This window comes from Amblyomma maculatum, chromosome 9, assembly GCF_055883805.1.
Source record: "Amblyomma maculatum isolate TAMU_Amacu chromosome 9, ASM5588380v1, whole genome shotgun sequence".
Taxonomy (NCBI): Eukaryota; Metazoa; Arthropoda; class Arachnida; order Ixodida; family Ixodidae; genus Amblyomma; species Amblyomma maculatum.
Window position 1 is genome coordinate 33773406 of NC_139352.1, and position 72089 is coordinate 33845494.

The following is a 72089-nucleotide window of genomic DNA, read 5'->3' on the forward strand; positions in this document are numbered from 1 at the left end:
TATTGTTAAAATGAGAGATACAAGTCAATCCATCACGAAGCGAAACCTGACGACCAGCCCTGTCACTCCGCTGCTGAAGACCACTTTGGAACTACACGTATTCTATTAGCAAGGCATCACTGTTCATTGGTAACGTTTTTATTTGCATGGAGGGTAAAGTGGTCTGGGATTCTGCTATTCTATGTTGCTTGCACCCATAGCATGCAGTACCTGAATAGTAAACACTGCACAACTTCATTTACAGACAAAGCACATATACCGTGACCAAGTAGTGGCAAAGTCGGAGGCTTTAAAGCTCTTTCTCGAAGACACGTGTGGCCACATTGTGTAACGCTATCGAGCGCAAAACTCCTAAAATCAAATGAGCTCGGAATATACGTAGACAGGCCCCAGAAGTTCAACAAGAGTATGGTAGGGGAACGTGTCTGAGGTTCAGCGTTTTCATTGCAGGAAGAAAATAAAAGGGGTGATGCTGGACTGCACTGGTAGATTTTATGCCGAGCTCTGCGTTAAATCAAAAGTGATTTTAGAAGCCGCAGAATATGCCTGGTCCTCTTGAAGTGAGGAGCTTTCTTTATTCTACTGATGAACTGCTCAAGCCTCAAAGTATGTATTCCGAAGCTTACATCTTTCTACGACAAGCTGTCTGATAGAGCACATTTCATCGAAATTCCTTGGCTGAGGAGACACCTCAAATTAAAGCAGCTGGCATTGGACTCGAAGAGGCCAACATTTGGGCAGCATTGGACTTCCCCGGATTGAGATTTTTTAGAGTCTCTCCCCAGCCTGCAGCTATTTCTAATATATGAGTGTCTGTTGTATGCTGTGAGAGGAGGAGGTTGTATCCTGTGAGGAGGAGGGGATGTGATGAGTCAGTGCATGCTTTCAGATCTTGCATTATCGTCTCTCGAAGGTGAGCTGGCAAAAAACATTGCTTTTGACAAACCAAGTACAGCTTTGAAGCCTTAAAGACCAGAAAATGAAAATTTTGGCATTTGCGGTTGTTTCTTCTTGTTTGCTTTATGCTCTTTGAACCAATACCCGCTTTCAAAACAAAGTTTATAATATCTGGAATTATTTTGCTCAAAAGAAAGACGGCTTCAGTGTTTCCCACGTTTTGTACATCAGCCATTTCTTCATTTTTTAATTAATAGATCGAGGGGTATGCTTATTTCATATGAGCGGCGGACTTATTTATGCGCTTGTTTGTTTTTGTAACTTCAGTTTTTTATTGTGTGTTTGGGTTCTCCTTTTGATATTAGCAGGCTTACTTCTCAAATGGCATTTTTATGCCAAACTTTGCACGTGAGCACTCAGAGCGACATTCGAGCTGCTTCGCTATTAGTTTATTCTTTGTCACTGTGGCCGATGTAAGTACAGTTGTCTTGTGTGTGTTCAAAACTTTCTACAGTTCTTATGAAGAGTTGGTGGAAGTATAAAAAATATGGCCTCCAAAACAGCTCATCTGCCAGTTCTTCAGGTTTTTGCTGGCACTGCTGTAAACGAAATAGTAAACGGATAAACATGTACACAAAATAGTGCACAATGGCACCATGTTATAATCCTGGTGGCATCTGCAACTTCGCCACTTTTTAGTTACTGTTCATGCATTTCTACACGCTCAAAGTTTGCAATTCTCGTGGTTTTTATGCGCCCTTCTATTTTTGTGGTCCCAATCTAGAACTTCATGTCAACAACCTCTGTTTAGTTCTTCACGAATGCGCCTTTCTTAAGAAAAGAAAAATATGACATGCCCCTCGTATTTAGCTTGTTTAAATGTGTAAATATTAATCGGTTGTGGGGTATGCTTATTACATTGAAGTCCTAAAAAGAAATGAAGGAAAAAATGCCTTGGCTTGCATCATGTTGTGCGATTATGAAAAAACGATCTCCACCATCGAAGAAAACCTTGAGAACAATGTAGATAGTAGTATTGTGCTCACGTGTGTGTGTATGAGGGGGGGGGGGGGGGGGTGCCTCGCGTCATTGCACCTGGTGTCGCAGACCCTAGTGACGCCATTGGGGGTTAGAAATGGAATGTGTTCATGGGATACAGAGTAACGAATACAGCCGGTCATGGGGACTGCAAACATGTGCATTATCTGCGCTAGTCCCCTCGTTTTTGTGTTCTTTTGTAGTTGTCAACCATCAACAGGTAAAAAGGCTTGCATGCAATGGGTACCTTATACGCATGAATGTTGTTTGAAAGTAATGTATAAATGATGTCAGTGTTCCAATACTGCCTATAAAGCAACTGAACTTTACAAAAAACTGTGGTTGTGAGCAACCACATGCATTTATTTTTTAGTTTTGAAAATATTTCAAGATACAACAATTGCCATGTCGTTTCGCATAAAAGAATCTATAGCTTTTCTGCGGGAATGTTTTTAGTGTGTGCTAAAGAAATAAAATGTAAAGAAAGATGGAATAGTGACATGTAGCCTCTTTTATGCATGATGTTTTTGTGCCGCACACGCAGTTAAAAGATATCTCTGTTGGTTACTGGTTCTGCAATCAGTGTATTAGTTATGCAGTGCTGCATGGCAGACCACTGAAGGACCTATACATCCTACAAAATACTTAAGTATGAGAAAACATGGTCATGAAGCTGTAGGCCAGTTATCTGCCAGGAAATAATGGGGTAGATCTGAGAAGAACTTTATATTGGAAGTAATAAGGATGGAAGTTCTCTGCCTTATGACTCTTCACTTGGCAGGGACAGCACTGGTGTAATTAAAACTGTAAGCTTCTTATTTTCTGGAGGAAAAAAGACTTGAAGTATTCCTTTTTTGTTTTTTCACAGCAGGTGATTTTTCATTCGGACACGTTATGATATTGTAGAACAGAAATTGCCTCTTTTCGGTAATTCGTAATCACAGGTTAACTGAATTAAATCCGAAATAAAAGAAAATGGATGTTTTGCTCGAGTTAATGTTTTCTTTAATTCTTTTTAGAATGCACGCCGAGACTACCATACAATATATTTCACTGCGCACAATGGGTGAGTGCAGGTAAGATCGAGTTTTATTTTTAGAAACCTCTACAGGTATAATTAAATTACTTATCTATCTGCAGTCTTGAGAGCCACGCCGCAAAAGGTGGTAGACATGCAAACTAGAAACGTCTGCGGCGCTCGTGTCCGCCATCACAATGTTGCAAAGAAGCGCGTTCAACTTAAATGACACAGAAAGATATAAAATCTTGGCTCATGAGGTCGCGCCGTCCATGGACCGTCGTGTTAAAAATAAGAATATTTTGACCTACTGTAAGATGCACCTCTAGCAGCAGTTTACTTGTAATAACGTTCATCGGTACAATGCTGGAAGAATGACCAATCGCCAGTTAATTCATCAAGTTAATTCTTTAAGTTTAAGGATTGAAGATGCTTCTTCCTCGGAGTAGATGTCATTGAAGCTATGCTTGGCAGCATCCAGGGCTTCCTGCACAAAGAATTCAATATATAATTTCAGAATATACATTCGCAAAGAGTCCAAGCTTAGAGCGGCTTGTAGCACGCTTCACCTGTTAGTCGTTCCAATTTTGTTAGTCCTCGACAAAGGCGAGATTACTAGACTCGACCTCTTTTTTATAGCGAATTAAAAAACTAATTGCGTTTTCCCTGTTTAAAATTCTAATGAGAAACCTATGAGGGCATGAAGGAGACATAGGGAATATTTTCGCGTTGTTTAAGCTTCAGCATTCCTACGCATTCAGCAGCATCCCACACTGAAGCAGAGGCAAACGTACAGAATGCTGTTGCGTCTGATGCAGCAACTCTACGCACGGCGTTAAACTATACTGCAGCTATGGTGAACAAGCGGGCTAACGCCACTAAGATCTGTGTGTGCCCGTATTAAACATAAAACACTTTTATCTCAGCAGCGGTAGCATAGAGGTAGAACATCCGCCCCGCATGCAAGAGGACCGTGGTTCGAATCCCATTGCCACGCAATCGTCCACCAGACTAAAAACAAACATCAGCGTGTCGATGGAATTGCATAAACAGGTTTGGGACGCGACCTGATGCCGGTGAACTACTCCGTCAACGCACTCCGTCAACAGACTGGAGTTAGCCACCATGGTGCAGTAATTGGCCGCAACCTCCCATGATTAGTCCTATAAAATCCCGGCCCTCAGTAACCAGCGGCAACGGAGCAACGGACCACGGCGGCGGTCAGACCTGTGACGCAGCGGGGGGTGCTAAGAATTTCTGGCTCCGCTGGACAGGCTGCCATTGGAAACTGACCCTGGCAACGTTCAATAATTTAACCCTAGCTAGTGAGGCTGGTTTAGCAGAGCTGTTAGAGGAACTAGAGGGTATGAATTAAGATGTCATAAGGCTTAGTCAGGTTAGGAGGCTGAATGAGGGTTATACTGTACTGAAGTACGTGCATGTACTGTGTTATCGAGGTTTACCGGAGAGGCGAGAACTATGCGAGCAGGTTTCCTTGTCACTAGGGGGATAACTGGTAACATAACTGAATTTTATAGCATTAATATGATTGTGACAGGCATGGTAATTAAGCTTAACAAGCGATATAAACAGAAGATTGTACCGGCCTAAACACCTACATGTAATCATGATGACCAGGCAGTTAAAAGCTTCTACGATAACGTAGAACCGGCAGTGCAGAAAGGGAAGACGCAGTATACTGTAATAATGGGCGAGCTCAATGCCGAGGTAGGAAAAAGCAGACAGGAGACCAGGCAGTCGGTGAGTATGGCATTAGTTCTAGGAATAGCAGAGGGGAGTTACTAGTTGAGTTTGCAAAGCGCAATAACATAGGAAGCATGAACACCTTCTTCAGGAAAAGAAAGTGGAAGTGGACGTGGAAAACATCCAACGGGGAGACTAAAAATGAAATTGACCTTATACTGCAGTCTAACCCCGCCATTGCGCAGGATGTGGAGGTAATCGGAAAAGTGGGATGCAGTGTGGACAGAATGGTGAGATCTCGAATTAGTCGAAATCCGAATTATGAACGGAAAATGTTGGCATGAAAGAAGGCCATCAACAAAATAGCGGTGAGGGGGAGTGCAGATGAGTTCAGGATCTCACACAAGAATGGATATTGTAACGCTCGACAAAGACGACGCTACTGCTGTGACTCGCACGCGTGCTGGTTTCGCTGCTGTTGTGCTGCACTGTGTCATTGCCTTGTTGACCCGAGGTCTCTGCTGCCGTCGTGTCCCTGCGCGTCAAGAGGTGAGAATATTCAGTTGTAAACGAGAGTGGCGACATTAGACTAGAAGCAATGAACAATAATCTCAGAGATATCACCCCTGAATGCACTGTAGAAGTACGCGGTAGGATAGCTTGAGAGGATACCCGTAAGCTGTCTAAGGAAACGAGAGATTTGATTAAGAAACGCCAAAGTATGAAAGCTTCTGAAAAGAATGGTTGATGATCTAGGCAAGAAAAGCAGAAAGGTAGGCTTGAAAATCAATATACAGAAGACTAAGGTAACGTTCAGCAGCCTTGGGAAGGAAAAGCAGTTTACGTTAGGTAGCGAAGCACTGGAAATATTGGGCGAATATGTCTACTTACGACAGCTAGTAACCGCAGATCCGGACCATGAAAAGTAAATAACAAGGAGAATAAGATTTGGATGGAGCGCATTTGGCAAGTACTCGCATATTATGACTGGCAGCTTACCAGTATCGCTTAAGAGGAAAGTATACAACAGTTCCCTCTTACCTGTCCTTAACTATGGGGCTGAAACATGGAGGCGAACGAAAAGGGTTCTACTTATGTTGAGGACAATGCAGAGGAATATGGAACGAAAAATGCTCAAGGGTAACGTTAAGAGATAGAAAGCGTACATAGTGGGCCAGAGAAATAACTCAAGTTACTGGCATTCTAGTGGAAATTAAGAAGAAGAAATGGACATGGGCAGGACATGTAGTGCGAAGAGAGGATAACCGATGGTCGCTGAGGGTAACAAATTGGATTCCAAGGGAAGGAAAGCGTAGCAGGGGGCGGCAGAAAGTTAGGTGGGCGGATGAGATTAAGAAGTTCGCAGGGGGGAAGTGGATGCAGCTAGCACAGAACCGGGTTAAGTGGAGAAATATGGGAGAGGCCTTCGCCCTGCAGTGGGTATAATCAGGCTGATGATGATGATGATGATGATGGCGCGCTATTTGAAAGTACCGAAGACTATAATGAGTAAACAAGAAGGAAATTAAGCAATTAAAAGCAACTAGAAGCAACCAACAGCTGCTTCCGTGCTTTTGCATTGCTTCAATAAGGATTCTGCGGTGCTCTTTTATATATTTTTTCATAAATTTTTTCTGGCTCCCTTTCAGTGTTGAAAAAATGTGCATACAAGAAAAATTTTGATCGAAAAATTTAATCTATTTTTTCTTATTCCCCACCTCCTTTGGAAAGCACTTATTACCATAAGAAGGGAAAATGTTTGGGCGTGTTGGTTCATCGTCAATACAAAGCTATTGTCCTGTTCCCTCCTCGTAAGCGCTATTGTCCTGTTTCCACCTCGTCCTTTGTGATTTTGAGCGCTTCGCTGTATTGATTATTACCATAAAGTGGTTACTATAAGTTTTGCTGATCTTGGTCAAACTATAGTTAGGCGCAATATAAAAATACTCCGAAGAGCGCGAAGCAGCGGGAAACTGTACTATGATGCATTCAAAATTATGTTATCGCCGCCACCGAGTTGTACAGTTCTTTCTGGGCGCACGCCAACCAATTGAAGAGTTCATTTCATTTCTCGCCGGTATGCATGTTGACTGTCTTCGGCATTGTCACCAACAAATAAAAATATATGTGATATAGATAACTTCGGTGCACCGGTGGTTTTATTCCTTGTTTCGATGAAGTGGTAAACACCCTGTGTATGCCGTTACTTCCTCCATTCCACCATAACACATTAATTGAATTAGCAGCGTTGTAAATTAAAATTTGCCGGCACTTACTGCATTCCACAAATCAATTCATTATACTTTTTAGCGGCCTATACTCTACCAAATCATTGAAAATTGAGGACGTGGGATGAATATTTTTGTTTCGTTTACTTCATAACAATAAAAAAAGAACCCCTATGTTCCTGTATTTATGATGCTCAAATCTACGTACCAATCAATCTATCATGGCTATCGGCAGTGTTGAACTTTCCTATTGTTGCGTGGAAGTAGAACGTAAACTTACCTTGTTTGGAATGAGGCCAAGCCATATCCACAGGCGCACAAAAACGGGACTGAAAAGGTCTAGATGTCCAATTTCTTGCTTGGTTCCTGGAAGATGGTAGGACAAAAAGATTAGCGAGATCATTTCTATAGCTAAATGACTGGTTATGGGGAAACTATTCTCACCGCCTTTATCACCACAATAATCATCATCAGCCCTACTGCACCACTGAAGGTCAAAGTCTTCTTCCATATCCTTCCAGTTAACCTAGCAATGTGCCAGCTGCGGTCACCTTACTAGACAGGCTGTGCAATGACCTCCCGCCACCTAACTTTCTGCCACACCCTGCTATGTTTACGTTTTATTGAAAATCAGTCAGTTACTTCCAGCGAACATCGATTACCTTGGCTTCGCATTACATGTCCTGCCCATGCCCATATCTTCTTGATTTCGACTATACAGCTAACTCTCTTTTGTTCTCCCGTCGACTCTGGACGCTTTCAGTTCCTTAACCTTGCAGCTGTAATTTTCGTTCCCGTCCCTCTGCGTTCTCCTCAATTCAAGTTGAGCCCTTTTCGTTAGCCTGCACGTCTCTCCCCCGTAAGTGAGCATCGGTGGGACACAGTTGTTATATTCCTTATTTTGAAATCGTATACAAAATAGCTGTGAGTGGTTTTATGCCGAGTGCATAGCTTATCCTCATATGAACCAAAGGACCCTTCTTAGGGTGTCTAACTTTAATTTAAAAAATCACAGCAAACAAAGCACGTTATGCATGATGATACCAAATATCCTTCTGAAACAAAAATTATATATAGATGCGATATTTTTGTGCATATAGTTGTACGGTCCGGCGCCAAAGGATAATCAAAGAAAGTAATTATTTTTGATGACAAATACTACTTCATGCATGCAAACGCTTCTGTAGAAACGCGAAGATTTTTTTTCTTGTATATTAATGGTTATTAATGGATGATGTTGCGCACTTGTAGTAAAGGATTTCTTTGCGTGTCGCCTTTCTTACTCTACTGTACCTATGCTTTATGCGTGTCGGCAGGAAGAACATAAAAGAAAATATATGCGTATACAGGCGGAAAAGGGCAAAGAACAAGATGTGACATCTGGCTTACCGCAAAAAAGACTAAACACGACGCTGAGTGACACGGTGGCTGTCATGGTGATGAGTGAACACCAGTACGAGGACAGCCGGTACAGCGGGAACACGTCACTTTCGTCCCTGCACAGGGGAGAACGCAACTGTATGAAAGGACAGGTTGTTCACTGACTACGGGTAGGAACCTTTTCTCCTCTGGTTGCATCTATTGCATCTATTTTTCCTGTCAGCAAACGTGATCTTCAGCCTGCACTGTTTCAGCGTTTGTTGTCGGTGCTTTAAATAGGCAATGCTTTGGCAAAGATGACGCGCGACTCTCCGAATAACGTATGCTTATTTAATTGAGAATTTGGCATTAAGAAGCTTCTCTGGAGCAGCGAGTAGGGCAGACGCGAAATATTTTATGTTAGTTTGGGTGAGAAACACCGAAAGCTTGGACACGGATTCTATCGAAGCCTCGGTGTGTGAGGCAATGGACGAAGAGAGCCTCGATAGGGACATTTAGAATGTCGAAGAGGTACTGTTCATCTAATGAGATAACACCTTCTCCATAACTCTTTGAATCAAATCGACTGCTGTACAGACTAGCGTAAGTAGTGCTGAAGAAACCTGGATAATCTAAAGTCGGGTTTATTCGCCGCAGTAAATTTTTGTATTATGACAGTTCTAGTTTATGTTTATTTTCAAAGCACACAGTGTTGTCTTTAAAGTCTCAACTGTAATAACCAGTTCAAGCTTTCGTTCTTTAGCACAGAAGAGGAGCAATTCTAGTTCTGTGGAGACGAAAGACTGCAGAAGTGATTCACTCTACCCTCGTAACTTCTGAACCAGTTAAGATATCCCTTGCCAGTCATAATGAATGTATCATCATTTGTGTAATCTACCCGCATCTAACTACCAATATAGAGCAGTTGGAGTCAGCTTTAAACGTGTACTTTCTATGCTCTGTCCATTCCTTGTCGGATGCTATATAATTAATGTACCAACTTCTGGTAATCCTCTCATTCACAAATCGTTAAACAGCAGGTAAGCTGTGCAGTAGAATTCAAGATTACCTAAGATAAAAGTAGCCCGGGGATAAATTTTGAGAGCTGCATAAACCACATCATTATAGAAGCACTAAAACTGTTTCTGGCGTAATCGGACAATAAGTAGCAGATCATTATTTTGTCTGCGCAGCTTTCTTGAAGGAGAAAATTGCTCCAAGCGTAAATACGCTCTCGCTCGGTTTGTCTGCATTACTGCGCTTGAGCGGCAGTCCCAGCAGCGGCGGTGGACAGCGCACGTGCGCCTGCGGCGGAAACTCCATGGCGAGTGACGTGGCCACTGGCTAGTCGCATGATTGAGCTACCACAGCTCCGGAGCGGCTGAAAGTCGCTGAAGGTCAAATCGACTGAATTGATGAAACTCGCGGAACATGAGTATTAGAGTTTTCGCTTCAAAAAGCTAGCTATTCGCTGCTTCTTGGGACTCCAAAGCATAACAGCTGATAATGGCCAGGGGCTGACTCGCACTAATCAGAACAGCCTAGAAATCGCACTGATTCCGGTTCTTGCCTGTGCAAACTTTCTCCTGTACTTCGACTTCGGCGCAGGAGAGCTCGGTAGTCGCCACGTGGGCGATATTTTAAACAAGTTTGCTGACTGTGTCTGCGTGGCCTGGGAGTAGCGTGACCGAATAGATATCGAAGAGCCCACGACGATTACATTTCAAATAAGCTGCCTGAATTGGCCCTCCCGCCAGTGTACCTTGCTGTGTGATCCCGGGATGTCATTTAATATGCTAAACAATCAGTGCATGGCTGTGACACCTGCCAACATCTTACAGAGGCAAGCTTCTGATTTTAAGCTCACAACATCCACTTCAGCTTTTCTGGAGAACAGCGCTAGTAAATCGGTCACTTAAAACGAGATCAAAGTGTCCAAACAGCATGTAGGATCAAAGTTATTAAGGCTGTATACTGTGCTTTAGCACTGCTTCTCGGACCGTGCCAAGGGTTCAGTACATAGGGTCAGTGGCCCTGTAACACTACGTACTATTTCTCCCCCTCTCCTGTCTCCGACTGGCGTCGACGGTGTTTCCTTAGCCTTACGTCACCTGCCACCATTTTTCTCTGCTACTTAGTTCGCATTTTGTTTCCACGCATCTGAACATATATTCTAGGTTCCTTCTCTCATTTTTTATAGTTCTCAACCAAAGCTTCACAGGTCGCCGCTAAAGCGGGACACTTTAAATAGTAGGCGTTCTAGTGGTAACACGTTTCAAACCTTTGTACAGCCTTTCGTGTGTCTACAACCACCATGGTTAAAGTTCAAAGCGGCTGCTATAAAAGTGCTGTGGAATGCGCACTTCCACTTACAATATCAGCGCTTGTGTTTCACAGTGTGTTTCGCTCCAAATATCACTGATGTACTCACGCCCATTCATACACGCCAGGCATAATACATGTCTCATTGCTCGCACAGCCCGAGTCAGAAGTTCGAGCATCGTTAGGAATTTGGAAGTCTTCTGTTGCATTGTGAGGGCACCGAAGGAGCGTGGTGTTCATCCTGAGTGGCTCCACTCCCGACAGAGTTCGGCCCACGGTTTGCCAGAGGACAAACACGAACACGAGTGAGGTAGCCACTGCGGTGCCCTGCGATGGAGTCAAAAAAGGTAATTTATTTACTGCTAGGCGATTATCAGAGATCGAAATAACAATGTAAAGAAATGAAGTGGTTACTACAACATGTAATGAAGACGCTGAACGATTTTGCGCACTTTGCATCCATGGAAGCTTGCGTGAGTGTATGAATGCCTACTAACAGTTGCGTGCTACGGTAAGGCATCAAGATCCGCGCTGCTTCGGTTCAATGGATAAGGCTAAGGACGCGGGTCGGACCTCGGCCATGGCGGCCGCTTTTCAAAGGAGGTGCAAATCAAGGTGTCCGTGTGCTGTGCGATGTTATTTCGCCTTAAGCGTTCTCAGATGGCATAAATTTTCGGAGCTCTTCACTACAGCGTCCATCAGAGCCTGGGTAGCATTGGGACGTTACCTCACTGTTCATACGTAAACGTGTTCGATTTCAATGGCAGATCCAGATCAAATTTTTCTGCTCTGTTTTGGGCCATTGTATTCCAACGGCAGAATGCGAGCGAGAGTTGTCCCAGTTGCAGATTGGGATCCAGTGTCGATCTCAGATCGCTCTGCGGAGCAGCGATATTTGCACCGCCGAATCGGGTGATTTCTCTGGAAACCTGTATGGCATTTCTCTTATTTCTGCTTCTGCTCCATGCCACGATCAGCGCACCTTCGCGTGGTGTCGTCGCTATGCGATGATCCGAGCAGCTGTAGATGATATTAACACTTCGTCTTCTGCTCGCGGACCTCCAAGGAGTGAACTTTCACTGCAAAATTCTCGCGGTGAAGTATCATGCGGGACGGGCTACATCGAAATCGTCGGAAAATTCTCCGACAGTCGGACAGTGGAAGGAGCGGACGCCGCCAGCACGAACCACCATGAGGCGAGTAGCAGTGGGCAGCCATCACAGCGACACTCTATAGACGTTTGCATAATTCGCTGTGGTTGACGGTCGCCGAAAGGCGGATCAGCATACGACGGATTGACACATCATCATCATCGTTGTCAGCCTGACTATACCCACTGCAGGGCGAAGGCCATTCCCATATTCTTCCAATTGACCCGGTTCTGTGCTAGCTGCATCCACTTGACCACTGCGAACTTCTTAACCTCATCTGCAGACCTACCTTTTTGCGCACACACGCGTCGACAAAACAGCGCAAAAAGAAAAGAGTATTGAGCACATAAACATAGTACCTTGGCAGTTGAGTAGCTGCCGTGAAAAGCACGGCCTGACTGTCAGCCACGAAGCTTATTGGCTGTGTCACGTGAATGTGCTTATTTTTCATGTTAGCCTTACAAAACATGTCATATGAGCGATACGCAAGATTCTGAACATTGGTGATGCCCACTGGATGGATGGATGGATGGATGGATGGATGGATGGATGGATGGATGGATGGATGGATGGATGGATGGATGGATGGATGGACGGACGGACGGACGGACGGACGGACGGACGGACGGACGGACGGACGGACGGACGGACGGACGGATGGATGGATGGATGGATGGATGGATGGATGGATGGATGGATGGATGGATGGATGGATGGATGGATGGATGGATGGATGGATGGATGGATGGATGGATGGATGGATGGATGGATGGATGGATGGATGGATGGATGGATGGATGGATGGATGGATGGATGGGCGGGTGGGTGGATGGGTGGGCGGGCGGGTGGGCGGGTGGGTGGATGGATGGATGGATGGATGGATGGATGGATGGATGGATGGATGGATGGATGGATGGATGGATGGATGGATGGATGGATGGATGGATGGATGGATGGATGGATGGATGGATGGATGGATGGATGGAATATAGGAACATCCCCTTTGAAACGGGGTGGTAGCAGTAGCTATCATGCTCATTTTTCTCCATATATCTTAATTATTGATTTAGAATGGTTAACTAAACCATCATTCTATTTATTAAATTTTGTTCCTACATTACTAACATTACTAACCACTACGGCGGGAGCGACTGACGTGTGCACAGTTTTTGCAACCATTCTTTATGTAATAAAACGAGCGAGGAATCATCGTAGGGATGAGAAACTTGTATTCACCTCACATGAGGTACCGCCGCGCTGCGGTCGGCATCGGCAGCTTTTTCAAACGACGCCTCTACAGCTGCAAGAACATGTGCGAGCTTCCATCCAAGATTTTGTAATGGTTTATTGGAAAGGCAAATATCCATGCTATTAGATTTCCTTGTTTAGACAACATTTGCAAGAATGTGCTCGTAATACAGCGAAGGCGACCGAAGGTGGCGGCGTTCATTGCAGAGGGCGTGGCTACGAGAACCAGTTCAGCACATTGATTTGGTTACGTCCGGGGAGTGTGCTCCCGCGGCAGCGAACGCATTCCAGAGCAGATTTGGATTAAGGGATCTTCGCTGGAGCGACGCGTTCTATTTGTTAGCCGGTCTAGAGCTCGTCCTCTGCCATTCGAATTCGATGGATATATCAATGTACGTACTTAATCGTGACTGACCAGCATGAAAGAAATTACAAGGCTGCACGTAAGTCTGCTCATGTGCAGAAATGCGAAAGCATTGAGACTTCGTTATGAGTTCTTTGTTTCTATGCTCAGTACCGTCGCTTGTTGCCGCTTCTAATGGGAGTTCGGACGAAAGCAAACTTTGATGACGAAGGAGTCAATTTTTACGGTAGGCCCACTCAATTTTGCAAGTTTTCATACTGAATTAGGTTATACACTATTTATGGCCAAATTCTATCTGGCCATACTGGATTTAGTTTACATATCAATTTTCTGAAATTTGGATGAGAGGGAATTTTGAGTGTTTACCGACCCAAAATTTGGGGGTGGCCTATCCCAATTTTGAGATCACCACTCAACTGGCCATACGTGAAAGGTTAGGCATCAAGTTTGGTCCAATTCTGACGAGGTAAATTTCTGGGGTTCCAGGAGGCCACATTTTGGTGGATACCTACTCATGTTTGGTGGTCATCATCGAGTTGTTCATACTGTAATTAAATTACATACCAAATTTGGTGGTATCGCACGCAACGAGTGATTGGCAGTTCGTGCAGACACTTTTGCCGAACAATGTATTAGTACCAACGGAGAGAGACAGTATGACGCCACCATCCACAAAAGCATGCTTTTCCTGATCAAAAGAAAAGATAAATGTTTGGTTAAATTGCCAGTTATTCCCTCATTACTGCCATCAAGTGGTAAGATCTATCAGGTTAAATTGCCAGTTATTCCCTCAATACTGCCATCAAGTGGTAAGATCTCTCAGAACATGCCAATAGTTTTTCACTCGTCTCCGGCAGTAAACTACCCGTTTAATGCATTGTCTTCAGCAGTCCACAGCGAAAAGAAGGATAAATCGCCCCATAGACCGGGCTTGCAAACCTTGCTGTTAAGCAGGTTGTGTCCAGGACTAAATTATTTCCCCTATAGGAGTTTATTGGTAATACTTTTTGCTCAAAAATAGGTTAGAAGTATACCTATCAGCATCGGAAATGTTTCAATGTCAGCCATGAAAGTACCATGAAGGCAGACTGAAAGATACGAGGAACAAAATAAATAACCTCACCGAACAAGGAAGGGCCACAGCTATGCTAGCCTGCCCGCGCGTGGATGCTGCATTTGTTTATTTATTTATTGATTGATTGATTGATACCTCTTTCTTATGGACCAAGAAAACAGATGCGTGGACCAGTTCCTTTTATGGAACCATTTCGATTTATATCAATAATGGAAAATTGCATCTCATTTCCGAACATCTTTTTTATACCCAAGGCTTGGCTGTTGAGTCTTTGTGTCCTTATGTGTGCAAAACGTTCAAGTAAAGGAGTATTATTCATTGTCACCCTCCGCATTTTTTATTGTCGGATAAGTCGATATTATTACCATTCACTTTGTAGGAGGGGGGGGGTGAAAAATGTCACCTAACAGACCTTGAATCAAATGCCTTTCTTGTGCCGATTTCTAACTATGATCTCTGCCTTCCCCACCCGTCCTCCAGTCTAATCTTGTATCCGCTTTTGAATGCGATAGCAATATTGCGCCAGATTTCGGCTCGTCGCGTCTTCTCGGGAAGGGCCATGTTTGACTTTGAACAGCCGCGAAGAAGACGAAGAAGAAGAAGAAGGAAGAGAAGAAGAAGGAAGAGAAGAAGAAGAAGAAGAAGAAGGAAGAGAAGAAGAAGGAAGAGAAGAAGAAGAAGAAGAAGAAGAAGAAGAAGAAGAAGAAGAAGAAGAAGAAGAAGAAGAAGAAGAAGAAGAAGAAGAAGAAGAAGAAGAAGAAGAAGAAGAAGAAGAAGAAGAAGAAGAAGAAGAAGAAGAAGAAGAAGAAGAAGAAGAAGAAGAAGAAGAAGAAGAAGAAGAAGAAGAAGAAGAAGAAGAAGAAGAAGAAGAAGAAGAAGAAGAAGAAGAAGAAGAAGAAGAAGAAGAAGAAGAAGAAGAAGAAGAAGAAGAAGAAGAAGAAGAAGAAGAAGAAGAAGAACGCTCGGTCACCAGCAGCTAATGCTTTCGCTCCACATTCGCTTCAGCAGCATTGAATCCTTCTCATTTATATGTGCGCTGGTAGCTTACGCTCTCGCGTCATACTCTTAAAGGATGAGCTTGAGTGTCCCCAATAATGTAGCACCGTACACTGATAGGGCGTGATTGGGGAATAATGTAGCAGGCAAAAGAAGCTTCCGACGTTGCTATCGCAATTCAGCTAGGGTTAACCAGAGTAAAACCACAATTAATTTTTGATAACTGAGTAACTTCAGTCCTTTTTGGATCCCCGCGGCGACATCGTGCACTGATAATTACAGAGCCTCACACTGGTTTAAAAATGCTAATTTGTTTTTGTCGGTAGACGGAGGAACTCCAAAGTGTGAAATTCTTGCTCATAAGGCTGCGCCCTCCAGCATCCAGCCCTAACCTCTAAATGTAAAATATTCCTTTCAGAATGACGGAAATCGTTTCTTTGTATTTTTACTTTTGGTTAAGCTATAGAACTCCAGCGTAGGCTAGCAGAGCATTATTTTAAGCAGATACTCGTATATTCTAAAGACTGCAATTCCTATTTAAAAGTTGCATTATTATCTTTTCCTTTCCTTTGGCACTCTATAGAGGCTCTTTTCCTCCATACTGCATCGGTGAAAGAATCTGAAAATGGGAGCCGGCTATTGCTTTTTATTCAACTCCCTGAATATGCAGCTTGCTTTTTGCGCCGTACACGCTCGGAAATCACGAATTCATACCACTTTGAACTGCTCCACTAGCAGTGTTCCGTTCTCCTCTTAAGCAAACCTATTAACACCTTGTGCGGTATTACACGCACAACAGGGCGTTTGCTAACATTCAAGCCCCCTACCACTATGCATTTCCGTGTTCCCCGAGCACCTCCCCATTTGTTATATCTCAAGATTGCGCAATTAGAAATGACAGCAAAGTTATTTTTTGCTTTTTAGATCGAGTGCTCTACTCTTCCCGCTGCAACTTCCAAGGTGATGTGGTGCCGAAAATATGACCTTGAACCGAGAGAGGCCGTAGTCGACGATTCCGGCTGGTGTGTAGCCATGTTTAACAGAACTTATGCTCCGACTTTAGGCTTAAGTGGGATACACCTGCGCACTGATTTCTGATTTTTTCCCTTTGAGCTCGCATGTAGTCTCGCTTGTCAATTATTGGTGGACCTTGTCCGCTTATTTTCGTCCGTTCGTCGTTTTACGCACTTCGCTAATATGCACTGCAACCAACCTCCCTGACTATATGTGCCTATAATTAATCCGTCTACTTAATTACGATACTCGTAATGGGCACAAGTTACGATGGGCACAAGTTAGCAAGCTTCAAAGGCTCACCCGGGTGTTGGCCCACGGAAGACAGATGGCCACGGTGACCATGCCAGCGAATGGCCCGGACGCACCGCTGTACAGGGCCATCAGCACCTGTAAAACGGAAAAAGACGCAAACTAGATGAATTTAGATGCTGTCTGTATGTTATAATGTTATTTTCAGAAAACTAGGAGTTGGTGCAAAAATATAAAGGAGAACGGTACTGCTTTTAACAAATTTGTTTTCTAATTAGAGAAGAATTATTCGTCAGCACAGCGAGCTACCGTTCCAACCTTTCTACCGGTATCGCGTCGTCGAAGCCGGCCGGATATTGCGGGCCACGTGAAAGAGGAAAAAAGGCATAATTATACAATGTAAAGTGAAAGCCTGGTTGTCGAATGCAATGTATTTCAGACATAGTAATCATTGAAATACTGTGAATAAAATAATTTAATTTCTTTTTTTTCCGCAATTTCTAATGTAATAACTGCATTCAAGGTTTAGTAATATAATAATGTAATGAATTTTCTTAAGATGTGGTAGTAATTTCGCAACAAAAGTAAATATTATCACTACAGAAATTACTTTTACAAAAGTGTGCAACTGCTCTTCCTGTAGACTGCTTTATACATATGTCTCGAAAGCAGGAACGACTCGCGGTAAGCTTGAGCCGGCGTAAAGAATAGCCAAAAGGAAACAACTGAGAACTGTGCCTCTGAGAACGCCGGTGTTCCGTGAGGCCGGGTCACTTATTGCGTGCACCATTCCCGAAGCAGCAAGCTGTATTGGCTTAAGGGGCCTTCGAAGGAACAGATGACACGGGTCGCAGTTCCAAACTATAGCCGCGAGCACGCGGTGGCACTGTGTGATGCGTCGGCCATGCCACAGTATAACCTCGTTACAATCTCCGCGACGGCGCGGAAATCCTCATGGTATGAACATTATTTAGTGCATGATGCCGTGGTCGGTCCCTGACACCACCGAAGTAATAAATAACCAGCTACGGAGGCATCAAACGGTGGAGACCGCTCCGGGCCAGAAAAACTTAGATTTCAGCGCTCGTTCCTGCTTTGCACCCAATAAAAGTGACGAATGTTCGACCAAGCTTCTGTTTTCGTCGTTTTATTGCGGTTGTGTTCTTTAAATGGCGTGCACTATAAGAAAAAGGGAGGCAACAGTTTCCTTGGACGGAATTTGGCGAAAGATGGAATATGTACACGTTGTTCAAACCAGAAAGTAATTTTATAGTAATTGCATTGTTCTGTTGAAGTAATTGGAATGAAATCTCTTTATGTGGGGAGCAATAATTATGTGGGTTTTTTAATTAGGCTTTTTTGCGATTTTAAGCAGAGTAATTAGCAATGCAATTTAATACATTTTCAAATGTAATTTTGCCTTGTATGGTAAACTTCTACAAGCAAACGAGTCGTGCATATAGTACGTTGCATTGCCCATCACAGTTGCATCCAGAGAAAATGTCGCTTTGACAGCCATACAAGACGCCATTAGAGCCGTTTCTATAAAGAAAAAAATGTATTGAGAAACATGTATCAGTAGCATGCCTTTTATCCTCACCCTTGCAGCTGATCCAAGGTGAGGCACCAGGACAGCAAAACCTGTCATTAGCGCACCGCTGGTAAGTTCTGCGCATACAGGGAATTGAGACCAGGAAATGAGAAATAGTTTCGAAGTTGCTGCTCCATCACTTTTGTCTTCTAAGTGTAGTCTACCGCCGCAATTATATCAGAATGTTTCAAGCGCACCTTACTCAAGGAGAGCTTCCAAAAAAACGTTCCCTTTATTTAGGAGGTGGCAAAATATAGTTGGCAAATATCAAAAGAATTAGTGGTGAAAAAATACATGCACGAAAGCATCACCTAAAAATGTTCCCTGATTCTTCATTGAATACGTGTGCTTTGACAAGGGACTTATGGAGTCTGCTCCCAGAGCAATAGTTTTGCGTGAAAGCTTTATTTTTATCATTAGGAAATCTGTTATGTTTTCTTTAATGTTCTTTTTCTTCTAGGCCCATGTTTGCTCAAAAATTAGAGGCCAGTGCAGACGCTGCATTGAGAAAATGTCAAAAGCATTAATCTGTCGCGACGTTTATTACTAATGTGTTTATTTTATTTTATAATATTTTATGTTGCGTTCATTATTTATGTTTTATGTTATTCATCTCTTATTTTTTACTTTTTATTTACGACAGTAGTTAATTATTACCATTGTAAATAATTATAGTAATAATTTTTAATTACACAATCACTAATTATCCCTATTTATTTTTGTACACTGCCCATTATTAATTGTTTTACAGGAAAGGAAAGGCACAGTTTTTGAAATTGAAATGGTGACAACAAGCGCGCCTATGGCGAAGCCTCCTGAGCGCCCAGGTTGCAGTAGGGCTCAATTCCCTCGCATCGGGCCTTCCACGCCCTAGCCGACCAAACAAAGGAGTTCTTCAGGCAACAGGTGCTGCGACGGCTTAGAGCCAAGCCTGCTTAGCTCGCTCCACCGTGCAATATGCACATCGTAGGCTCAGAGCCCTTCTTGTCGTCTCGTCTAAGCCTCTGTCCCTTTTACGTTAACTTTTTAAAGCGAAAGTGAGGTCCTTTCTAGGCTGATGGAACAAAATCCCGTGCGCGAGTTTTGCGTGAGATGTGCGCGGGATCTCATATCAGTAAAGCTTCTCAGTAAAGCTTCCAGAGATAACAGCTCCTTCGGCGCGTTATTCGGTTCTCTCAATGGTATGGATGGATGGATGGATGGATGGATGGATGGATGGATGGATGGATGGATGGATGGATGGATGGATGGATGGATGGATGGATGGATGGATGGATGGATGGATGGATGGATGGATGGATGGATGGACGGACGGACGGACGGACGGACGGACGGACGGACGGACGGACGGACGGACGGACGGACGGACGGACGGACGGATGGACGGACGGACGGACGGACGGATGGACGGACGGACGGACGGACGGACGGACGGACGGACGGACGGACGGACGGACGGACGGACGGATGGATGGATGGATGGATGGATGGATGGATGGATGGATGGATGGATGGATGGACGGACGGACGGACGGACGGACGGACGGACGGACGGACGGACGGACGGACGGACGGACGGACGGACGGACGGACGGACGGACGGACGGACGGACGAATGGATGGATGGATGGATGGATGGATGGATGGATGGATGGATGGATGGATGGATGGATGGATGGATGGACGGACGGACGGACGGACGGACGGACGGACGGACGGACGGACGGATGGATGGATGGATGGATGGATGGATGGATGGATGGATGGATGGATGGATGGATGGATGGATGGATGGATGGATGGATGGATGGATGGATGGATGGATGGAATATAGGAGCGTCCTCTTTGAAACGGGGTGCTAGCAGTAGATATCATGCTCATTTTTCTCCCTATATCTTAATTATTGATTTAGATTGGTTAACTAAACCATCATTCTATTTATTAAATTTTTGTTTCCACATTACTAACATTATGTCACTTCTCTGCTTTTAAGCCACCAATCTTCCAGGGCCGTCTGAGCAACGTCACCTGGCGACAGATAGCGGAAATATTGTAAAAATGAATAAGGGTGCCATATAAAGCCTGCCGCATGCCGCAATGTATTGGCACTACTTACCTGAGCACTGAGCGAATAAAACATCTGTTCGAATCTTGTAAATGCAACTTTTTTTTTTTTAAATTGCAATCTTAAATTAAGCTACCAACGTCTCGCCTGGTGTGTGTTCCCCTTTAGGTAGCACTATGTGATGTTTTTATTTCTTAATAGCCGCAACACCAGCCGTGAACAGAGCCACGAAGTTAAGGCATGACAATGGTAAAATTATTGGATTACCTTCACCGTAATCATTTACTCCCTTCAGTGAGTGTAGTTACCTTTAGATAGCGTTCAAACACCTCTTGGTAACCGCCGTTTAACGTGCTGAGAGGCAACCAGTGAAGAGAAAGTTGCGGGACCCTACCGTTGAGGAGACGGAATTATGGTCATTTGGCCTTGTCATGTGGTCTCGAGATTTCGTGCAATCCGCAGACCAGTCTTTACCCCACCATGTCATCACCAAATTACACGTGACACAGGCACGTTCGTGATTTTTCTCAAAGGAAGCCGGTGCCAACGCTTCATTTTCTTCCGAAAGAGGACTTTGAAGAAGTCGCCTTAAAGGTGCGACTTTCGCCATGGAAAAGGGAGATCCTCTGGTACACTACAGCCGCCCGTACCCTGCAACCCGCCGCTCACCCAGGAAGTGCGTCATCCTGCCTGCCTGGATTTCGTTCAGCTTGAAGTTGGGGGCCACGATGTCAACGTAGAAGATGGCAGCATGCGAGTTGATAATGGACGATATTGTGCTGGAAAGCATTAAAGAGCGCGCTTTTGAACTCTTCGTTCCATATATTTCGCTGCTTACAACAGTTTGTGGTCTCGCTTAAATATCCTACCTTACGGAGGCACCCAGTAGTCCAGCAAGGAATAAGCCGCGAAGCCCGGCGACATTTGCGAGGTTTTGAGCAACGTAAAGAGGAACCACCTGCAAGCAAATGAGGAGAGGGTTCCATATGATTCAATCAATCATGCTAATTGGCCTCCACAGTATATTGTGTTTACGCATGACAGGATATCACTGTAATCTTGATGCGCGTCCTGCACGAATTTTTTTCCGCGAGGCTGTCCATTGGTTTATTGAGATTGTGAAGTTTGTCGATGATAATCCGGAGTGGTTGCCAAAGGTAGAACCTTTGATGGATCTAAAGGAATTTTAGAACGACGAAGCCAGCCCCTGACAGGCTTATTATATCAATGTCTTGTGTGTGTTTGTGTTTCTTGCAAAAGCCAGGCAATAAAGAAAAAAAAACACCGCCTGCAAAAGTTGACCAAGAAGGTAAGTAATATAAACGATGTTTTTAAGGATAGCACGTGAGTTTGAAGGACCGTGTGGTAGCCGCAAAACTCACAGCAAGCCATCTAAGATGAAATTAGGGAAAACATGTCTACTTTTGAAAAGCCAAAAAGAACGGTCTTTCATTATTTGCTCGTAATATTTCCCTTGTCCTACAGTCCAGTCACTTGCTCTCAGCGGCCATCAGTTTTCTTGTCTTCGTATTGCACTCCCTGAACGTGCCTATCCATTCATTATTTCGAGTAGACTGTCAGAATTGACCCTTCGCCCTTTGCCATCTCCTTGTTTGTTACCGTTACAAAATCATTTTTCTTACCATAGCTTGTTACAATTCTGTGAGTTGAACCCTTTTCGTTGCCTTCCACGTTTTTCACCTGAGGTTAGTACTGATCAGACACAAATACGCTTCATCCGCATCAGATCAGATACCTTTATCATGAGGCACACTGGTGAACTGACATTATCTGCGAGGTGGTAACCATTACTCTTGTAGTTATTTCACTCTTGTGGCCCAATCTGCTGTACCTAATACCCGCTCTAAACTTGTGCGTATTCTCTTCCAGCTTTCCGAGCTACGCTAACTATCGCAAACTGCTCTTCTTTGTGCATAATTTTAAACGTTAATTTTAAACCCGCCTACGGTCTTTCTAATCTAGGTCGTTTATATATTCTTCATGCAGCGGATCGTTTGCGTTACCTTTACTCAGTACCTGATCATCATCCTAAATTGACGTTATATTGTGAGTTCTGAATAAAATTATGTCTATTTTACCGTCTATATCTTCTGTATGTTACTTTCTTAAGATGGCTTGTATAGTAAAAGTTCCTTACGGGACATGTATCGTTCCCGTTTTCAATTAAAGTACTAAGTTATTTGCTGCTATTTAGCCGTTATGTTTTCATTGTACAAGTGCACCAATAGAACGCCTGTGTAAAAGTTAATTTTGTTTTTATTCGCTGTTCATCCAATGCGATTCTCTCTATACCATTAATTCTCCTTTCTGAAAAAATCGTCCACAAAATCGGCAATACATGGTAAGCAAACATACATATAAAAATGTGCGCGTATTTTTAGTGTCGACTGAATTTATCTGGACAGTAGCGTTGCCTAAAGCGGTCCGCTTTTTAGATTTCGACTGCAGCACCGCTTCTACCACCAGGACATCAGCGTGGTCATCTTGGGAGTGGACTGATGTTTTCACCCCAAGCTCAGTCGACCCACCGGCTTGGAATAGAAACGAAATACGTCTTTAATTTGTACTAGGCACGTGACAAAAATGTGCTTGCCAGTCCTTATTCCAGGTTACATACGAAGTTGCCAGAATGGGCGAGTCCAGCGCCTCCGATTTTTTCCACAGGGGTTAGTAAAGACCGGCAGAGGCCTCAGTTTTAAGTATCCCGCATGTGCTTCGCTGTTCATTTGACAATTTTATACCGCTGAACAACCAGCAGACTGCAAGCATAATATGAATAAGAGATAGGGATAAATACTGAGTGGAAATGCGTGCCTTCCTCCCACGTTTTCATGTGCGTCTTGCAAACGTTTCCTCCGCCTGACATGATGTACATCTGTCGCACCTGATCAAAGCGCCTGATAGTACCAGCCAACATGGGGTCGCAGTCATGGTACCAGTACGTCAGCGCTAGTGCCGTCATTGATATCGTTGAAATGAAGAACATCGCCATGGCTGCTCCCGCCCACACGACCCTGCATAAAAGAATGATCAGATGCTATCTCATCTTTTGGAGGGTGAACTACAGAGGGTGAACTAAAAAGCGCCAATCATCACATACAATAATCAAGTTTCCTATTTTCTGCAATACATATGGGTATGGGCACAATATGATGCCCATATGATCCCATACCACTTGCCTATATAAACTGCACCTAGTCCTATATGCCCCATATGAGATGAATTTGGCACATGACTTTATTTATTTATTTGCAATACTGCCCGTCTCTAGTTGAGACCGTAGTAGGTGGGCATTACACTCATAATATCTAAAATATGCTGGAAATAATTAAAGCAGCTCTATAGAAATACACTGTTAGGCAAATATTACAGCACAAAAACAAAACTGAAAATGTGTCAATCAATTCGCGCTAACAGCTCACAAATAAAGAACACATACAGGTTCGAATATGAAACAATGGGATAATAGGCTGTCGACTGCCTTAAACAAGCGAACGAAAAAAAAAGCGAAATTTTTGACCGAAGAATATCTTCTCAAACCGTAGCCTGTAGTTTAGAACAAAAACTTGAAAGTGAATCGACGTTAGTAACAGATGAGTGCAAGCGATTCCATTCGCTTGTTCCCAGCGGGAAGAAGGAATGTTTAAGTGCGTAACTGGGACCTGAAAATTCGCTTAGCGTGAACGCGTGATGGTTTCTTAAGTCTCAGTTATGTGGTAATGAAACATACTGTGATAAGTCGATGTTAAAATAGTTATGTAGTAGCTGATATAGGAATTTTAATCGCGCGAACTTTTCTCTTGCTGATAGCGTTTCGAGCCCGGATATTACAGCTAGTTCGGTCGGTGAATCTGTTCGCTTGTATTTGTTATGAATGAATCTTAATGATTTACGCTGTATTCTTTCAAGCCTTGAAATGTTAGTTTGGGAATGGGGAAACCAAATGGTGTTAGCATATTCTAGTACTGGTGTAATAAAAGTCTTATAAGCTAAACGTTTAGTTTGTGCAGGGCAAGGCGAAGACATTGTTTAAGAAAAAATAACTTGTGCAATGCTGTAGCAGTGATGTTACTGATGTGTTCGCTCCATCTAAGACCTAAAGTCAGCGTGACACCTAGATATTTGTGCTTGTTTACAAAGGTAAGTGGAGTGTCATTCATTTTATACACAAAATTAGAGGGCTGTTCCTTCCTGGTTACTGCCATTGCTACGGATTTCTTTGTGTTGATTGACATCTGCCAGTTATTACACCATTCAGCCATTTTTTCAGATTACCTGTTAAGGATGACATGATCTTCGTGTCTTCTTATTTCTCTGTATATTATAAAGTCGTCAGCAGAGTTTGATCTTGCAATTATCACTGGCATTAATATCGTTAATAAAGATTATAAATATGAATTTATATGTGAAGAGTAGGAGAAAAGGAGGGCGGAATGCAGGGGAAAATATGTGGTCTATATGAAAATTATATGGGATTTTTCAGTAAGGCTGACGTGAAAATAGAACAATAATTTGGTTCTTTGCTTCTTTGCTATCCATTTTCAAGAAGCACACTGAAACTCCTACGCCGCTTTTAACCATTGGCCCCGCATGGCAGGCTAAAAGAAAGGTAGAAATTACCACATTAGTGTATATTTTGTGTCAGCGCTCAGGAAACAGGTAACACAACAGCACGCCTTTACAGTCATGCACTTAAAGATGCCGATATAAATAATTACAACAATCATCCTTTACACACTGTTTGGATAAAAAGAGCTAATAAGTCACCGAATACGAGGAAAGGTTTAGTTGTATCCTTGACGTTGTAGTGTCAGGAAGAGGCAATTTAAAAAAAAAAACGTATGACGAATAAGGGGTAAGCATAGGAAGAAAGAAACAAATGCTTGCCTTCGTGCACTACGGATGTTTTTCGCTGCCAGAAATCGTTGGGCTACTATCTGGTCCATGCCGTCCCGCACAAGGTGGAATGGTACAGTGGCAATGGCGTGAGACCACACAGTCTCGTCGTTCCCCAAATCGGTGTCAAGTCTGTGGAAAAGGAACCCGAAACAGAAACATCTAATATAATATTACTCCGGTTAGCGTTGAGTGCTTATTGGTCGAATTAGGGCCTGCTGAAATGCTACTTGCTGTAATATTCTAATGCGAGAAATCCGAAGAGGTGGTCTTTAAGAGTATTCGATTGAAATTGAAGTCTCTGCATTGAGCTTAAAATTTGCAAACAATTTTTAAAAAGTGTTCCTTGCGACCGACTTCGGCAACACATCTCCGCGTGCACCGCGTCAAAACCTCCCATGGGACGTCACATGGGCCTGCTGGGCACGCCCGCTCATTGGACGCTCTCACTCCGCGCAGCCAGGATGGGGCATCATCACAACTTGCTTCTTTTTCTGCAAAAGGAATACTACAAAAGGAATGCCATGAAGAGGCGTAGCTACAGTCTCCTCATAAATAATAATCAGCTTACCATCACATTTGAATTCACGTTACCACTATTCGACGGGCGGGAGCGGCCAACTCGGTTCGGGTGACATCAGCCTGCCAGAACCGTTTGCATTCTCGTTACCCTACCACATGCAGGCAGGTCCATACGGCTTGGAAGAAGCGTGACTTTATATGTGGGATAGGATAGGATAGCAAATACGTTAATTTCTCTAGTAATGTCTTGTGCTAGTAGCAGAAGAGGTCCATCTTACGTCTTCTCACAGGGTCGGTGCCCATATTCCAGGGCTCCGCTGAGCTTCGCTGCACGCTGGGCGTGCTGGATCACACCTAGTTGGCAGCCCAGATCGCCGCTGGAGAGCCGGCTCTCCCTCCGTTCCGCACTCGGATCTTTACGAAAGCTATCGTTATTTCTACATTGCCACGTGATGTGGTATAACGAAGGTTTGCTACCACACCATGGGCAGGTGTCCCGACATTGTGACGGGTAAGTTTTGCTGAGGATATGGAGGTTAGGGAATGTTCCTGTCTGCAGTCTTCGCCAGTACACTGCCTCTTGTTGTTTTAGATCCCGATGAGGTGGCGGGTAGCGGATCCGTAACCCCCTTATAGTAGTTCAGAATGTCTGAGTACGTAGGGTCGACTCGCTCGGATAGATCGTCCGATTGGGAGGAAGCTCGGCTCATGTACCCTCGAGTTACCTCGCCGGCGCGTTCATTCCCTGCTATGTCGGGGAATTCCCCGCTATGTTGCGCATGTTGCGCATGGAAAAATAATATCCTGAACCCTCGATTCTAAGATATTGCAACAAAGAAAGCCGATAAATGCAATTGTGGGAGATGATGTAATGTTTGGCACATTGATTTCCAACGCGCAAAAGTAGTCACTCGTCACGGTGAATAACAAGCACCGTGACTAAAGTGCAATTTGGGAATCGGGTTCACACGCGCGCAACTGAAATGAGGATTGAGGTAACCACGCAAACTCTGGTAACGTAAAGGCCATGCCGCCTAGCACACACGGAAAGACATGTCGAGAGGTACAAAAGAATAACGCCCGCTACTCCCAGTATGTCAGAACGAAGCGACGGAAACAACTGGGGCAAAGTTCCAACTCTGGTGCAATGGGGAATCAACAATACAGTAAGCCGATCTACGAAGTCGACGCCATTCGTTCTGCTTTTCAACTTTCGCCCACAGGAAGTGACAGCAGACCCAGTTGACGATCCCATCGCCCTGGAGCTTGACGAGAGCGTACTTAATCAAAGGGAAACGGCAATCGAGAGTATCCGCCGGGACAACAAGCATTAGAGGAGTTTCAACAAGCGACAGAGACAGCGCTGAGAGAACCAGTTGACGACATGATGTTGATCGAGAGGGTGCCAGTTTCAACGAGGGAATCGGGGAAGCTGGGTCTTAAGCACAGGGGACCGTTTCCAACGATGGATGTGCAAGACTTCCCGAGCCACAACGGACCCGGCTTTTCTACGAAGGCGTGTTTGCGGCGGACCCACTGGGAACTACCGGCGGTTCTTCGTCAGACACCGAAAGAGACGATGAGAAGAAGCCTACGAGTATTAAAAAAAAAGAGAGAAATCGCAAAACCTCAACCGCCCTGCAACCGAGGGTGGTTGAAAAGATAAACATGGCCGAATGTTGTCGATGGAGACGCCACGTACTTTCTGCCCAAGGACGATAACTGCCCAGACCCTCTGGGGGGTCCCGCCTCTTAATGGGGCTCTCTCCTCAATCTCTTAATGGTGCTCTGCTCCTCTCTGGCGCCGCTCTCACGTTACTCGGCCGCTCCGGTATTGGACATCTGGTGGGAGAGGGTATGGTCTTTTGCTGGTCCGGGCTCCTTCTCCTTTTTTGTTTTGAGTTGTTCGAGAGGACAAATAAAATGCTAAAAGGGGTATGGTCAGAGGGACCGAGTCGACCATACTACCGCCGAAACGGAGTCTTTGAAGGAGTGTGTATTTTATACCCCATTCGAGTGAGTGTAAGCGCAACGAGGTGTCAATAAATCTGTTCTCTTGTTTTTGTTCAACGACTGTTTCGACTACACTATATTGTAAACTTCTCTATTAGCAGTGCCGGAAGCTGTATCATTCACGTTTTGCTCAGAAATGACGCATTAGGGCAGAGGTGTTGGTTGACGCCTTATCCTGCTCCTGCTATGAAAATGACACTTGAACTCTGCATTTAGTCCCGAAACATTTCGCACGATTTTGACACCATAGTTGATTGCAGATAATTCAATATATGTATTGTGAGTCTCACTGCAGCTGTTTTTTTTATATTTTTTAAAGAGGTGCGACATGCTGTTATACAGAAGGTTACTATTGGTCACTTCTAGTTGTGGTCAATATTTCTTAATGTTGCAAACATTGATAGTTTGCAGAGGAAATAAATATTTTAATCAGGGCTTGCTACCAGCAGGTAATATTGAGTTAGGGACATATACGGTAAGCGGTGGTTTCGCAGGTACGATATGTTGACGTACTATTTTGAGGCCTGTTTGAGTAGATTGAGCGCAGAGTTGGCAATGTCTGCTAGTAGACGACGAACAAAGAAACGTTGCTGCATACTTTCGAACAACAGCTTAAATTGCGTGTCGTATCAGGGCTTCCTTTTAGTAACTGCACAACCAGTGGGTAAGTTATGTACCATATCATTTTAGGACCTGCTAAGTACCTGTTGAGAGAGGCCAGGCGCGAGGAGGACGCTGTACCAAGCAATTCATCCCGCGTTACCTAAACAAACACCTTTACCTAACTCTGTATTTCTAGCTGGAGTTATACAAAGCAGACGGCTTTTATAAGGTCCCATGTCATGTAAAGCTTCTTTTTAGTGAAAGTGCTGAGAGCAACCACGAATTATTCCAACAGGACCAGGACGATTTGTATAATTTGGTCCCAAGCATGCACTAACCTGAAAAGATGGTCCCGGCTGATGAAATCACTCAGAGGCCTCAAAGGGACTTTCAGTTGTGATGCGTCGTACATAATCTTGACGATGATGATGAATGGAGCTGCGAACAGCACTACGCCTTGGACGCAGTCAGCCCACACAACTCCCCGCAGGCCACCCTGAAATGTCATTATCCAGAAATTGATTTTCATAATCCGTTATGAAGGCGTTTTGAAAGATTACATATTTGATGCTTGAAGCTCTATTGAATGGCCAATCACCCCCTAAGCAAAAAGTAAAGTAAAAATAACCAATGTTAATGGTTTCAATGAACTCAGTTGCCGGCTGAACACCATAACCCTATCTATTCTCAATTCGGTCAATTCGTCGTACAGGCTGACACACTAACTTCATATATGAAAAAAAAAAAACATTCGACTTCCGAATATGGTAGAGGTCGTCTACGGAACGCTGTGCAATTATTGACACATGCTACACGCATTGCTATAAATACTGCAGACGTGACCTAGTTAATACCATCGGGCCAACACGACACCTTCAACACTGTTACTTATTACTACTGGGAGAGGTCGTGAAAATTTAAGTACGCATCTTCAATCTCCTTCCGAATCAAGCACATCTTGCTTAGCATGCTACACAGATAAACGTTGCCGCATTATTTTATTCTTCTTTCGTCTTTTTATCTGCAAATAGTATTAATTATTGTAGCCCAACCAATTGACCTTTTCATACTATCGCTGCAGTGCCAGTTTATATTTCTTAAGCGAGTTATCAGCTGCTTCAGAAGCCTTACTGTACGCACTCCCACAACGTACCTATTTTCGATATAATCATCAGTAGCAGCAAGCAATTCTGCCACACAAATGAAACGACTATCTCTAGATCGCCGTTCTTGCGGAATCCTAGCGGTAACAACGTCGTTTCGTGAGAAGTTGCTGCTATCCCCTGGTCATTATTGTTTCTTAAGTGCCTAACATCGGTTTTTCCACCTTTGCATAGTTTCTTTATTTAACTAACTTCAAAACAAATGTTCACTGTTACTGTATTTTAAGTGCGCCGCCCGTTACTTATCGCCCTGAAGACGTTCTTTATAGTACTAAAAACAAAAAAAAAACCTGAACAGCATTCTTTTGCCTCGCAATCACGTGACTCGTCTATAGTGCAATAAGATTTTAGTATTAAACATTTTCCCTTAAGAATGAAGCATTATATTAAATTACAGGTTGGTAAGAATAAAAACAGCGTAGTTCATTTGGCATTTCTCTAAAGCCCTTACAATTTTGTGTTTGCTTAACAGCTTTCAGATTGTGTTAATGCCAGAATATCAATATAGTTTCATGATCTTCATGAAGTTCATGATGAGGTGTTTATTATATGGATAAGCTAAGAACATCAACATCGTAAGGGAATGGGAGGAAGCATCGCTACTAAAACCAAATATGCAGATTGGGCCCAGGAGCACTCGTAAACATCACTGCAACAGCCACGCATGCTGAGATATAGAAATCTCCTTTCGAGGGTAAGAATTACAAAAAGCGCGCTACTCGCCCCGCGAGAGGCGTCCTAAATATATAAAAGCAAAATCGCGCAAACGTAAAGGTTCTAGCATGACGAATATTCACGAGCACATACCAAAGCCGTGTAAGAAGTTCCAAGGATACCGATCATCACATTGCACGCAAGCAGAGGAATACCGAGCACTAAAATGAAAGAAAATCAACGTTAGCTTCAAACATAGCTCTCGTAAATGCGAAAAACAGTCACGGACACAGTATGCCCTCTCGTTACGTGTGACAAAGGAAAATCGTTCTACAATATGTGATAGCAGTAACGTGGTTATGACGCATAAATAGATGCGTTTGGAGTGGCAACACCATTGCACAACTCCCACGTAAACTCCGTGGTTAAACAAAAACATCATGTGCAAAATACTGGGTAGCGGCAGATCTGTGACGCACCATTTGTATTTACATGGTAAAGATACGACATGGACATGGGATTGTCCCACAATAACCCTCGTACCGCAGCTCTCTCTCTAACATGGATCCCAGTTGACAAACGACGAGAAAACCAACGTACACTTCCCCTTTTACTAAAATAAAACTAAGTCTCTTCGAAATGTCGGCTAGCAAGGTGCGGCTTTTGTTCAAAGCTTTCATTTTTCTATGCACAAATATTTACATGAGTGGTTTAGTCATTTCTTTCTATACTTTGCATATTTACAACACGCGGACAGGGACTAGTTATATGCGCGCAAAAATACACACAAACACAGACAGGTGCATAGACGATAGCAACAAATCATGGTTACGAAGTACGTGAAAGGAAAAAGAAAGGAAGTGCAATGCAATATGATAAATCACGCACAGAGAAAGCAAAATAACTACAAAAAAATTCTAAAGCAGTGCACTCATTTCCAGAAATCATTTGACAAGCCTTCCAAAAAGCATGAAAAGAACTGAAAGTGACATCGCCACTTGGCAACTTATTCTATTATAGCGATGCTCTTTCAGAGCATCGCTATGAAGTCTGTACTCACTAATGTGCTTTGCATATTTTGTTGGCGAGTTTTTCGAGTAAGAAAATCTCAGGCATTTATTTTTACCTATCTGTATCTGATGCATCATTTAAAAGTAGAAAAATAAGCTTTAGCCTTACGAATTTCACCCCATAATGTACTGTTGGAAGACCAACTTTCTGTAAATGTTATTTTGTAATATAAACCTGATGGCTTTAAATAAACATGCATTAACAGTAGTTAACCGAAGAGAGAATAGTAAAAATATGTTTTTCTTTTCTGAAATAAATTTTCTTCTGCCGCTCTAAAACTTGAAAACAAGCTAAATGGACCACAATACGATGCTTTTTTAAATACAGAATTTCAAACGTGCTAAAATCATTTCCCGCAGCACATTTACTGAAGGGGCACTTTATGGGCAGCATACAAGTATTGGCGATAAAAGCTGTTTTTGTTTTACAAAAGGGACTCTAATTTCATACGTTCCCTTAAGAATAACCTAATATGGTCCCTACATCTCACGCAAGCCTTTTTGTGCGATCACTGCATTACTCCGAAAATGGCGTTCATAAAGATACCGGTGACCACATGGTTTATATGAGTTATTTTTGTTTTCGCAGCTGGGTAATTCCTGCTTAATTATGCTTGTTTTTTGTCCCCCAGACTCAATGCGATGCCTATCCGAATAAATTCATTTCAAAATAATCTCAGCAGACCGGCTAAGACGCTCAAAAAGGTGGGACCTCCTTCTCGCTCCTCGTATAACTTTTCACTAACATGGACGAGTTCTTCTGGTTATAATATTCTTGAAACATGTATTCCGACCTTAGATTCTTGCGTTCCTCAGGAAGCTCAACATTTTCAAAAAGCCACCGATAAACCTTTACGCTCCCTCTGCATATGGTGAAGGCAACAAACTGCTCGAGAGGAAGATCGGCTCTTAGGTTCCCGCCTATATATTTTAATGTGGTAAGCTGACAGGATGGCGCTGTTTTAGTTTTGTTTGAAGCGGCTGATACGAAAATTGTGATAATTAGCAAACGAAAAACTTCGATTGGTTTTTGCAAAATCATGAAAAAGAGACCGCAAACAAGACAAATGACAATTGAAGTAACACCTCGCTTATTCTTTGACTTGGCTACGCTTTCACTTTCATCACTAGCCCAATTTTTCATCTTTCTCAATGTAAAATCATTTTTTTGCATCGGTTACCTTAAGACACCAGGCATTCCTTTAACAGCACCATCTTGGAAACTACTTTCTTTTCGCGGATAGGTGGTTTTGAGCTTGGCATCTGTCGTTTACATCACTTCACTTCACTTAACTTTAATGCCTTAAAGACTCTGATTAGAGGGTATTATATAAGGGGTGGGGCGCACAGAAATGAAAAACCGAATAGGTAACATATATGTGTAAGTAAGTTATACAAATACAAGATTTTCACTGCGCAAGTACACGTGTGATTTGATCAAGAAATAAAGATGGACATGTGATAGCAGCAAGTTCTCGGGGAAGGCCGTTCCAGTCGTTGGCAGTCCGGGGGAAGAATGATGAAGAAAATGTAGTGGTGCGGGCGCGAGGTCGGGACACTTGCTGCTGATGACCGGTGCGGAGGGAGATACGTGGTGGGGGTGCGCAGATGTAAGGTTCCTTACATTACATTACATCAGCACATTACACGTGACCTATCGTAGTCCATCAGCGCCGTTGTACAGCCTTATGCCACGTACAAAATTTTTGACTTCTCTTAAGATGCCGTGTAAAGTTCTGGGCATGCGAAAAACGTTTCATTGCGAAAGCAATACTACTTGAGGTTTCGAGCCTTCAGCGTGGCGCGGCCGCACTCACGTGACGCTGTGACGTCAGACCCCACGTGACACTAGGGTGAGACCTGGGCTGCCAGCTCAAGCGGTCTGCGTAGTGCGGGCGCAGCCGCGGCGCAGCGCGAGAGGTCACACCCCATGTGACGCTGGCAGGAGCTGCCAACTTAGGTCTCTCGTTTCACATGGGACGGTTATGTCAGAATCAGCCTGCTAGGACTCTGGCATTCACGTTACCCCTATCGGCCACTAAGGCACGTTCATACGGCTTGGTTAAAGCGGGGCTTTATATGTGGGCTGAGGAAGAAGAAAAAGAAAAGAAGAACGCTCGGTCATCCGCAGCCAATGCTTTCGCTCAATATTTGGTTCAGCAGCGCTGAACCCTTGTAATTTTTTTCTCGGCCACTTCGTCATGGGTCATGGGGACGCGGCTCTTACGAAGACCGACAATACAAACCTCCTCTAAGTCTCATCTCCTGCAGATTTGTGCAGCTGTGAACTGCGCTACGTTGAAGTTAATTGAAATACGATAATTGCCCTTTCAAGTTCTAATACACATTACATAAACATAGAACTCCTCCTATTGCTTTTAAATGTATGTGTTACAGATAAGCAGCAAAATATGCCTTTTTGAATATGAGAGATAGGCAAGAGTAATATGTCACTGACTGCAAATAACCACAATGGTAACCAGCTGTGAAATTAAATAAGGGAGGTGAAGTTAGGCAGGAATTTACTGCTGGAACATGTCGACAAGAAAAAAAGAGCAATGTTTCGTTCTTGTGTAGCAAACAATAAAATATACGACCTTTGTATTCGTATTACCTGTATTTTGCACTGCCACCCGAAATAATTAGTTTTTTTTTTTTTATTCATAACTTTGTTTTTGAGACAACCTGATTTATGATTGTCTAATTTATTTTTAAAGCTAAACATCATAACTGTGCCACGGTAAAATCCCCCTCTTTAACTGCGTTTGTCTTTAATAAACATACTGTGTTTGTTCATCGCTGTTTATACGCTTCCTGCTCACATGCCAGATGTATTGTTCACAGTCCTTATATTTCTGTGTGTCCAGGGACTTTTCATGAGATCTGTTTTCTGGTAATATTTGTGCTGTCCGTTTCAAACGCAAGATCAAGAATTTCTGAATTAAGCGAAAAATAACTACATATGACAAAACTGATCTAAAACCTATTACGTCTTGCGGGCATAAAGAGTCGAGAAACATTTTCAATGCCATCTTGAACATCTTTGTTACTGGTGTCCTAATTCAATTGTAGCGGTTTACTTCAATTGTGTCCAAGTTTCTTGTCGGACATTATAAACAGGTATTCGTATTCAATCGTGCTCTAATTTACATGCAGCAAACGGGATTCTACCAAATATGATTTTCGTGTGTAATATCTTAATACTGTTTTTGTCCTCAGATGAGATTGCTGACTAATTGCTCGTTGAGGCTGTTTTCAAAGATATGAAATCTGCGCACCAGTGCTACATTATCATCTACCGTTTTGGGTATTCAAGGAATAGAACGGGAAGGTACTTACTTGTGGACATACCCACTGCTGCACTGTAGATGCTCACTGCGCCTAATGTTTGCTGTACAAGATAGAAAGTAAGTGGTCAAAATTTATTTAAGCCTTACAGAAAGAACTATTGCTATGCAAAGCTGTGCCTTGAAAAAACACTAAGCTGGGTGAAAATTCAAAGCATCGGGAGAACAAAAACAATCTTTTTTTTTTTCTGCAAAACGCCCTATATCAGAAGCCGGCCCGAGTGCTGCATTCCCGAGTGTGCAATTACAACACGTCAGACAACACCGAGTAAGAGTAACATCTATTTGTTATTTGGGCAAAATTTCTGGTGGCACTAGAAAAGACATGCTATGCTTCAAAGGATTTGCATTATTGGTGCGAAAGCATTAGAAGGCTATGTCACCAAGGTCGCGTATATAGAACGTGTATGCAAAATGTGTCCGCAGCCATTCTGTCGTTCTTAGAAGAATTAGGATCAAACGATTGGTTTTGATTGATAGAGAATGACATGATGATGCTGTTGGTTTTTGCCTGTCAGATACGAGAAAATTAGAACCCTGACAAAGCACTAATATTCACGTTGCCAGGGTTGCAATGAAACCTGCTGGGCTTTATATCTTCGGAGCATGCTGTAAAACTTGCTATAATATTAGCCCCTTAGTTTTTCTTCAGCGAGAATTTATTGATTCCGAGAAGACGCATGAATATTATACGAAAAGTTCTAAACAGACTTGTAAATAAAATCAAAATGTGGCAAACTGCATACGACCTTACACAAGGTACACAAGGGCATCATTATGTCAGCCTTTTACAAAAAGTGAATTTGATCGCAGTTTGGTTCAAGCCTAAAATTGCGACAAAGTAAGTCAACGCTACGGGCGCGCAGCTTTAAATTTGTTTTTGTTTTTTTAATTCACCTAGGGTTCTTAAAATCTGACGTGTGCATTGAGAAGTGTGAGGTAAACGTTAAGTTGTCGCAGACTTACACTGAAGAAAAAATATATCACGCAGGCCGACATTCCCACGCTGCTTCCAAAGCGCATCCGGAGGTACTGCACACAGAATGCAATATATGGAGAAAGTACGTGCGTAAAATATTTCTTGTCTAATATATCTTAAACGCCTCATTTTTGCATGAGAAGTTAATGCCGAACACAGTATTTGAGAGTAGAGTTCCCCAAATGCTGTTTGTCTATTATTTAAACTTTCATACAGGGTTATTGCATGAGAGATCAAGCTCACTAAAGTTATCAGAATTTTAATTTTCTTCACTGCCTTACATATTATGGTTCCAAGGCTGAGTAGGCACACAAAGAAATTAGCTTTGCCAAAATTCTAATAGTCTGGATTAAAACAAAACAGCGTTTTCGTGGTAGAGGCAGTTTTACCACGCATAGCGGTTCTCCAGAACTTTGTAATAGTCTACAAATCGAGATACACAGGCCACGACACTAAGGATAACCGGGAGAAATAGTATATCAGACATGTTTTTGACACCGTAAAGATGTCACAACATTCTAGAAATGGAATTTCAATGTGAGTAAGAAAACATATTATAGAAAATAATTCAAAACAGTACACTTCATACCGATTTCCTCAGTGTGATTACAAGACAACTTCACAGAAATGCTACCGAACTTTTGATTGGGAACATCATGCATAATGTGATAGGTGCAGAATCACGGAGACAGCCAATTAAGTTATTTTGGGTACAAAGTCACGTTGGGATTATCGGCAATGAGATAGCTGATGCATGTGCCGCAGCAGCCCATAAGGCTAAAATAGAGCTAGTTAACATACGAAACAAAGATTTACTAAAACTCATTAAATGAAAATGGAACAAATAAATTAACAAAAACTTCATTTCCCCAAACCAGTCATTGAGGTATGGAAATCATGCTGTCATCAAAAACGCAACTTTTAAGTCCTTTTATGTCTCCTCTGCATCCCACACACGCATCTGGCACATGAATTCATTCTAAACAAAAACCAGTCTCTATGTGAAGGACGTGGCGGAGAAGTAACAATAAATTACACCTTACTTTTATGCACTAAGCTTAAGCAAGTGAGGAAAACATTTTGGACGTTTTTACAATGAAAAACTCCCTTTCCATCCCAGCTTGCTTCTGGGAGAAGATGCACTGGTAAAAATTTATCATGTTTTCGGCTTATTGAAAGAAACGAAGCTCTTGAACAAGCTTAGCTCAAAAACTGAAAAGTTATCACCTACAAAAAAAAACTTTATCTTAACGCAATATAGCCTAAGTTGCTTAAGTACCTAAATACCAGTACAACCCAACACAAAGTACATTTGGTTCTAAACTTCAGAACACATAAGCATTTCGGGATAATTCGTGTGCAAGTATTCTTTGTCACATACACAAAGAGGCGCATGAAAATTGTACAAATATGCAACGTTTGAACATGAACATGAACATGAACATGCAACGTTGAACATGAAGTCCCTTTAAAAGTATCGAAGAAAACATTCCTAAATGGTCCCCAAAATCTCAACCAAATCTCTAGGAGAAGCAGAAAAACAATACGAATGAAATGTGGCATTATATTGTTTCCAATATTGTTGTTAAGTAGCCGGAACATCTATCCTGGTCAGTGCTTTAAAGCTAATAATTGTATCCTCAAACATCGTCACCAGTTTCTAAATGAAAGAGCAAAGCAAGAAACATATTGCCCACTGCTCAAAATATGACTCATATGTAACACACAGATGTTTACTCTAAAAGATAGCATATCTGATTACATCTTACAGACCAGCTCCGATCTGTAACGTAAGGAGGATGCGGTGACACTGCTTTCTGCACGTTCCGACAAGAGGTTGAGTTAGCGCTCATAGGATTACCCATAAACGACAATTCTGAGTTAATGTTTCTAATTTCAGATCCCAACTACGTAGTTTATCTTCTTTTGACATAACTGAGCGTATTATAGAATGTAAACAGTGACGTAAAACATTATTTTAAAGCGAATATTAAAAAACCTGCAATAGGTGCCTGTCAGTGACGTTTCACGCTTCCACATTGTGTTGTATGTCCTATTTGAATTTCCCTATTAGGCAACAAGCTTGCCTCATGTCGCAGCACTTCTTTTCAGGAAAAGTTAAAAGAAAATGGAAAAATCGTGCAGAAATACCAATACGATATAGTTACTCGGAAATCAATCATTTTAAGTTAAAGGGGCTGAAAAAATCCTATAATCTGATAATGTAGTTTAGGGTTCAAAAACTAGCTATTATAAAATATATTTTGGAAACCTGGAAAGCGTTATCTCCAAAGCTTCTACATCACTACGGTACATAAAAAGCACGACGCACAGTTCAATTCCAGGTGTAAGATGCCTCGCATAAAAACAGTGATTAGACCGGCAATTTATTATGCGAAAATAGTGTGGGATCCTCATGCAACAACCAATAACCTCAAATTTGAGAGGTTACAGAGATATTTCAACGTTTATCTTTAATAAGTACCGCCACAGCCATTCCTCAACAGAAGCTTGTAATCTCGGTGTAAGGATATTCGTGCTTATAATCAAATTCAACTAGTGACGGAAGCCTGTATGAAAGATTCTAGGCCCTTTTCCTCATTATTAAAAATGTTTTTAAAATAAATATATCAGATTACTGTGAAATCAAAGCCAACTAAATGTCAAGGCATCCCCATAGTAAGTTCATTCCATTACCGACCATACGAAATGATAGTTTAAAGTTGAATTACAACCCGCAAATTTTGCGAAGATTGGAGCTTTCTTATAGATTCTGGTGTTTCGTGTGCATCCCTAACTTTATTTCTGCAGACAAAATTGCCTATGGCATGACCTAAGAGAGGTCGGGAATTTGGCACCTTTTTAGCCTTGATTTTTGATGCGTGGCATTTAGGTATTGTAGTATCGTTGTCTTGGGCCTTGTTTTTGATGTGATAATTTAGTTTGGTTCATGGGTGTGTTTAGAGACTATGCGCTGTAAGTTGCTGTGTACCTGTAATTTTCAATGTCTGTCTGCCTTGCGCTTCACATTTTAAGAATAATCATTTACTGCTTTCTTTTCCCCTCTTGTAAAAGCCTCTGTTGAGGCTGACATATTAAGAAATGAAACGTAAATGCAAAATCCGGCGCAGTATGCCTACAGCATAAAGACAAAGCGAGGGCTTATAAATACCAACATAATCACAGACGTATTGTCATATCACAAACTTGCACTGAAAGCTGTACTTTCTATGCATCCCTAACAAAGGGCCATCTAGCTCTTAGCCGCAAACGCAGATAGCGGTGCCGCCGCATCCTACTTACGATACAGCGGCGTTAGTCGGTAATAATGTAACCTGGTATGGTATCCCCTCTCGGTAAAAGTTTCTCTTGACATGGGTACCATTTTGAGCCTGGTCAGCGTATTTGCTGAGTTTTGCGCCTCCATTTATACGCTTAATTTTCCTGATGCGTGATATTAAAGTGTATGCTTCATTGTCATTGTTGGTGTAGGGGCGAAACAATAAAATGCCACGTTTTATTTTTTGTTCTTTTCATCATTTCCCTTGTTTGTGAGACTCTTGAAAAGTTTATGAATGGGGACTTTTTTCTTATTCTGAAAGAAGACTACTCATTGACATGCCTAATTGGGACACTGTTTCACGTGCTTACACTTTCTATACAACACCAAACATTTGCACACCGTTTTTAGCAGCTTGACTTTTATGAAGTTCTGAGCAGATGTATCTCATAACCGGGGAGGAAAAAATATTAAATATGAGTCTATTTTCGCATTGTGGCGTTTATGCAGTTATTCGAGGAAGCAATGACTTCCCGACGATGACAAAAACATGCCTCGCATACGTTTTCTCCTTTTCACTCTTAGTACAAAACATATTGTACGTGGGATCTTTCTACTCATAGACCATTGCAAAGTCGCAAAGAGCGCTCGAAGCAGGAGAGCTGCGTCTGCAACGAGTTGCTTATAATTTTTTTCTTTCGAAATATTATCATTCCCACTAAACTATCTTCGCTATATGTCCACTGAGCAAGTGTCCATACTACCAATAATAAACAAGTGAAAGAGAAGCCAGAAGTATTTAGACAGTTTGAGTTTCGTGGAATCATCTTATACCGAAATTTAAGGAATGCCTAATGGAAAGTCAACGCCAGTGAAAAAGAAAAAAAATTGCAAGTCCGCTTAGCTGCAGTAATTCGAAAATGTTTATGTTATACGGCTGTCGATTAGGTTAACTTATGCTCGTCATTTTATGACTTTGCCTCTTCTAGCGTCTTTAGCGCGGAAAAGTGCTGTTCCCTGCCGAGAGCCGCATGAGATTCCTGTGCTCTTTTATTATTTAGTAATTCATTTCTTTATTTATTCATTTATTTGATATACCCTAAAGGCCCAATAGGGCATTACATAGGGAGGGATGTGGAAGCAAATCAGGGTAGAACAAAAACAGCATAACAGATGAAGTTATGGTGGTATGTGAGGGAAGTATATAACTAGTCATAGTAATCTTTATACAAAACTAAGAAAACATAGTCGGGTAAGCAACATGTCAACATAATCAGAGAACTGTAGAAAGAGAAAAATGCGCAGCGATTTCAGCAAAAGGGAAAAACATGCACATCGCGCATGACAGACACTACAAAGCTGACCATGAATACAGAAACTAAAGCCAGAAAAAAGATGATAAATGAAACATTTGAGATCTTACAGACTCAGAGACACAGGTAAGAATCAAGTCTAGTTGGCTCTAGTTGGCTCTAGTTGGCTTTAGTGTCTAGTTGGCTCCACACGTCTTTGTAATAGGATATACACTATGTTTGACTTGTTTTGAATTTTGCATGCTCAAATTTCGAAACGCATCCATTTTTCCTCATAACGTATACTTGAGAGTAGCTGTTTGAAATTTGTCGATTCTATTTTTTTCCTTTCTTGCTGCCGCTGCCGCCTCCCTCAGTTCCCGCTGGCGTCCTTAGCCTAGACAAAAACAATTGCGATTGTTCTCACGAGCCTGGCGAAGCGTAGTGGTCACAGCACTCAGCTTGGGATCGGATGAATGGTGAGCCGACTATTGGCGGTGACGCGATTTTTTTCTTAAGCGTCAGTACAAAAGATGTTACCTGGCCACAGCGTTCTGGTAAGACATTCTGGTCACACGAAGCATAAGGTAAGAAATGCTTTCGCATTAAAGTAAAAAGGGGACGTCTTCTGACGGTACTATATGGAGTGTGAGTGGTATGTAAAAGAGCATTTTGTATGTAACAATAAGGAGTTCATTACGTTACAGCCAATTCGGCCATTAATACAGGCTGGCTTCAGGAGCACATTAAGAAAAATAACTTGCTCTCAGCAATATACACAATAATTTGTGATGATGCAATTACGCACAACAGTGCTACCTTTCAAAAATGTTTTTTGGTGTGAAAAGGACCATATACTCTTACAGGCATGTGAAATGTTTTTAACACTTTAGAATTAAAGGCAATACGTTGTTGCAAAATGTCAAAACTTAAGGATAATTATGCAGCTTTCCTGCAACACTAACGGTGAAAAGTAATGTTCAATCCGCATCGATTTGTAAGTGATCGTATCTGCATTTTCCAAGAAGTGACTGAGAGGAGTGCGGACAGGCAGAGTAAAAGGAAGTAATATCTGTTATCGAAATATCAGCGAAATTATACCTGGTGGCTAACGGAAACATTTCGGTCTACGTCTAGTAATGTGGCAGTCAGTATGCGAAGGCCGAATTGTACTCTGGAGTTCGGAAGTTTATTTTTGCGAACCAAGCCTCATTTGCCTACCAAGTACTCTGGCAAGCAACACGAAGAGGAGGGGTAGGGTCAAGAATTTGACTTAAAACAAATATATTCTTTCGCAAGACCGCGACTGCGGCAAACCGTTCACAGAACGTCCCACTGGACAAGTGATGATTCCTAACTGATTTGGCCACTCATTTCCCAAATCCGTAATCCATATTGTATTACCAGTTATTGTGTGAGCCTTCAGTTTGAGTACTATGTTCCTAAATACGCATTGTACTGAAACTACAATTTATTGTCAAACTTACCATTACATCAGCCTTCACGAGACACTTATCATTGCCAGCAAGAGATCTGGGGCATGGTGTACCATAAACTTCGTAACAGGAGACACTCAAGCGACCCAAAAAAGATGTCTCTTGTAACCAAGGTCTCTTGTAACCAAACATTCTTACCAATTCGCATGTGCAGCAGTTTAGATTTCCTTAGCTAAAATCTGTTCCATATCAGACTCCTGCTTTGTTGTTCTATGTCAGGAACTAAGAACGAGTGCCTCCTCTTGACTGGGAAGTCGAAATGTTATTATTGTTTCAGCCACTGTCATGACATTTCTCTGTGACTGAAACAACAGGGAGGAGGCACTCCTTGTCGATTCCTGACATGTTGCAACAAGGACGCGGATATGGAGCAGAATTAAGTTAAGGCAACCTAAACAGCCGCACATACAAGTAGGTACGAGTTAGCTGTGTTGCATGAGCGTACATGGGTTAATTGTGTCTCTTATAAAAGTTAACAAGTTACTTTCAGGACCTTCAAAAGTTGTTCTTAGTAACCGAGTGTCTCTGGTAACCATGTCTCTTGCATGCAATGTTGTTAACATGGCAAACATAGAAAACCCAGCCAAACCATTTTAAAGTGTCTCTTGTAACCATGTCTCTTGTAGCGAGATTTTACTGCAGTTCAAATTTCACCTCAAAATCTGTATCAGGATGATATAACTCTACAGCAATAATATATGCACTACTTTTTGCGTATCATACAGCTCTTCGTTGAAACTAGCTAGAGGCTGTATGCAGTTCTTCAATAGATGCACGTGCATACCTCGAATACTGATGTCACCTTCAGCCGGCAGAGAACAGGCAGAAAGAAGCAGACGATACATGGCGTAGTCATTGCTATCGCCACGTTGTCCCAGAGGAAGTGCATGCCATAGGCGTACTGGTGGGCTGACAAGCTGATCACCCCGACTCCGGATGCTCCAGATGCCAGCATGGAGATGGCGAGCGACCAAGTGGGAAGGCTTCGACTCCCCAAAAACACTTCCTCTTGTCGCGACTGAGGAGTGAGGGAATTTGAAAGTTCTTTGTCACAAGTCCGGCCTTTGTTCCTGCTACTCTTCCTCGTGGAGTAGTAAAGTCCCAGAGCTAGGCTTGACGCCGTGAAAGCAAAGAAGACCGCGTAGTCGGCAAGGTGCAGTGCCATTGCTGAGTGGCTCCTGCGTTTCCAAGTTGTCTTCCACTTTGGGCAGCGTGGCACTCTCAAACTAAGGCCAGTTTTGGTTACTGCACACTGCGAGGAAAACAACGCACATATCTTCAAAACGACTCACAAGGCCCAGCTATCAAATCAAAAATTGTTTTTAGAATTTGGGCCGTAGCAAACAATTTACTTAGATAAACGAATAATGTGCAGTGCTGCGCAAAAGAGGACAGACCACGCGATCCGCTGCGATTGGTGATTATCTATGTATAATTGCTTGCCAGACATAGGTACCCGTGCAAGCGGGCAAGCATATTATGAGGATTACTATATTCAATCATGAAAACAGCCACTGCGCCGTCAGAAAACGCTGGCATGCAGTTTTGTCAGACCGCGTGATCACACTTTTGCATAGCACTGTACATAAATATAACTTTTATATTAAATGAGCCCGAGGGTTACTTTTTTATTTATTTATTTATTTATTTATTTCAAAAATATTGCCAGCCTTCACAGAAGGCCTTAGACAGGAGCGGGATTGCATGCATTGTTAAAGAATAAAACACACAGCAGAAAATAAAAACCAGCTTAACAAAAGGAAAACCTAAGAAATCAAAAATCCTCATCCCAGTTTCGACCTGTCACGAAACAATGGATTAAAAGACTCACACATAAACACGCTATTCGTACAGTGAAAGTGACCGCCAAAAAGAAAAATTAAAAGAACAAAATACGTAATTAAAAGCATACATATAAAACCACATACGGAAAGAAATGGTAAGAGAAATACAGGAGCAAAATACCCGAACAGATAAAAAACGGCAAACCGCGTGTACGAGAAATGCCAAGAGTAATAAAGAAGCACTACACGCGAATATATCAAGAACAATTTTTCAATTCTGATAGCAGAGACTCGGCGGTCGGGCATTCGGCATGTCAGCAGAAAGTGCGTTCCACTCGCGGACTGTTTAAGTGAAGAAAGAACTTTTAAACACGTTGTTTTTGCAGGTGTATTCTTTCATTTTTTTAGAATAATTTGCACGCGTATTGCGCGAATAACAGGTTCGATATTTAGCTTCTGGTTTATTCCTAGCTTAGAATGGTAGAGAAGATGCATGTACTTCAGTCGTTCATGAAAGCGACGTAACTGCAGAGGATCTAAATTAGCTTTTTGCACTAGAGCAGTTGCTGAAGTGTACCAACTGTACGAACTATAAACAAACATTGCTGACTTTTTCTGGATGTTTTCGAGTTTGTTAATATTCATTTTAGTATAAGGATCCCATACTGCTGAAGCATATACAAGAAGTGGCCTGATAAATTTTGGTAAGCTAGAAGTTTTTTTTCTTGAGTATACTGGCGTAGGGTTCTCCGCAAGTAACTTTTTGCATCGCCTTTTTTTCAATGTCACACACATGTTCATTCTATCCGAGATCGGAGGTTAGAATTACACCTAAATATTTATAACATTTAAGGAATGCTAGGAGGGGATCATTAATGGAGTAGGGAAAGGTTAGGGGCTCACTTTTACGAGTGATTGTCATTGCTACTGTTTTCTTCTTATTTATTTTCATTCGCCATGTTGTGCACCATTTTTCAATGTTAGCTAGCGATATATTTAACTCAGACTGGTTATTTGAATGTTTAATTGCAATGCAGTCATCTTCGAAAAATTTTATTTTCACGGACACATTGCTGATGATATCGTTAATAAATACTACATAATAAATGCATTGAGTGACTGTTGACAACAGTCATGACATCGAAATGTTGTGTGAAAATTGTTCAAAGATTGGCACCGTCCTGCATTTTCATCTGCTCCTTAAAGTAGACTCAAAAGAGCCGACCGAACACTGCACCTAGAAGTAGACGAACCGCTGCCCATTCCTAACAAGCATCTCTTGCATTTACGGATAGTAGATCAGTGTGTACACAAAATCTTTTGCTCTAATGGTGGGTGACACAAAGACCTACTTATGCTTCGTATGAAAGGTGACCCAAGCAGGACGGTATGGCAAGCAGTGGACAGATCCAGGCGCTTTGACCCCTGCGTATCATTCGAGCAACGCACCGGCAGCCGCAGGATATGGCAGACGCGACAGGCGATCTCCGCCAAAAGGAAGAAACCCAACACCGCACGCAAAATGCTGCACGCCGCTGACCTCACCACTGAAGATTTGAAGGAGGCTGCTGCAAACGCGTTTTTCCTTGAACCGACCACATCTGAATACCCGAGTGTTTTTGACCCCCAGCCAGCACCTAGAAACTGAGGGCCAAACTTTCTTTTGACGCTTCAAGAGCCTACTCTGCCCCCGAATGCCATCAATGCGCAATGCGCGCCTCTTAAAGACGGCATCACGTGGCAAATGACCAACAACATTGGCAAACTAGAAAAACTGTCTACTTTGCATCAGCTGAATATAATTTGGCGCACATATGAGCTCCCAGCGAAGTGGAAACATTTGTAGTTTGCCCAATATCCAAACCAGACAAAATGCCGAGCACTATCGCCAACCTTATTCCAATTTCACTGATGTCGACATTGTGTAATCTCCTTGAACGCATGCTCTACTTCAATTCTGAACTCCGCAGCGGGGGTGCAGGGCATGGTACAGCGCTCGACTGCTGTGCAAGGATGTGGGATCGAGACCGACCGCGGTGGCTGCCTTTCGATGGAGACGAAATTCAAGACTCCCATGTGTTGTGCAATGTCAGTACACGTTAAAGACCCTCAGGTGGTCGACATCTTCGAAGCCCTCCACGATGACATCTTTCATAGCCTGAGTCGCTTTGTGACATTAGACCCCATGAACCAAACTAAACCTACTTCAATATTGCAGAGGCTGCCTTCTGGCCGGACCTCTGCGCGCTGCATAACCACATGCTGGTCGTTGGCGGTCGACGAGGTTGTTGTTGTTGTTGCGACTGTAGGAAGATGGAAAAGAAAATGCACGGGCCTGCTCTTGTCTCTGTAGCTGAGCTACCTGCGAGGCCTCGTGCAGAGAGGTGAAATTATACAAAGAAACCAAAAAGGGAGAAAGAAAGAAAGAAAGAAAGAAAGAAAGAAAGAAAGAAAGAAAGAAAGAAAGAAAGAAAGAAAGAAAGAGAGAAAGAAAGAAAGAAAGAAAGAAAGAAAGAAAGAAAGAAAGAAAGAAAGAAAGAAAGAAAGAATAGAAAGAAAGAAAGAAAGAAAGAAAGAAAGAAAGAAAGAAAGAAAGAAAGAAAGAAAGAAAGAAAGAAAGAAAGAAAGAAAGAAAGAAAGAAAGAAAGAAAGAAAGAAAGAAAGAAAGAAAGAAAGAAACGCTACGAGGTCCTCTGAAGACTCCGACATATGGCAGTGGACCTTACAGAAATATTTGCCTCCGTTACACACCAGGCAATACTTGTTGCTCTACAGGAGACCGGGGCACCGGGCTGGAAGTACGGATTGGGAACTTTGCGCGGTGTCATTCTTTGCGAACCGAAGTTTTGAAATTTTTTATTTAACCAGTGCAAGAACAGAAAGTTTTGAAGATCTTGAGAGGAGTGCCGCAAGGAGCTATTTTGTCGCCAGTCATGTTTAAATGTGGTGATGCGGAACCTGGCAGTGAACCTAGGCATAATTAACCTCGGATTGACTCTCTACGCTGATATGAGATCACACTGTGGATGCATACCAACAAAACTCATCTCACCATAGAAAACGTGAGCGATAGCATGCAGCAAGCAGTAGACACCTCTTGGCCACCGGTATTCAACCATCGCTAGAGAAGAACGAACTTCTTCCAGTGGGTGGTTAAGACTCGGAAAGAGACAGTTTCGTTCAAACTGTGTCTTCAGCTCAAAGTTCTATTGGGTAGCCAATACACGGAAAAGATATTTTCTTTCAAACTGTGACCTCAGCCCAAAGCATGCCCTCAAGAGCAATGGGTGCGGATATTGGGAATATAGTTTAGTAAGACCGAAGCACCGAAGGAGTGGTTACATCTGCTCCGATTCGTATGGCGGCAGCAGTTTAATTTTGTTAGGCGCATGGACAGTCGCTTTGGAAGCGTCGTAGCCCTCGTTAGCAACACCCAGCCATATTCAATTCTAAGGAGTGTTATGGAGAAACATTCTTCCACTTGAACGAAATGCACTACAGACAGCCGGGGCCCTCAATTTCGAGGACCTGAATGCAATCGCAGGACTGCCGGGACGCACGCAAATCAGGAGACTATATCCGTACACTGGTCTGCCACTGTTAAAAGCTTTCATCGAGGCGCCTAATGAGCGCCACGAAGCCCGACGATGGAATACAGTGGCAAGTCTCAAACTACCTCATAACTATCTACCACATGATGCAGCAACAACACATCAAATGTATGACCCCCCAATCCCAAGACTTTGAGTCATGGTGGGACGTGTTGGTGAGGCTTCCCATACCGCTGACCCACAAATGCAAGGCAGAAGACCACTGGGATGAATGCAAACTAACGTAATTGTGCTCAGACCAGAGAGAAAGCAGTGTTTACATATTTGGCCTATGACCCATCGGCAAACCGGGCAACACTAGCTGTGGTGTCACCTCATGGTAACCACAAAATTACGCATCAGTACGACCACACTCCCAGCTCCGCTAAAACTGAGCTTTCAACGACTTTGACCGCAGTTCAGGAAATAAGAGGATGCACTCAGTGAAATGCGAGGATTTGGAGGTCGAGTTGTCATAAATACCGACAGGCGAACACCGCTCGAACGTCTTGGAGGCGCTCATAGAATCGGTGCAAGATTGGACAACATCAAAACCTGGCCCCACGTAGCCGTTCGAGACCATAGCTCGGAGGTGAGAGTGAACTGGTCACTAGGACACGCGGGCAGCGTCAGCGAGCGAGATTATGAACGTCGACCGCTCACTCTCGGCGCACATGACCCGGCCCGTAATGAAAGACCTTGACCCGATATCGCTTGTCAGCACGACCAGACAATAAGTATAAAGCGTGAACTCTGGTCAGAGACTATTGTTTTCATTCACTCAAAGCACGGTTAAGAGCACCACAATCGTGGCGCGCTAATGCGTCAATTACATTATATTTTAGTACTTCCCGGGCTATCTTTATGGCTTGGAAGAAAGATACACCTGAGGCTTTCTTTATTGGAAACAAATGAAAGGGGGGTTTCAGAAGGTGCTCTCGAACTTCGCAAATCACATTTACTGTCTAAAGGCGATGGTCAGTAAATGAAAAAATTGTCGTAATTACTAATTACTCAATTACAAAACAAAAACAATGTATGTGGTGCGCCAGATATCTGGCAGCTGTATGCAAGTAGTTGCTCTGGCCCTGCCTGAAACGTAGTATTTTTAACCCTTGGCTAAAGTCCTAGCGCCCTTTGTATTTCCGATGCAACATTTTCGCCCTGTCTTTCCTACGTGTGTCAAGAAGAGATGAGTGCATATTTCGAGGCATAGGGAGGATTAGTTTAACAGGAATTCCCACCTGAAAGTCTTTCTTCTGCGTGGAAGTGTCCCAACTGCTTGGGGATATATCTACCCGTTTTTGTGCTCGTTAATCGATAAAACTGCGCGGTGAGCGCCGATTCTATGAGCTTGTGTATGGTATGTAGTGGTTATACTCTTTTTGGCAATAACACGCAGGTCTGCAGACTTTACAGAAGAAAATATCTATAACCGTATAGGAAGCTGAACAAGAAAGAAGACACAGCATGAAGGCAGTTGCAGGTGGGCACCTTTCCGAGCCCAGCCCCACTCAGTAGATTCTGCCGGGCTTAAAAGGTGGCCAATGTAATGCCTATGGAGAACGGGCGACCCTAGCCTATATTATGTGGGCATCTGCTTAATAGACCATTTTAATGGACAGTAAGGAGTCATGGGGGTTTTGTTACGCAGCAAGCACCTCGAAGGGCAAAACCCCACCATCAGACAAGTCTTAGAAGCCACGAGGTGCCAAGGAATCTCGGCCATCTGATAAGGACGGGATGACAAGGCTAGCCTTTCGATAATTGATCTGATAACAGTAAAGTTTTTCTTTGCTATCATATGCTAGCTGTGCAGGGTAGCGGCGGTTTACTAGCATTAAGGAGCTGCACAATATTGCCTAAGATACTTTTACCGCACGGTTGTGTTGCAACACAATTCTTTGCATTATCATAGATATAAAAGCCCCGCGTTAATTATAAGATTTATTTACCATTCATTATGATCGTTTTTCCGTTCTGCATGCAGTCGTGCTAATGATGGCGTTCTAGTGCCTTACATCTGAGAAACATTTTGAGCACTTAGCAGCATTATTTTTTTGTCTACGGCTCATATGTAATTCCAATGCGGTCTTCAGTCACCTTCCCAGCCATTGCGAACCTCGCAAATTTGCCTCTGTTGTTGCCTGCGTAGGGTGCGCCAATGACATCAACAAGATATCGCTGTGTGCTCTTCAACAGCTATAGGAAACAAATTTTATAGCGCGTTATTTATAAACACCGCTGCGTTATGATTGTTTCCTTATATGCTTGGAAAATATATTTCCTCTCATACTGTTGCGCCTGCATGTGACCTCATGACACACCTTTTTAAATCATCCACATGCATTGTTACACATGTAAAAAACAGCTCCAAATCGATGCTAGGCGGACCACAAGTAAATTTTGGTATGCTTTGGCGTTTATTAGAGTCCTAAAGAGGCATCGACTATGAGGTACACCGTAAAGAACGGGTCCAGAAATTTCGGAGGCTGAGCCCCTTCTGTGTGCACAAAACAGTTTTGCTCATTGTGTTAAATTGAACAAATGTTAACTGAAAAGCAGCTCCGATGACTTCAGCCAGAAGACTATTGCTGCATTGAGTTGAAAATCATTTGTTAGATAAGAAAACGCAGAGCCACTGAGGGGAAGAACTGACATTCTTCTGTTACTGCAGGGTCGCCCGTCATCTCACAGTACTCTGATCAGGCCAGTGAGGGAGCCGGACTTGCCAAATAATATTTGTTTGTTAGAGGTCATTGCTAGAAACTAACTGTAGCTCAGACGGTGGGGTTCGACCTCGGAGTTTCCAGCATTAAAGCAGACCGATCGCAGACAAGATGGAATAGGCCGCCGCGAGCTAGAACTGTGCTGTGGGAGGTAACTTTGTCCTCTTCGTACCGACGCTGGTAAGCTATATATAAAATATGGTGTGTAAGACGCATGGGCGAGGAGTTTTTTCAGTCCCTCCTTACATCGGGCGAAATTGGTCTTGCGCCTAAAAGTAGTCTGTGATCACGTGCATATGATGCTGGCTGAAGTTGCGAAGACTGGACCGTGTGTTGCACACAAGAGAGAAAGAAGGGGCATGTTGGCCGCCAGAGTTTGAGTAAGGATGCAACAGGGTGGCGGGGAAGTAAATGTGCAAATTCCCCTTACCAAGGAAGCCGCGGCGTATGCCACCGCATTGCCCCTGACTCGTCCGTGTGACCTGGAATCCATTGAATGACAATAGTTCTGTTGAAGTTGGTGGCGTTTGAAGAGGCGCTGTATGGCCGTGGTTTTTGCATCTACCAAACTGGGAGTAGCAATTACAAAGTGGTCTTCATGTGAATCAGTACGAATGCGTATCGACTCAGTTTCAATGCAAGGCACCCCCGGGAAGGCTTCCTGGACAGCGACGAGTTCCGCATGAATAGGGGTTACCCTGTCTTAGGTGGCAGGCTAAGTGCCTGAAAGGGAAGAGTTGTCATCACATACCCAGATCACTGCAAATATTTGGCGTGTACTACCATACTGACTGGCGACGAATAGTCTGGAGTAGTGCCAGCCAAAGACGCTTTAGCTGACGGATCTATTTTGGGGGCTTTTCCGGCAAGCGATAGGATGGCCGAGGATGCGGATTTGCCAATTTCAGGAGGCGATGGTGTTGTCGTCGATGAGAAAATAGACCTGCATAGGGTGGATGGCTTTTTTGTTCTCTGTCAATGCTAATCAGTTCCGTTTTATGTGGAGCGAGTTCGAGGCCACGCTTGGTTAGGGTATCTTAAATAGAAAGAAGAGCAGCTTGAAGTTCGCTCTGCGTAGAATACTGGTCGATGCAGTGCGCTGCCACAGTCCCAACAGTTATATCATCGACATATATAACAAATCATGAACTTGGTCCACGTTCAAGATTATCGCCGGTGCTTGTCATGACCAAGCTAAAGAGTATGGGTCCTAAAATGAAACCCTTTGGGCCAACTGTCATCCAAGTAACAGGTTTTAGGTGCCCATCCTGAAGCCTTGTCACGTAACTGAATGAGTCTAGATTAAAACAATTGCTGGACCAGCGTTGGGCGCGAGTACTAGGAGAGCGTTTGGTATGTGGCTCCAGGATAACCTCACGGTGCATATTGTTAAACAACATGTGTATCGATAGCCAGACAATAGCCATTAGGTGCTTTATGATTATTTGCATTCAGATCTCTTCTAGAAAAGCCAAACAAAGTCATGAGCCCCGAGGTTGAAGCGGAAGCTGGCTTGGGCTGGATGAAATGTAGGACTGACTTATTCGATGTAGTGACTAATTCGAGTATGCTGCTGGCACTCGATGTATTAACAGAGCTGTAAAAAGAGGGCGACCGGGCAAGTGGGAGGTCTTTGGCGGGTATTAAGATGAGGAGAATAAGAGGAAGCTTAAAATAATCCGGTACCGTTCTGTCGTGCCAGTAAGATTTAATAATGTCAAGAAGGGGTCCTAGGCTGCCGAGTAGATATTGCCAAATTCTTGCCAACTGATTCGGTCCTACCCGAGTGCGGCGGGAGCTCGACCTCTTCCGATTACTCAGTAGAGTTAGTATTATTACGAGTCGGTCATTGGGCACTCAGAACTATATGAGGGGAAGCTCCGCATTGAGGGAACTGTTTGTAGCTGAGGTCCTCAGGATGTTGATTGTTACCGCAATCCCGACATTCTGCGGGAAACGAGCATCGAACATGGCCAATGCAGTGACAGAGGCGCGGGCGGTATTCACGGGGTCGTGTAATTTCGTAGCCTAATACAATAGGCGAAAAGGTAGTGCGTCTGATGCAAAGGTCAGAAGTAGCAAATTGTTCTTTCCGAGCGTGCGCGCCGCTGTAATCTCTGCTTTCTTGCACCGGAGATCTGTTATGGCGCCATCCTTTGTGAGGCCTTGTCTAATTCTGGAACACATAGCGGGCTGACAGCCGTAGGCTGCTTCTGTGGCGACCTGTCCACATGAAACGCTTGGAGAGAATTTCGCATTCGCTCGACTAAGCTGGTGAGTGTGGAAAGCTTCCTGAAGTGTTCAGCGCCCCTGACGGTGGTGCGGATGCAATTAGCGTCAGAATCAAAACGAAGAATAGTCATGCTGGTAAAATACTGAGAAGGAGACCTTTGTTCTATTGCATCGATAATAGCCTGTTTCGGAATGCTTGTCACATCAAATCTCTTAGTGGCCTAATCAGAGTCGTTAAATGAAGACGGCTCACCCGTTTTGTCTGCAGGCGTTGGGAGGACACTTGACGCTGGCGATAATTCAGAGTCATGCTGCATCCTGCAGCCATCGTAACAGAGGCAAAAGTGCTTGCAAACGCAATCAGAGGAAACACGTCAATCTGCTCGTGCACCGCCGGCGAGTGTGAGTAATCATTTGTGGCATCTGACACAGCGTCCAACTGCTAGTGTCCCACAGGTAATGGCGGAAAATCAGAACTCAGAATAGCTTGGCTCATTTCTGGGATCATAGTTAGCGTTTTTCTCGAATTGAAGGTAGCCGGGCATAAAACGTTGCAGTTAGGCAACAACTTCCGGACCAGCTGTGGCGGCTGCGGTCCGGGAACAGCAGTGGTCGGGGTTCGCCTTGACTGCGTCGATTAGGCTTGGGGCAGTCACGTCAGGAATGGTGGAAAAGAAACTCAATTTCATTACATTCTATGACAACGGCCCAAAAGGCTACGTGACTCGGGCAGGTACTAACAGCGAAAGGGTACTACGCTCTGCCGTATTCCCTGCCGACTGCTCCCTGATTTAAGGAGATATTGGTTTGTATTGGCTGGCAGCCATGCCTAAATTCGGATAACTAACAGTAAAATAAAGCCGATAACGAATTAATGGTGACCGAAAACAAGCATTTCGCGTAAACATCATTCAGCGCACAAAGCACCGGTACGGCTACTACTATCACCATCGATTCTAATCAGAAAATTTAAATTCTCATGCAAAAAATCTAGTAAATCAAGAAATTCGCGAATGTAGCCATCACATGTAGAGAACTAACACAAATTAAAACGTCAGTGCTCTATCTGCTTATAAATTCTGATTAGTTTGTTTATGGAAGATCGTGGTGGCAACCATGTGCCTTTAAATTTGTGCAGAGCATTTCAATGTGCGCTCTAAATCATTATTTCAGAATATTTACATGTACTTACTTATTTACAATTGTAATTAATAGTTTCGTAATTCTTTCATGACGGCCTAGGCTTTGATGAACCAAACCCGTTTTTGTAATCCATGCAAGCTGCATATAGAGATTGCTGATATTTTTCAAATATCGCTACCATCGAAATAATAGTGTGAGAATGCTCTTTTCTCGAGCAGCGTTATAGAAAACCTTTCTTCTAATGGGGTCTGAAGTGGTCCTGATATATTAGCTTTTAGTTTAGTAAATATCCTCGGGGACATCGCATATTAACCTGAGCGGTCTGCTGTTTTTTAAAGTTCTTTACTTCCTGTTGAGATCCGCTTCGGCCGAAGTCATGAGAAATTGCATATACAGGGTGGGTTTTTTCTCAAGCGCTATCCCCTTGTCATCCATCGATATATTTGTAGTCATCTAATCCTACCAAGCCTCATTAACCGTTTTCAATTACCGCAAACCTTCCTTCACTTCCTCCATCGTTAGCAGTAAAATGTGCCATTGCTCTTATTGCTTATCTCTTTCTAATTACTTCCGCTGCAGTAGAGCTCCTCGACCGCTTAAACTATCATATCTATATTCCTAGTAACAATTGCTTCCTTGTTTTTCAGCGCATGCATATAATTTCCGCTTGGCGTTAATTTTATATTTATAGCTTTGGGGGAGCTTTCATTCTTTAAATCATGATTGACTCTCTAACTATTATAATTCTTCATGTCTGGAGCCTTCCGCACGTTACTTCAGTAGTTAGTCTAGTTATACTCCTTGAATGAGGGTGGACGCATTCATGCTTTGGTGTCTGCCGTCCAGATACTTCCTGTCCTGCCTGGCGCTGAAAAGCCGATCGAAGGGGTAACGCGTGCGTCACAACTTCCGGGGCCCGCCTGCACCACCCGTGGCACCATTCGCTCAACTGAACCCATCTTTTATATTTGGTGCAGAATGTATATCAATGCTCCTAGTTTGCACCAGGCATCAGTTAACACCTTCGCTCAAATAAAATGCGAGCCTGGCTCTCAATTTAAATCACGTGCTCCTTCGATAGGCTTGAATCATATAAAATACCAGAGATTCAGTTGTCATTAGTAGGAAGTTAAACGAAAGACTGCTGGCCTTCTGAGAGGTTAGCGAGGAGGTAGCCATCTTGGGAACCCGTAGCTTGTCCGCGTGCCTCTTCAGAAGAGGGCCAACGTCCTTGCATTTACAGAACAAGAACAGAAGCTAAGTTAATTTAGGTGCACTCAAAGAGCTCATGCGGGAAACAAACAATACAGAAAGGCCTATTGTATAGCAACGAACACAATACTTGCCGACGCTTGTTAATGCGCACCGTTAGAAGCCACCGCATTCGCCTGTCGGTGTCGACGCGCTACGGCCAAGCAGGTTACTCGGCGCACAGTCAAGTTAACCGTGGCCGAAAGTAGCGGTTGCCGCAGTTTACGTTCTCGTCGAATACATTCAGCGTAGCTGAGTTATTTATGACGATTGCAAAAGAGTTAAGCCGCGTGCGTGTCATTTGTCCCACTTGCGAGTGACTGCAGCCGCGCATTGTTCTCTTCTCGGCTGCAGCATAATTTCCAGCAGTGACTGTGGTGTTCTCACTGCTGCTACAGCTGCGTTCACGGGTTTGGGCGCATACAAATCCCAGCTGTCTCATGCGCCACACTTGTATACTCGCAGGTGGTCAAAACTGAGATTTTTTTTTTCTTCTTACCGGACTAGTAGTGCGGGAATATTTCCTGTCTCGTTCTCAGGGACCGTTTTTCCGCTAAAGGACACGATTTATTCTTCCGGACTACTTCTTTTTGTACACAGGGAGGAGCGACATGTGCTCTGCGTGCACAGTTGCTGTCCGAACATTTACACCGCCGTTTCATAAAGAGTGTCGGCGAAGAGAATAAAATATTATGCTGCTATTGACTTCCCCAGGATATTAAGTTGCCGCCTATGTAATATTGTGTTTTTGTTTCACTGCGATTACAGGGATTCGCGCTTCAACGCTTATAAGCGCGAGACAAGGTCAGTGGAGTGGTACGTATTTTGCCCGGACAGTGCTACCTGGCTTGGCTTCGTGTTCAGCAAAATCACACATATGGCATTTACGTCATTTTTGACTGAACATTATTTTAATAGAAACCGACTTGAAGAAGAGTGGAACAAATGATGGGCGAGCAAAGGTGGTATGCAGAGAACAGAGGCTCGAAGAAGGTTGTATATTAAGGAAGAAAAGCTAAAGCAATGCTGGATTAAGCGTACTCAGGAGCTTCAGATGAGCTCACAGGTGGCCAGGAAGACAGAAGGTGTGGGAAGCTGTGGGAAGTAAGAAATCAATGCAGTCAAGCCAGAAAGCTCGGCTGGTTGGTGTGTCATCGTTACAAAAAAAAACGACTAGCGCATTTAGCGCCTTTACCTTTCGTTCTGTCTTTTATGTATGCGTCCTTGTTAAATTCGCGTCTTTTTTTATTAATGAAAGCAAGAAAACTGAAGGACAAAAAAAGAAACCAAAGGGGAAAACCGGACATAAATGAGTGCAGAAAGCAGGATGCGTATTGAAAATTGTAGGAGAAGAAAATAAACCAGATTAAATGAGAAACAGGTAGAAACAGATCAAATGATACGGACGCAGTGAAAATGAAAAAAAAAAATCAAAAGACAAAATTTCGGTAAAAACGAAAATAAAGGAAATATGACAGAAACTGTAACATGGAAGAGAAAGAACAAGGAAGACTACAAAGCTAATATCCACGAGAAAAAGTAACAATAAATTTGAAAAAAAGCAGGGGGCACTTATACTGCGCCGTTAAGGGTTATGACGCAATTGTATTTCAAACACACACGGATAATTTTCTCACTTTCTAATTCACTTTTTCTGTTTGAAATTTTCTCTTTTTTTATACACCGATAGTCACCATCAGCAAGCACTGCATTTCCATTCTGAGGAGTTTCATACCGATGAAGGAAATTTTCATTTTTTGAATTGTTTCAGTTACTAATTGATCAAGTACACACTCTAAACATTTTAAATTAAAGTAATCAACTATTGGCTTTTCATTCTGAACCTTCTGACACTTTGAACCCGCCTCTATTTTCTAATGTTTTCATTTTTTATTTTTCTTTATTCATCAGTCAATTGACTTGAATAACTTGATTAAGCGGCCATAACTTGAGCACACCAATCAATCATTAATCACTACAATCACACATAAAGAAAATTATAGGGTCATTGACCAACTCAAAGTTTAAACAAACGTAATGACATTTCGGCAGCCCTACGGCTTCCTTGTTCACAATGGGGAAACCAGACATAAAGCATGCGTTTATAGCTTCTTCAAAATGCATAGTAATGACCTTGCATAATGAGATGGTAGATTCCCTTGCGTCCGATTGAGTGTGCCATGAGTGGTCTGAATCATCAAAGACTCTAGATACAAACATCTAGAAGCAGTCCGTTCTCTGGCAAGCACACGTGCCTCGTCCCAGTTGATGGCGTGTCCAGTATCTTGCTCGTGTTCGGCCAGAGCGTTAGTAGCACTGTGTCTTTTCAACACATCTTTTTGTGCTGCTGTACCCGTTTGCACGAGTTTCCTGATTCTCCGATATAACTACGGTCGCAATCTGCGCACAGAATCATATACACGACATTTCCATTACTGGTTTTCTAGGCAGCCCCTGATTGTTTCCGACGCGTGGTGCCGACCACTATTACTACTACTACTACTACTACTACTACTACTACTACTACTACTAGTAGTACTACTACTGCTACAGATACCACTTCTACTACTACCACTGCTACTACTACTACTACTACTACTACTACCACTTCTACTAATACCACTGCTACTACTACTACTACCACGCCTACTACTACTACCACTGCTACTACTACTACTACTACTAATACTACCACCTATACTACTACCACTGCTACTACTACTACTACTACTACTACTACCACTCCTACTATTACTACCACTGCCTAATACTACTTCTACTACTACAACTGCTAATACTACTACTACTACTACCACTTCTACTACTACGACTGCTACTACTACTACTACTACTACTACTGCCACTGCTACTATGGTACTACTACTACTGCATCCACAATCACCAACTACCCCTAGTACTACCACGACAACTACCAATACTACTGGTGGTTTCCTCTTAGTATCTTATTATTATTATTATTATTATTATTATTATTATTATTATTATTATTATTATTATTATTATTATTATTATTATTATTATTATTATTATTATTATTATTATTATTATTATTATTATTATCTGTCCAATACCAATACTGCTATTACTACTATTACTACCGCTACTACCACTGCTACTACCTCTACTAATGCCGCTACTACCACCGCTACCACTATCGCTCTACTACTGCTACTACTATCACTGCAACTACCACTACTACCTCAACTGCTATCGCTACTGGTACCACTACTACTACTACCAGCAGTGTTGCTGCTGCTACTACTACTACTACTACTGATACTAGCTGCTACTACTACTACAACTACTACTACTACTACAATTATCCAAGGTTTCTCAGCCAGTCGTTCATTCTGGAACAATCTGCCAGTCATCTCAGCCACCAGATGAGACAAGCTTGAATATTTTTGTTGAGGCATGAAACCGCAGACAAAGCGCATCTCGCGTGTTCGTGCCGCCTCCTTCTTAGAAGACCATTCTAAAGCTCTCTCATTCTTCCCCTTCTATGTTCTCCTCCTCCATGCTTACTTCGGCAGCCTGTATTCCCCAACCTCTCACTTGTGTGGCCATGCATGAAGCGTATGATGAACACTTGATCATGCAATCGATGTAGGCTTATAAATACACTGATCTTGTTTATAATGATTCTGACTAATTGCTTCTTCAACAAACCCCCTTTTTAAGCTCCGCAAATGACAAACTATGCTGCGTGCATAGACAAGTGGCTTCGTTTTTGGCTAACGTGCGGCAGCGTATATTTTAATCAAACATCGTACTACTGGCTGACCGGTGGGTTTCAGACATTACACCAGCTGCTTCCTGCATGTGCATCGGCCCGCTGCCGGTTAGAACTGAGCACAGAGAGGTTGGAAACTTTTTTCATTCGTAGAGCGTTGGAAGAATCAAAAGCTTAACACAAATATAGAAAACGGATTACTCATCACATCTGTTTGGGTTTAGCGGCAATTTCTGGCTCCGCGTCAGTGTTTCTGGCTGGTGCAAAACAGGAACTGCTGAGAATAAAAGCGACAGAGTATTTTATGCTTCTAATGTGTACCTGGAATGCACAGGTGCACTCCTACGTACACGAAACTGACAGCCGTAGAGCATGAATCGGTGGATTTTAGTAGAGTCGCATTGGAATCAGAGGGATATTTAGGCGATTTGTCCCGAAACTTGTTTCAGTCTTATTTGGATGCATTTCCATTTGAGTTAGGTTTTTCCTGTGCTCCGCATTAAATCAAGTTGACTGCTGCGCTGATTGCAGCCATTTCTGCACTCTACTAATACTCAATCACTGCTATGATCTCCTCTTGCCCGCCTGATTGAAGTTTACTTTGCTGTCTAGTATACTTTAATCCTGAAACCTCATGACGGAGAAGCATGTTATTTCCCGTCCCCTGGGGCTGAATTCTGGAAGGACTCATGCAAAGTAAGTATCTATTTTCCGTTTAGTTAGGCGTGGCAGCATGATCATACGAAAACAACAAGTGACCAAAAGTGCAAACCTCTCACTCATGACACGCACCTTTACTAGATGGCTGAGAGATGCTATCAATGACCGCGATCTTTCGCTATTGAGCCGCAGGTGTCTCATCCCTAGAAAGCTTGGAAGTCGCACAAATGTCACCGAACATTGGTGACTGACGCGCTGACGGCCTAATTGATTAGAAATTAAAACCTGATGGTGAACCAATGTAAAATATGCTTTCTGGATGTAATATGGTGTGTCGGTACACGTCTAGCATTTTCTGCATTGCTAAAGAAAGCAAAGATGACACCATCGCCCAGCTGATGCTCAATTTTTCAGTCTTGTTTTAAGGCAACCCCATGTGGTCTCACGAAAAAGGACAGTATCTCTTCAATCGTTGCAGCGCGTTTCGTAGCGTTTTCATTTTCCTGCTCCTAATTCATGCAGTGACATTTTTCTTGTTCATACATTGCCAACACTTAGTAGGCTCGGCATCGTGCGCCTGTTTATAGTAACCTCATTTCTCATGATATTCCATCCGTACTCAGGCATCAGCCTAGGTCCTGTTGCTGCCTTGGTGACCGCGTTCCTACTGTCCGAAAACCTAACCTACCAACCTCACCTGTTGAATTTACATTACACTGTTCTTAAGTATTATTTCGCTCTCGGCTTTTCGTACTTCGAATTTCCCCAAAACCGATATTCCCGCGTACAGCCTCGTTCATTGACGTTCCAGGAGCACCCAGAGTCTTCCCCATTTATTTCTTTAATCTCAGGCCTTTTCACGACATCCGACTACAAAACTGTCTCACGTGCACTTAATTGAAACCATTTGTTGTTTGAAATACCCAGCCTGCATAAAGACGCCTCCTGCAGGGATAACCCTCGCACCTTCTCCACTAACCTTGCATTCCCTCGTCGTTGTGGCAGCGCTGCACGAACGGCAGTGACGTGCCTGGTGGCGGCGATGCGACGGTTACTAGAACGCTTTGCTTAGAGCAGCTCTTATTGTGCTGGCGCGACTGGAAGCCTGCATGTTTTTAAACCTTGGTGCCTTCGGTACAGTTGTGTGAAATGATTGTGACCAAGCATTCGCGGAACGCCTGACACTCCCCGCGCGGCCTCGACGTTTTTGTTTTATAAATGACATCGCTTTTCTCCTCGCCGCTCGCTCTTTTGATGAAAACAGGTGTAACTGGTGATCTTTTTGCATTGTGTAGCTGGAGCTAACCGTCCAGTGATAGTGGTTGAGCGCGCGGAAGCTGCGTGTTATATGCCAACAGCTACGAACGCGAATATGTCAAAAAACAGAGCTGGAGCCTTAAACTAATGGGGAACTCAGTGTTAACCGCGGTGATGTCATTAAGTCCGCAGTTGCATCCGGTGCCGCACCGGCCTGGAACGTCACTACTCTTTCTCTTTTCAACCCCATGCACAATCTCACTTACTTTCATGCCCTGTTTGAAGCCACATATTGTGAGCCCAGCTGCATACACACTAAACGTTTATCGTACATAATTTTTTCTCACTAAACTTTTTACATATCTATTCCGATAAAATATATAAAAAGCTTTATATAAAAAGATATAAAAAAATTGCGAACTTCGCTCCAAGAGCGACTCGCTTAGCATTTCATGCTGTTATGCAGGTCCCGTTCCTTATTTCAAGCAAAATTCGTACCTCTAGATTAGTAAGTTTGTTGCACGCAGCTTGATGTCGGCTAAAATTCAAAAATGCTAAAAAATTGACAAATTTCGCCCGAATGAAAACATTTCCTGCTTCGGTTTGTAATAAGTCACCCTCAACGATCCTCAGAATTTCACACATATACGACACTAAATATGTTGCATTATATCGTTCAAAGTTTTAAGAAAATGTAAAATTGAGCTCATATTTTTGTTATATAGATTCCATAGGGCTTTGATTTAGTATATACTGAATAGTATTCGAAGCTTTCTGAGTGCGTTTAACTAAATAGTATTAATATAATAACTGGTTCAAAGGAATGGAAATGCGCAGTATCTGTCACACTTGTTTCTGTGAACACCTGAACCGCACCGTAAGGGAAGGGAGGAAGGTGGGAGTGAAAGTGGAAAGAGAGAAAGAGGAGCCGTAGTGGAGGGCTACGGAGTAATTTCGACCACCTGGGGATCTTTAACGTGCGCTGACATCGCACAGCACACGGACGCCTCTTCATTTCGCCTCCATCGAAACGCAGCCGCCGAGGTCGGGTTCGAACCCGGGTACTCCGGCACAGTAGTCGGGCGTCTTACCACTGCACCACCCCGACGGGGCTGCCTTTAAATCCGTTTCTCGTTCTTCTGCACCTTTATTTAGAGGTTTAATGACGGGCAGATTGATATATGTACAATAAAATAATGAAAGAGGCTATGAAAAACGAGACAATAAGGGGGATAACATCTGCGCCGTTCTTGTACCGCCTTCCATAGCGCTGCTTCATTATTTTCGTCAACATGTACCAACCTGCCCGGACTCGCCTTCTTCTCAAACTACGTTCGCTTTGGAATTTGAGGAGTTTCAAGTGGGTCATGTGAAATTCTTCGGCGCTAGTATTGAAAATATTGGCCCAATCAGCGATAAACCAGCGATAGCTTTCACGCTTCCCCGTCCTGCACAGCGCCAGGTTGAGGGCGTAGATGACGTCATGGATGGTGTCGCTACATTTTCCGCCTAAAACGCTTGATTTGAATGATTTGAAGTAAAAAAGCTTCCGAAAGCAAAGCCCAAGAAACGTTGTTTGGCAGCATCACATAAGGCAACGCAAAGTGTCGGCAATGCAACTGAAATAATAAAAACAAAACAACATTTGCATTCGTGATGTCATCATCGAGCTTCTCCGCAGACCTTTGGTGCTGTGAGAAAAAGCTTCAGATTTAGGCTTCGACATCTGTTTGACACTTTGCATGTATTGCCTGAGGCCTGTATAGATTTGATTGCTTGAATAACAAAGGATTCTCAAAAAGTGATGCAGTGGCCTTTTAAAATGGAACAAATACCCTTTTTCATTGGGATAAGACTAGTGACCTAAATTTCTGTCTACTCTTTTAAATATTTCATTGCAAGATACATTGATATTGAATCCAACTGTCAATAATATTTCATTTCTGGAGTATCAGTACAATTAATATTTTCGAAGTTGATTTCCTACTGTCCATTCACAGCGACTGCCTTAAGGAGAAATCTGCGCAGTGTGATAGTTCTGGTAGAACTACATATTTATACGTTTCTGAGGGACATATACATGTGCCGAATGTAACTGGGCTTTATCGTTATTTGCCAAATTTCTGAACTTTATGAACAAGAAATTGTTTCGAAATTTCACGGTCTCAAATTTTCTCGAAATATAAATCTCATGGCCACCACTAGAGTGAACCAAAGTGCTGTGCATTTTCTTGAACGGAGCTTTCCAGCGACGACAAAGTTTGACGCAACATAAAGTGAACCCGCCATCTTCCTAACCTGCAAAGTCTCAAACAAACGCCAGACTCGCCAACAACGCGCTGCCCTATATATGAGCTGAGTAGATCGAATGTCGAGCGTACCTTCGAAATGATCAGGAGACAAGCATCTTGATACCGAAGGAAAATGGCAACAGGGGTTAAAGCCTTCATGCTTCGGCAACACACGTGGTGCTGCCTAATACGGGATCACACTAGGCATCCTGCAGGTACTATAAACATTGCCTGCTTCCTGTAGCGTCAGCAGCTCAGTTGTCTAAGCCACCATAAAACACACAGTGCAAATAAACACAGATTATGAAAGCGGCTGCGAACAATATAGGTGACGTTGTTGGACTTGTAAAGCGAAATTTACGAGCATTAACTTCAATATTGTTCCAAGCCAAAGCAAAGCCAACAACCTAATTTCTGAGACGTGTGATGGCAGTGCGCGTGTTAGCTGAGTGTTGTGCTCCAAGCTGGAATGTGATAAAACTGGGGGAGGCTGCAGCGGCTATCAGAGTCCCTCCCCTCTTGGTACATCACAGCGGCCCTTCAAGAGTACCGTGGACGGGTACAGCGCAGGTGGCGGAATAGGCGGCGTGATTCATCTGCAGGTGCGTTGGGGTCGAATTACTGTCGCCGAAGTGAGCATTTCATAACAGCCAGCCGGCCGCCTTCGAGCCAGCGTCGCGTAGGCGATCATGCGATCTGAAGGCTTCGTCTTGATCCCCGTATGTGGACTGTCGATTTGGCTTTATTTTTCGTGTGTGGAAGATAAACTCATGTATTAAGGAGAAAGCATTCATTGTATCACCGTTGTCGTTAGCAAAAGTGTCACGCTTTTGCGGCGGCTCTGACTGGTCGAGACAGGATGACGTCATGGAGGTCTCGACCAATCACAGAGCACTACCGCAGTATGCGCGAATGCGTGCCTTATATGGCCATATGCTAATCAAAGATCAATTAGTAATTAATGACCAATTATTGATAGCTTGTTACTAAATATAAATTAAGGAATTATGACTAATTACTGCTCAAGGACTAATAATTATAATTAATTACTTAATAATTCCTAATCACTGATTAATAATAATTTATATTTACTGGCAGTTGAGTGATTATTTATTTAATTACTACTTAATGCCGTGTACCCGGTAAAATCCACCACACAACGGTAAACGTAGAACAACTGTGAAGATACAAAGAGCGCGATCTCGTCGCTGACAACCAGAGTTCACTGAATAAATGCACTCGCAGAATATGAAAGAGTAGTCGCTCGCTTTACTCGTAGCACATTCATCGCTACATGTGCAACAGTCCTGTAGCAGAATGCAGCACTCAGGCCGTATGAAGCCGGCAACCAATGTTCGGCTATACAGATACTCTGGGGGTGTTGAATCTTCGCCTTAAGGGTAGACGCGATAGCGCCTTGAACAGAGGCTTTTCATTCTGCGAGTCAGTTTGGTTGTGGAGTGAAGCTCCACTTCTCTTATGCAGAGCTGAAGGTCAACTGACGCTTGTAAATGATCCCTACGGCGCAGTTCAGGTGTTCATGAGGAAAGTGTGACAGATATTACACCTTTTCTTCCTATAAATAATTCCGTTTTTCGCCTTTCAACACTTTAGTCGCCAAATTTTTTACTCTGTCTGTAACGCATTTTGTGCCTTTATTGCTTATTCGCCTCACTGGTTAATTTGTGCTTAATTTTCGTCCTATTCTTCCTTGTCACGTTTCGAGTTTCGTACGCACGTTGCATGAGCTATGTATTTTGTTTCTTTGTGTAGTATCCTTACTCCCCGAGTTCGTGCTCGCTGGTCAACCTTTCTACACACGTGAACATTGCACGGGCCGAGCTGCCCCAATAAAATTAATTGTCCAGCGCTGAATCTTAGTTCAAGGTAAAACGGCCCCTGTGCCTGTATCGTTTGAGCCTGGGAATCATTCGGTGACAGTTCATAACCCACGTTATAGCAGAGGACACACAAATTGCACGCATGGCTTCGATCCCTGTGTCGTGTAAAAGGTATCCACGCACCGTCAGTACTGAGTAAAACCCTTCGTGCTGTTACAGTTCACGTAAGCGCTGTTCAGCGCGGTGTTTTCTGACGTCCGAGCGGCCAAAAAATTTGTTTTGAAGGAACTCCAAGTTCGCATTTCCCCTCATGGATCCGGTACCACAACTTAACGACTGCGGTAAGATAAAGCTCTCAAGATGCAGCCCTAAGCAATGTTATTGAATAAAAGGCATGTGCCCAGTTATATACTTATTATACTTTAAAGAAAATAATACAACATATTTAGTTCCCAAGTATCATGAAGTACTGAGGATTACTGAGGGAGATCTAGATCGCTGATATTTCAAGGCGAAAACCTTACTGGCCCCCCTGGTGTAAGAACAGAAAATTGTATCAATGGCGCCACTTGTCTTGTGCTCCAAAGGTTGCGCCATAAGTCTCGCAGTTCTGCTGCCTGCCGACAGGCAGTGACGCAGACATGGGGGCCCAAGTGGGCGCTCCCGCCACTGCACCGCTGTCGTCTGCTTGAAGTGAACGCACCGTTAAATGTAAGTTTTATTCAGAACAGTGTTGTAATTTGTTCCGTAATGTTTTGTTTTACTGAAACGGGAATGCACTTTGATTGTGGGTGTGTATCCTGCTGTCGGAAGTGCTTCAGGCCTCGAAGACGGGACGAAAGTGCTTTGCCCCACGATGCATGACAAGCAACAGGTCACGCAAAAATAACTTGACGCTGTTTTCGGCCCCAAAGGATGAAGACCATTTGGAGGTGTGGAGAACTGCTATTTCACGTAAGGATGGTTTACTCCAACCTTCAGGTTTTTTACGCGAAAGGCATTTCAAGCCGCATCTCGTGTCAAAATCTTGGGAAGCGTGTACAAGGGCTGCACTCGTAATTGCACCTCTGTGACCGTGTCTTGCGCACAGCCACTAAGGTGTTTTGTTGTGCATGAGATATCTTCACAGTCGGTATTCTATGACGTTCACTTCGCTAATTTATTGCCCGTATTAAAGAAAACAGAAACTACCAAATTTGGTAACCGCATGAGGCGACAATCCCTGCCCGCGAGATGCCGCTGCCTGTCGTTGCCACTGGTTTTCAGCGTTGCTATGTTACCGCGGTATCGTCGTTCTGTCAAGGGGAGTAAAGTACCGCTATATCCCGTTTCTAGCATTAAACAGCATGAAATATGATGAAACAATGGTGAAATTTCTTGTAACGCATCGCGTTAAAAAAAAAACGTCACAGCGCAGAGTTGCGCTACTACACTGCGATGCAGACCTGCATTGCTAGCAGTGACTTTCTCCTGCTCCTTTCGGAAAATTAACAATATCTAGCCACACTAGCCTTTTTTTTCCTTTGCTACCCCACCAAGCTTTTACTGAACTGTCTCGATGCGCTCATATATCCACGGATCAGACGAAGTGAGCGTTTGCAGGTTCTTCGCTCATACCGGACTAGAAAAAAAACTTCGCTCGCAAAAAAAAAAAAAAAAAAAAAAAATTCTAAAAACCCAGAACTTGAGCGACAGCGATGAGCGGCAATTCTTTGGCGGCCCTAGCCCACCGCAGAGCGTGCACAATTGTTTACTGCGGTCCGCACCACTGTCAGACAAGCTGCCCGTCGGGTACTAAATCACCTGAATATTTTTCGGTTAAACGAGTTGATTAATTACGGATGACCGATCAGCACAGGCATCCACGTTTTATCGGCCTGGGAGCAAGCGAATTGTTGCAGTTCTCAATGCTTCTCACACACTAAAAAAGCTAAAGGTCACGAGAACGACTGGTAAACACTGATGATTACGATGTAGTATGCATCTTATTTTCGTGGTATTTACTCATTTCGGCAACTTAAATTAATTGTTTCTATTACCTCACAACGTCTATTCGTGTCCAATTTACTTCGCCATTTCTAGCTCCTGAAAGGGCCTGCACTCGTGTGGCGCCATCTGTCGGAGCGCTGAGATTAGCGAGGGATTTGTGCAACGTGCTGAGTTCTAGTTGAGACACCTTTCTGTTCTTACACCGTGCTGGCCCCAAAAGCGAAAATCCACCCCCTGTCGGCATGTCATCACTCGTTGCTCGATGGTACTTGGGGAAAAGATGGCATCTCTACGCCAAGTAGGACACACTCTGCGCTCGTGTGTCTTGCTTGTTCTTCCGTGCTTTGTACTCATCCGGCTACACGCTGCAAACGACTATCTCTACACAGACGGCCCGCACAGCAGGGGACAATGGCAATGCAGCAGAGGAGTGATGACAGGTCTCTGTGCACTGAAGCGCTGTACCTTAGGGAGGAAGGAAGGAAGAGGGGAGGGGCAACGCACAGCATGAAATTGCTCCTGTAGGAGAGAGGAGCTTGTCAAAGGGGAAACGGCATCGCAGCGGAAGCAGGATTGATGATGACAGGTCAGCGTGTGGAAGCACGATGGCCTTGAGGAAAGGGTGACAAATGATTTCCTGCACTCAAAAGAAAACATTTGATAGCCGTCTGTCTGTTTGGGAAAATGAATTGAAGAGAAAGGTGCACATGACGCCAAGCAAGTTCTTTTACAGAAAAAGCACGATGGTTCGTAACCGGCTTGGTTCCTTCTTCATGGTGTGGCTACGAGGAGGCACAGCTTGGCTTCTTTTTAAGCCCACGTGTGGACGACCTGCGGGTCAGTGGACGCAAGCCATGAATGTAGAAGGGGGAAGGGTCTCGTCCACCTTCCTTTCGATGGTGTCTGCTGAATGTTACACGACTCCATTGGGAGCTTGCTACGTGGGTTAGCTTCGGTTTCTAGTAAAATAGCTCCATCGAAGTCAATTTTGTGGTCGCGTGCCTTTCAGTCACCTCGCAGGTGACGCTCCGCATTGAGTTGTGTTAGGCCACACTATCTCTGCAGTGTCAGTCGTCAGCAGACAGCTCTGTGTGCGCGATGGACAGTGGAAAGTCGGCAAGCAAGGGTCCAAGTGGTAGGTCCCGCAAATGACTCGACCATGAAGGAATTAGCCACGGCGCCGAGAAGCGCAAGACCGCAAGAACAAACAGTCAGACGTGCGAAGAAAGCAGCGCTCGCTGCTAACAAAACACCTGCAGCAAGAATAACCGATCATCGCCACTTTATTATGTAAGAAATAATGCAAGCACATTACTTTTCCGCGAAAATAGTAACACATTTAAAATACATTTGCAGATATAACGTGGCCATAAAGAAAACGCTATACCCTTTTCACGCGCAGGCAGTCCTAAGAGTCTCTAACGAATTTTATGAAAATTACAATAAAGTTTGCCCATTTTTTAGGTCTTCAATTTTTGTCCAATTTTGAGCCGGAATATGATGATGATGATGAGAATGTTTATTGAAAGCAATATTGCCTTAGGTTAAGGGAAGGCTGATCGGGTTCCTAGTCCGGGACACCGTTGGTAAAAGCCGCTGCCCGTGCTCTCTCTACGAGGGCGTGTTGTTCCTTGAGGTTAAACTTATTAATCTAGAGTTACACATTTTACTTCAAATAAAGAACAGGACCTGCATTATAAGGTGAAAATGCTTAAGTGGACACAGCTCAGTGCATCTTGTGAGAATTTAGGGATAACAATTGACTTTTTTTGTAAGTCATGCACTGAGTTCTACATTCATCTTTATATTTTTAAACGGTATAGTAAAGCACTTTTTATCGCCTTATATTTACGATGTACATGCGATTGTTGAGGGACAAAATGTTTTTCTGGATATCCGTCTAATTTTAGATTTATATGTATAAATTTGGACATGAATTACTTTTTAGTACCTTTTATTTGTGAAAAACTGATGATTGTAGAGGAAGGCTTTAATGAATTAAAATACGATGATGGTCTTTAATTAAAATGAAAATTGTTCGTTTTTCATGTGTTTGAATCTTGGCTGAATTTGATGCAAGGAGAAAAGCTGACTTGTCTATAGCTGCAGCTTCTCTGTCCAAAAAAAAAATCGACCTGCGTAATAAAGAAAAAAAGTGTTTAAGTGGCAACACTTCAGTGCAAGGTGTGGGGCTGAGAATTGACGTTTTGCAGCTTGTCGCTCCTGGAGGAAAGTTTGAAACCTTTCTAAAATACTGCACCTTCACAAAAAGTTTTTTATATGTTCTTCCAACAGTGAAGGTTGCACAGCTCTAGTCGTCAGACTGACGTACCCATCACCTTGTTCGCCACGAGGAGACCGCCCGGAAAGCGTTCATCAGCAACCAGCACTGTATCGGTGTCTTCTTCGACTTGGAGAGCGCTTACGATACCAAGTTTAGGTTTGGTATCTTCAGTGACCTATATTAGGCAGGATGCTGAGCTGTTTGAGCGAGTTTCTGTGTAACCTCACATTTAAAGTCCGCCTAAGTGCAACTTTCTCCAATACATTTTTTCAAGAGGATGGTGTACCCCAAGGGTGCATCCTCCGCACGACTCCCTTAATAATAAAAAGACATTTTGTAGCAGAAATCACCCCAAACCTAATGATGCACTAAGTTTATGTGCATTACCTGCAAATATCATGCACCTCTTTCAGCTTATCTACCTGTGAGCGACGAATGCAAATTACAATAAATAAATCGGCTACCTGGTGAGATAAAAATGGACTAAAATTTTCTCAGAACACCGTACCGGCTCTCTTCTCTTTGAGACGAGGCCTACAGGCCGATCACACAACATATAATAATCAAAACGCACGGCCACTCAAGCAAAAACATAACTTTTAACAGTATTTTTTAATAAAAAGCAACATGTTTACCCCATATAGACAACGTAAAGTAAAAATATTCCCAGGCCCTTAATGTGCTGACAAAAAACGTTGGGGGTCTGACAGCGAATATGCCTGTTGCATATCTATCGTTCTCTCGTTCGTTCAAAGTTACTGTAGGTCTATACTATACGGCTCAGCAAGACCATTCTACTTAAAGCCACTAACTTCAGTCCATAATCTTGGTGTAGGGTTGTTATCCAGTGCTTACCGGACATCCCCAATAGTCACCATTTATATGCAAACAAATAAGTCTGCCTTAGAATATCGAAAAGCAATACTCTCAACCAAAATACCTTTGCTATTCCAAAATTATGAAATGCCCATCCGAAACAATATTCAACAACAAGCACCGGGCGATAAAATTACGACTCTTGCCTTTCGAAGAACAATACCAGTACTTGGATTTAATTAATGAAATACCGAGTGTCGTCATAAAACATGAACCCTCAACTCTGTGGGACACTCTGCCCGCAGTGTTTGACCCCACGGTAATAAAATTAAAGAAATGCGCACTCCGCATAAGCACATATTACAAGAATACCGGACACAGACACAAAAATATATGAATTACAACGCATTTTGCACGGTTGCTTTAAAACCTAACGACCAGGTTCGAAGTGCAATAGCATAAGACGAAACAGAGGGAACAATATGACTGCCTCAATGTACGTCAGATTTTACAGCAAAATGTTACGCTGTTTGTGCTGCTGTGGAGAAAATAAGGAAGGAAAACACAAAAAGTAGCGTCATCTACACAAACTCTCTAAGCGTCTTATTTCGTTAAATTTTAAAAATGCTGTTGATCCACTGCTAGGACGCACAATACACAACATAGCCTTGAAAATACTGTTCACAGAGCACCACCCGCAGGAGATAACGCAAAATAACGAATATGCCAATTGTAGTGCCCTGGGAAGTGCTGCTTCGATCGGCTCGTGATTTAGGCCGAGGTGAAATGTTAAATTGAAGTCAAAGGTCAGGCCTCGGTTAGTCGTGGGTCAGTGATACGCTAAGCTATACCGGCCTTAATTTTAATTACGTGAAAGTGGCCACGCCGAAGTGTGTCGATTGGCCTAAAGGTCTACAGACAAATGAAGGTACCTGCCTTCGCCGACAGTTTTTGAACGGAGAAGTTCACGATGCTACTAAATGACCTATTTGATAATCTTAGCTCCAAGGTTCCTGCAGCTGGAATAAGAAAGCGATCTCAAAAAGTTAAGGTGCCAGAATTGTTTTATGTTGCCCTTTTATTGTGGTGAAGGAACCGAGACCTAAAACTTCGCACTCACTTACCCATTTTTCACTTGTCTTTTTTTTTTGTTTTTGGACGACTACTTGGCAATGTCGAACGAGGCGGAATCTATTTCTAATGCCAAGTTGTTCGAATCTAGACAGACTATCGAGTCCCTAATTACCACACTGATGTATGTGTCAGTTGTGGAGTTCCTTTTCAACCAAGGTGTGGGCTACATTCTTACAGCAAGCCTGAAGCAGGATCCACTCGAGGTAACCGTATCCCGGATCCCTTCCATCGTGTTTCCCCTTCAAGTCTTCATAATCACAGTTGTTCAGCTCAAATTTCTTGCTTTGTAGTGATTCTTTGGGCTCGTGAGGTGAAATTAAGTCCGGGCACCATAATTCCTTTCCAAATACCCCTCAAAACCTCATACCTGTTGTATTCCCACAATGCCCTATGCTTCATTATCCCGGCATTTCTTCGCCCTTTGGCCTTAAGTGATTGTTCATGCTTTCCAATGTACGCCAATCCTTCGTTTACCCAAACCCCTTGATATTTATATTCTGCTACTCTGGGTATTTCATGGCCTTGTATTTTAAGACCCTGATCAGTTGATCGTTTTGCCATTTGCTACGGAAGGCAAGAGGCGCCGCCCGGCGGCGATGGAGCGCACTCGTTCCCGCTTGGTCGTCATACCTGACGGCAGATCGGTGACGCCGCATTCTTGACGTCACCCTATAGTCCTTGGTACTTTCAAATTGCGCGCCAATCGCAGTATCCGTCACTTGCGGAATCCCGCTTTCATCCTCACGATAGACAAGCGGAATTATGAAGAGCTTTTCACGACCGGGGGCGTGGCACAGCGGTAAAGCTCTCGGCTGGGGATCAAGGGATGGAGGCTCTATTCCCGGATTTTTTCTTTAATGAGAAGGAGTCGCACACCTCTTCAGCGCTGCTAGGCAACGCCGGCAGAGCTTGACGTCACTCGGTCGCGGCATACACCATACGCGAAGCCCGGCTCCGACGATCGTAGTGAAGCTTTTCGCTTCAAGATGTGTAATTGCAGCGCCGCTTCTAACATTAATCCACGAGATGATAAAGTTCGCGCGATGTCACTTATGAGAACTGTGCGATATGCACACTCCAGTAGCCACCTCCAAAGGAGAGTATCAGGCTGCCAGGTGACGCCAGAAAGAGATATCGGACTGTAGTTCAAACAAACACGACGACTTAGTCCGCACTCTTGCTGGTGAAACCGCTAATAATAATAATAATTATTATTATTATTATTATTATTATTATTATTATTATTATTATTATTATTATTATTATTATTATTATTATTATTATTATTATTATTATTATTATTATTATTATTATTATTATTATTATTATTATTATTATTATTATTATTATTATTAGCGTCTCATGGTGCGATTTCCCCAGCAAGAGTGCGGACTAAGTCGTCGAGTTTGTTTGAATACATGGCCGGACGTCACTATGCTACCTCTACGGAGACAATTAACTGAACTCGGCGAGTTGTGACTATCAATGGGGCACTATGTGAAGCGTCAACCCATTTAATAATTTAAAGGGGGGGGGGGGGGTTGTTCAGCGCACGAGGGAGCGAAGGTATGTTGGAAACGTTTGCTCTACACGCATCTGCGTGGACAGCCTCTGGGAGCTAAAATGGCGCCTCGCTCCCAAAAGTCCTTCACTGCTATAGAGTGGTTATGAAAGTC

At 43.2% G+C, this 72089-nt stretch overlaps 1 protein-coding gene across 1 annotated transcript; it reads right to left on the reverse strand.

Annotated features, from left to right (window-relative positions):
* Positions 1-3350: 3350 nt before the first annotated feature.
* LOC146178801 (putative sodium-dependent multivitamin transporter) lies at positions 3351-42892 on the reverse strand. The gene is made up of 15 exons (XM_084580038.1): positions 42443-42892; positions 35578-35643; positions 34604-34655; positions 30348-30415; positions 28716-28873; positions 25231-25371; positions 23228-23357; positions 21192-21280; positions 20992-21101; positions 18267-18334; positions 16718-16804; positions 10676-10893; positions 8275-8381; positions 7166-7251; positions 3351-3440 (listed from the first exon to the last, which is right to left on the reverse strand). Exons 1-15 carry the CDS (start codon positions 42821-42823, stop codon positions 3351-3353), a joined length of 1851 nt encoding a protein of 616 aa, XP_084436164.1. The 5' UTR covers positions 42824-42892.
* Between the last annotated feature and the right edge of the window lie 29197 nt (positions 42893-72089).

Bases quoted from the DNA above. Each gene is read 5' to 3' on its own strand.
- LOC146178801 (XM_084580038.1), bottom strand. From the start codon at position 42,823: ATGGCACTGCACCTTGCCGACTACGCGGTCTTCTTTGCTTTCACGGCG. The intron at 35,644-42,442 runs GTATGCACGTGC...TTCTGTGTGCAG, and splicing joins AGGTGACATCAGTATTCGAG to TACCTCCGGATGCGCTTTGG. The intron at 8,382-10,675 runs GTGAGTACATCA...TCCCCTGTGCAG, and splicing joins CCTGGCGTGTATGAATGGGC to GGACGAAAGTGACGTGTTCC.